The sequence below is a fragment of the Rhopalosiphum padi genome, chromosome 1, assembly GCF_020882245.1.
Source record: "Rhopalosiphum padi isolate XX-2018 chromosome 1, ASM2088224v1, whole genome shotgun sequence".
NCBI classification, from domain to species: Eukaryota; Metazoa; Arthropoda; class Insecta; order Hemiptera; family Aphididae; genus Rhopalosiphum; species Rhopalosiphum padi.
In genome coordinates, this window is record NC_083597.1 from 33,559,599 (window position 1) to 33,631,687 (window position 72,089).

Genomic DNA, 72,089 nt, shown 5'->3' on the forward strand with positions numbered 1-72,089 from the left:
AAAAGTCTCCTAATATTCCACCTGCTAAGTTTCAGATGTCAATACTCAACACAACAATAAATCATATACAAAATCAACAAAAATCAAAATAAATCTTTAGAATTTATTATTTTTTTTAATGTATTTTTTCATAATTAATATTAAATTTAAATTCAATAATCATCCCACAAAGTTTCAATTTTTTGGTATGAAACATATTATGCAAAACCTCCTTACAACTTAACACGTCGTGATAATATACTGCCAAAAATACACGACACTTTTTTTTTTAATGCTATAAAAAAAAAATTAATTTAAATTTACAATAAGGTATTTTGTCTAACGCTAAAGGCTATAACCTATGGCATTGAAAATTCTACCACTAAAAAAAAACAATTTTATACAATAGAATCTTGTTACATATTACGTTTTGTTCTTTATTTGTACATATTATTTTATTGTTATGTACTTGTAGACTTTACCAGTAGTTATAAAAAAATAATCGTATAGATGTATTTATTTATTTATATGTTACGAAACAGTATTGTGTCCACAATATTCAACAGATATCAATAACAATAATAATATGTTAATAAACAATTTTATATAATCGTAAGTATTAGATCTACTTTTTTTTGTCGAAATCATATTGAATCAATCTCGTTGTTCGTTATAATTGCAATTGTGTTAATATTTATTTTTATATATATTTTTTTTAATTTTTGAAACAGGATAGTTTGCTATCTCGTCCCCTTGGCATATGATATATCTAGTCCCTGAACACTGGACATTATTGAGGTGTATATGCATAGAACGGCTGCACATAGGGGATGATTTCGAACTCGTGCCTTGAATAACACACGTGAGAGAAACACACATGCAGAGACATACTGTACTCCGAGAGAGAAAAAGAGAGAGAGAGCGAGCGAGCGAGAAATATAGAGGGATACACACACACACACTGACAAATACATGAACTGCATTTACGCGTATGGTAAACGTTCACATCCGCTCGCGTTTATTATTGATAATGATACGGCGGACGAGGCTTAACGGCGAGTGCTTAACGGACCGTTAAAACCGAAGGTCCGAAAACGGTGAACCGAAACCGCCCGGGTGCAGGCGAAAAGGTTAATGCATGACGTCACGACCCCGTGTGCGGGCTTAAAAGAGCGACGCGATGCCAAGGGATGACTGATGTCGATCAGTTCGCGTGTGTGTGTTATTATTATGGTAAACACGCTCGCGTCACGGCGTTACAAAATAATAATAATAATAATAACAATATTAATAACGGTGCCTAATAATAACGTGTTGTATTATAAACTATTATCACGCAGTAATATGAGCGTAACACGATTGAGCACTTTTTATGTTTTACCTAAAAAAAAAAAAAAACACAGCACGATCGCACACATCAAATATTTTATTTTTTTCGGTTTTGAAAAAAATTCACAATCATTACCCCGTAATGTATCTAGTGATTTTTTTACACTACAAATACCTAGCAAATAATAAATAAATTATGAAATATATAGGTACGTGTAATATTGAAACAGTTCATAATACCGTGTAATTAACGTCGCGTATGTTAAACAAGTATAATTAATAATTTATACCATACGGTACACACAATATTACAATGTGATAGAAATACGATTACCTGTATAACCTATAAAAGTTTACTGTGCTATAGGTGAATTTCTTAAACTTTAATGATTTAAGGTAACAATATAAAAAATATATTTTACGAGCAATCATGTTGTATTATCTCGAGTATAAAAAGGTGAAAAAAATGCGCAATCCAGTTGTGTGTGTGTGTTTTTTTTTTAGGTAAAAAGGCAAAAAGTGTGCAATCGTATCGTGCCGCAATACTACATAATAATAAATAGATAGTGACGGCGGCGGTGAGGTGTCACTCCGTTGTAGATTTGTATTGGTTTTTTTTTCCACGAGCGGTGACACGGTAATAATACGTATATTTATAATCATATTATTATAAATTATCGTGATCCGCGACATACCTACAACAGTATGACACAATATTATATTGCGACGCAACACAATGCCTACAGAATATCCACGATCGTGTGTTATGTCGTTACTTTTGGTCGTTCAGAATAATATGTTACGTGTGACGATCCTATAATATACCTCCGGGACCGGCTGTTGGTAATAGACGTTTTTCGAACGGAGCGGCTCCTGTGTGCATGATGATAATAGTGTTCGGCGTATTTGTGTTATTGTATCGATTAGTGTTAGTTAAGAAACGGAAAAAATTCTACAACACGGCTCTATTTTTTATTTTTTTTTATTTTATCCAACTAAAACAGTAAAACAGCAAAGACAAAAAAAAATAAATAAATAAAAAGGCAAGAAAAAATAAAAGCTGAGCTGTAGCACTCCGTGATAACGTCATAAACCTAATAGAGGACTACGCTACGATAGCACGCTGATCGATAATTTATAAGGAATTTATTTTGTCACGAAATGAACGCGATATCGCCGTTACACCGTCTTATGCGGTTGCCAGTAGGTACTTGCAGTTTTTTTTTTGTTGTTGATTTTTTGCCAATAATATTGTGGTCGTTCACAAGTTACAACCCTTAATAAAATATTATTGTATTTATTACAAGAACTAAAATTTAGTCGATTTAGTTATTTTTTTTTTTTTATCATCGGTATAAATGTATACACTGAACACAGTCATTATCATAACATGCATTTACCATCAGACGCTTGTCAAATTATCAATATTGCACCTACACATGCTATGCTGTTTTGAATAAATATTTCAGAATCAAAGAAAATGACCGAAAAAGAGACGCCTTTGCACAATAATTATGATAAAAACATATCAATTCTACAGTAATAATTTAAAAAAAATTAAATAAAAATTAATACTTAAAACATACAATAAGATATGTTATTTTCATGTTAAACTTTTGAGTCAGAAATTCAAAATTAAATATTTTAGTTTAGACAAATTTATTTATTTTTCTATGAAAGACGCATATAGTTTCTAGTTTTTAATTCATAATATTATACTTTGTATCTTTTAATAAGTATAGATGAGATTGTAATAATGCACTATCAACAGCGAATGCATACCACATGTTTCAGTTTTACTTCATTTTTCATTTTGTCCTCACTATTTAACAGCTTCCATTAGGTATCTATTTTTGTATTATTTATAATATTGCTTAATAATTAAACAGGATAATGTTATTTTATAATTTTTTTTTTTAATTAAATGTTAATAAACTGTAATGTTCACGACAAATCCTTAAATAATTTTTTCCATTTACCACATCCAATTATACTGTTGTCCGTAGTTTATTTTTATCTCCGTCACTCGATTCATTGATGCGTGTTCATTTGGGTGTTGGCTTGATGAAACGTACGTTATCCATTAGTACTTAGTAAGCAGGATTTCAATATATTATTTTCATTTACACGTTCATTGTTCAGAATTACGATATCTGATGTAGGTATTCGGATTGTACGATGCGATGAAACACTCGCGTGAGCGTTATCGTCCCATGCACGTATACTCTATACGCATATTATAATGATATATGCATCACAGTATGAATCATTCAAATGGTTATCTGCGATCGATAATCGAAGACGAAGACATTTTATTTGTACGATGACCACCGCCTCAATCACAAAAATTAAAAACCTCGCAGTTCGGATATTATTGTTACAGTGTCGCCGGCCGTTATTATCATTATATTATTCGACAAATATTTCTGCTATATTAGGTGTCTGTCGGCGTGTCGCGCGTCCGTCAACATTACAATTACCTTGATTATATTATTATTATTATTATTATTGTGTTATATTACCGTTGTGACGCGCATACTTTCCGTATTGACACAACAGTCGACTAATTTACACTCACCAATTTTTGTCAAGTCGAGTATATGATGACTGCATAACAATACAATGGGCTCGGAATATTGATGATGAATGCGTGTAGCGTGCGTGTGTGGCGTGTGCAGTATATGTACACAGTCTGGCGTCACATATCGCACGCTGCAAAGGTTTACTAAACGCATTTCTCTCTTTCACTCTCTCTCTATCTCTCTCTCTCTCTCTCTCTGTCTGCCTGTCTGCCTCTCTCTTTCTCTCTATACATGTGTGTATGTGTGTGTGATATTGTTATAATATACGAGGAATATAACGAATGCATTGCTCGCATCCAAAATGCAAATAAACTTCCAACCGTATTATTTATCGAGTTCAACGTGCCCTAGATCTCGTCCGATATTGATTTTAAGACCGTTTTTGACGTCAAACACAACGCGAGTAGGTATGTTATATAATAAACGCGTGAGAGATAAATTATTCCATTTATTCGCCCCGCGAAAGAACGAACGAAAATGTCCGTTAATCACAAATACTGCGAAACGCAATATTATTGTTCGCGTTAGGTGACAATTGTTATTAAAATTCTTTATTCAAGACAGTCGGGACTACCGACTAATAAATACTGATCTCTTTAGATTATATAATATTGTGTGTTTCCATAGTTAAATTTATAACCATGCTAATACTAAGCTTTTTAAGTTATATTTATTATTATTTGTACTTGAAATGTTCTTATTATAGTAAGTAATGATTGTAGCCCGGTAGTAAATGTCCGACTACAAAAAAATGTCCAAATAATAACAAATACTTTAGTTTTGTATATTTACATTTAGAATTACACACATCCTGGTGATTATTGGATTGATTTTCTCATGGTTATATACATTGATAATTATTTTTATGAAAATTGTATCAATATATAGAACAACGAGAAGAATATTATGTTCTTTACGAAAGCCTGGGTCGACAAATAAAGGTAGAAATTAGTCATAGTTCATTTTAAAAAACTTATCTGTACAAATAATATTTACACTTTAAGAGCCATAATAAAAAATTAATTGTAAATAATTAATCTAATGAACACATCTCTGAAAAATATAATATTATTTAAAAGTAAAACTTGTTATTTATTATACGTATTCTCATAGTTTACTACTATAATTACTGGAATGTTTACTGGAAACATTTTACATCAGTTTTAAACTTAATGAATAGTTATAATCTGAAGATTATCCTAAAACCACTCAGATGCCGTAAAAGGGTGAAAATTATTATTTTGCATTACGAAGAGGAGGGGGGCAATTTAACTATTGAACTTTTCTATATAATGCTGATATTGAAAATATGTTTATAAAAATAATATTAATTATAAAATAAAATTACACGCTCCTGAAGTGAATTATAATATACCTACTGTAATAAAATTTGTATTTATTTATTGTTGTGTAAGTACCATAGTATAATTTTTAGTCAAATAATATTAATAATAATTTTATATAATAAACTTATTTTATTATTTTAAGTAGATAATTACTAGTTTCTACGTTACTAATACAATTTAATAACAATATTCAATTATTATTCATCGCAATATTTATTTTCCTTATAAAATACACATTGTTTTCTCCAGATCCACATCATATGTAATTATGTCAATTTTATCTAAAAATATTATGGTATAAAATTTGTACAAATTCGTACGTCCATTTCTAAAACTGGTAAGTTTTAGTAACATCTCTTTCAACCAACCACATCAAAAGTTAGAGTATTTCTTAACACAAAAAGAAAAGAAACAATTAAAAAATATTTAAAAGTAATTTTTTTAGAATATATTCTTTAGGACTCCAATTATTGTAGGTAGGATTCCGATAAATCAAATGTATACAGGTACGTTTATCATGAAGACTAATATTGAGTAGTATGTGAAAATTGTGGTATCTGGTATCGGTTTTAGCTGATATCGGTTGGTGGAATCGGTTTATAGTTAATCCAGAAAATTTTGATTTTTAAGTATATCAGTTATCGGGTTTGTATCGTTCACATATATCGGATTATCGGCTATCGGTAAAAAGTGGTATCGGCCCTATGACTTAAAAGTCAAAAATCAAAATAGTCTTGACGCTCATGATAGTGGACAGTAGATTGATGAATTATTTCATTATACAAAGTATAAAAGTATTATAGGACAGGTACCTGTAAAATCTAAAATAAAGCATTATTATTTTAATATAATTATGGAAAATATAACTTTTTTAATTTCATATATTTTAACTTAATCAGAATGCACATAATTTAAAAATAAATATTTAATACATATATATAATATATATTTACGGTGGAACTTTTAAATTGGAAAAAAAAATTCTAAGAATATAGATATACAAAGAAACTGAAACTAAAAATAATAGTTTTATTTTTCTGATTTATCATTAACATTTTCAATTGAAGTTTGTTTACTATACAATAATTATTATAATGAATACAATTTTGGAAATACTAATAATTATTTTATTTATCTAAACTACAAGTACAATCCTAAGGAGAAATTAAAAAAATATAACGTTATAATATGTCACAATATTGACATTTTTTTTTTATTAAAATAAACTAATTGTTTGGTATTTGACCTATTATAACTATATAACCTTTATAACTATTGTAATATCAGTAACATATTATAATTTTGTTATACCTATGTATAACATTTAAATTAAAATAAATTTTTAATTATTGAATAACAATTAAAATATTATCCATATTTCATCAAAAATTATCATCAACAATTTCCAAAACGATGTAGCCTTCAAGACTATAATAATTTATTTTAAATGAATAAATTATATTGTTAAAAGAATATAATTCTAATTTTTTTATTTTTTTTTAATAGTAAAATATTCACATGAGCGACTCAAAAACTAAAATATTATTCATGTATTATTACTCAATATTGAATCATCTTCATGAGTATAGAAGTTTATTTCATATATATATATTTTTTTTTTTTTGTAATATTATGTTATTTTATAAACTTATAATTTATAATGAAATATGGCTTTTATGAATAGTTCAGTATAAAATGCATTTATTATTTAAATTTATAATATTATTGTACAGTAAAATATTTGTGTTTATTCTTACAATAGCTATTCGTTTTATTCACAATGGCAAAAAAATATTTATCGTTGAAATATTTAGTCAACAGACTGCATTATATGGTCAAATATATTATTGAATAAAGTTAAAGATATGTTTTCACATTAATATAATATGGTATAATAACACAAAGCATAACTTAATTCAAACAAGTTATCGAATATTTTTTTTATAGTTACCTACATACATATTACTTATATTAAATTAATAAACGTTTCTTTATCTTAAATTATTTGTATTTTCTAAAAAGTATAAATTAATTTAATTTTTCAACGTAAATATTATACATGATCATTTTATCTATTTTATTTTAATTATTTATTGTATCAATAGCACCTATCTATATAATAATGATAATATTTAAAAAGGAAGAAACCGGTAATAAATCTTTGCATATGAAAAACAATTATAACCATAGATTATTTTTCAGTCTATTATATTATTCAGTATATTTTATGATATATTTATATTGCTACTACGGTGATTTATTTTAGTATTTCAATAATTTTTGGCGAAATATTATATTTATTATATAAATAATATTTAGTTATTATGATAATATATATTATATATTTTATTATTTTATACCATAATAATATATTATTATTAACTTTTGAGTAAATTCTGATTTACCATGGAACGGCGTGAATAAAAATGCCATACCTTAAAATAATTTTTTGTTACAAAAACCTATATGAATCCTAGTAATACATTTTTAGAATCTTAAATACGATTTAAAATTTTATGAATTGTATTAACTTTGGAACTTTAAATAATTATAAAAATATATTTTGAATATGTTTATACATCTTTTTTAAATTGATACTTGAACTACTTAGACTTGTATTATATTTCAATCCATTTTATCAATTTAAAAAGATTGCATCATTCATCAATCTAAAACTAAAAAATTCAAAATGAATATAAATAGCACAAAACGATTTAAAATATTTTGGAAATTATTTTATATCATGTACATTATTGAAATTAAATATTTATACTTAACCATATGAATTGCATTATTATTGCTTATTAATTGGATCGTATTACATGAAAACAACTAAACTGATTATACTATGTGAGATTATAGTATTTGATTTAAATTATTGAACGATAGGGTATTATAACCTAATATCGCATGACATTAAATCCAAGTACCTATTCCTCACATTTGAAAATCAAAACTAATAGGATTTCCGAATTTAATTAATTATATTATATAATTATACAGCTATATTCTTTATGAGACCGATAAACCATAATACCACAATATAAAATATAAATTGGCGCATTTTAAACATTAAAAATGAATATTTTATTATATAATGCATTTCATCAAGTGGAATTATATTTATAAAATAAGTGATTTTTAAAAATCGTTGTTAATTGAATAGTTTTTTACAAAAATAACCTACTCATAGGCACCACTATAGCTCTATTTCTGGGTAGGCTAAATTGGTATCAACAACCCGTGGGAGCTTTGCTCCTATACATCAATAGTATTGATAACATATAAAACTAGGTGGGTTATGCCCAACCAAGACCCCCCTGAGTTGCGCATATGAACCTACTTAAATGAAAATGTTATTTTAACATATTATAATAGTTTCCTAAAAACTTAATTAAATGTGTTGCATTTAATCATAAAAAGTTAAATACATTCATAAAATTAATATTTTTATTTTATTATTATTTTTGTTTTAATTCACAGTAGGTACCTATAATTAATACTATGAACTATGAATTATGATAAATATTTTATAGTTCATATTGACATATTGTATGTGTCTTATTCATGATAATTTATCAGTAAAAAGGTTAGTATGGATGGTATAGTTCGCATAATGCGCATAGAGTTAATACTGGACTGATGCATTTTGTTGTTTTTTTTATATACATATACGTTACAGAATTGCAGGTGCAGGGTAAAATGGACTAGTTAAAGTGTCGCATACTAAATATTGGCCACAAAAAGGTGATGCGGATAGAAATAGGTACCTATTATACAGTAGGAGAATGAGATGGGAGAAAGGAAAGAGAACAGGACATGATTCCGAAATACGCGGACCATTTCCCGCTACCAATAATAATGCGAGGTTAGTATTTTTTTTTATCCTATATGCGTATATCTATATACATAGAATACATGTATTAAACTTCTCTTCTTCTCTGAATATCTGAGAGAGCATTATGCCGTTTCAGTTGGCCAATCACGTACCCCGGACCAATGTGATGAAGGGGTTCATTTCTTTACTTTATGCGTGATCTCAACCAAGTGGAAAATGCGTATGAGAAAATCCGAACGAACGAGTGAAAAGATGATACCGTTTAAACTGTGTTCCTTTGAAACTCGGAGATGATAAAGGCAAAATGGTTTAATTGTATTAAAAATTAAATAAAAATCATTATTATGAATAGGTTTGTGTTTAATTTTCTTGGTATATACAACGTGGACAACAAATATAATACTTATACGATTCAACGAGTACAATTTTATGAAAGTTTCTATAATTTAAAAAATACTACACAACACATATTTCACTCAAACGTCTTACTGTATATTTTTTATACTTCAATAATTAATATATACACAATATTACACTATATAGCCTAATAAATTTCATTTATTTTATTATCTCGTTACGATTATTATCTATGTTTGATTTAAGCACAATAAAAATTAAGTATCCTGGGTGCTTGGGTTGCATGAACAAACACTCATCATTTAATGAATACAATATAGTATGCTAGTGGTTTTTTAAATATGATTAAGTGAGCCATAATCAGTCTATTAAGTTTTATTAAATCTTTAATTCTATAAATAAAATAATCAAAATAATTTATTTACAATAGGTAGTTATAGATAAAATTTAGAGATAACTCTAAAAGAAACATGGGTTCTCAGACTGTTTCTATAGTTTGATAACATATTACAAATTCATGCCTACGATACTTTTGAAAATAAGTTTGTTAAAATATGTATTTTATTGTACATATTACAAACAGGTGTTTGGGGAGTACCTATTCATATTTTGAATTTTTCCATAGGGGCTTATGAAATAACGAAAAAACGAATACATATTTTGTCACTTGATGTATACAGTATATCATTCTAAAATTAACTTCAATAGTTATTATTACCATTGTCTTGAAATATACAAAAAAAAAATATTTTTTTTTTATTCTCAAATAACAAACAAAAAAACACAATATTGAATATTAGAGTTTTTATTTAAACCATAGAATTATTCACTTTAAATATCTTGAATCAATTGTTTGATTTTTTTTTCTTCTAAAATAAATTATAAATATTGGACGTTTTTATGCATATGTAGTGAAAAAAATGAATGATAAATTTGGAACTCGGGAGTACAATTTCCTATAAATTAAATCTCCAAAATACACGAGAAATATATGCAAAAACAGCCGTGAAATGAATTTTTACTAAATCTTGATAACATGACTAAAAATAATTTTAAAAATAAATTTCATATTTATCTGATTCTGAGAGAAAGTGGCATATTGGTTGTTCAATATTGTGAGTTTTAGTATTAAAAAAGCTTAAAAATCATTCTATGTAAATTGTATGCAAATTATACTTTATAGATGTATAATAATATTTATAATATAATTAATTTTAAATATGAAAAGGTATTTAATATTTTTATTGAATGTCTCGGCATTTAAAAAATATATATATAACAAAATTGTGAACATATTAAAGAAGTTTATTAAATTGAATATATTTGTGAACATTTTTAATATGTCTGTGAATCAAATTAATTAATAATTTAAATAATTTTACCAAAAATTACTAGAATTTGTGATTATCTTATTATAATATTTAATATAATTTTATATGGGAACATACTATAGCTTACTTAAAACTGTAACGTGTTAATTTTACATAACAGCTTTTGTCGTAATTAAATATAATTGTTTAATATTTTGATAATTTGCAATTATAAAAGAAAAAAAACCAAGAACTAATTGAGTAACCTTCATAACACCTTTTATTTATATTGAAATCTATTCATTACACATTTTCATTACCTATAAACGATTTGTAAATTGTAACTTATTAAGGTTTAGTTAATTTTATTGGTTAGGTAGTTTTATATGCAATTTACTAAGAAATACATTTTCTACACTCGAAATAAGATTTTTGGAAACAAACACACAACATAAACCTATATTCCACTCTAAATAATGACTCTGACTGTGGTAGAAGGGTTTAAAACCAAAAATAAAGTTTCCACTTGCCTTTTACCGTTATATTGCCCTATAAATTCTAATTCACATTTAAACGTGCAGGAAAAAGGGCCCAAAGGTTTTTGAATCAGTCCCCTGCAAATAAGTTAATTTAATCTTAGCACGCAGGAACTTCATCCATTCTAATTCCGCCTGTCGACATTTCGACCTTTCGCCAATATCGTCGTTTTCCCAGGGGTATTCTACTGGATCCTAATATCTTACAGACATTCAATGTCGAGGTCCCTTCAGTTACGTTACCTTAATGGTTATATATTACGGTAGTGTTCTTAGAAGACAAGGAAATATTAAATACCAATTTTCAATACAATATTTAAATAAAAATCACTCTTGTCAATCGTATGAATGAATTATGTTGCACAAATCACTTTGTGCAAAAAACATCTTCAGAAATGTTTCGTTTTTCGATACAATCAGAGAGACATCTTTTCCATCAGTATGAGTTGTTAAAAGTACCATGATGTTATTCTTTTGGAAAAACGAAACATAGCGATAATCAAATAATACATTGACCGTATAGCATACATTTTTAATTTAAATAATAGATACGCGCATTATTTTCAAAAATTAATTCGTTTATAGTACATTTTAAAATACTTAAATACTAAATACATAAATATAAAATTTATATTCATTTAGTTATAAATTATAATAATTAAGGTCCAAAATTATTTGCTTCTTTATGTTTTTATTAAGTGTATGGAAATCAGTAATTGTGAGAAACGATTTTTATATCAGGAAATGCACAGTAAAAAATATTGATTAATGATTATGTATATAAAATTACAAATTTAGGGATACGTTACAATATTGTATATTATGACAAAAAAAAATGAGTTTCACATAATTTTTAGAAAATATCATTAAAATATTTTTATTTGCACCAAAGAATTTTCAATGTTTATTGAAAATAACTTGATAAGTCGCACGTAATATACTGTATATATATATTGTTTTTTTACAATTTAATGTTTTATTACGCTGTGTCCTTGTTAAATAGTGTACTTTCTTGTTTCCAATAGTTAAAATTATAATAAATAAAAAAATGATCTTACACATTTGTGAAATGTAAAATTTAAATAAAATACCATCTTGATTGTAACAATGTTCTAACTTTATTAAAACAAATAATTGTACATGATTCAATGGATTCATTTAATGTTAGGACTGTTAGTTATATATATATATATATATATATATATATATATATATATACTCATTATACTCAGGCTATATCAATATAGATGCTGTAAAGTTACGGTACAGGCATTAATTGTTGGCAGAAAATTAAATATGAAATTTCTTTCCTTTGAAATGGTATCATTAAAATATATATTTTATTATTATTTAGAAATGTATATTTGACGCAATAAACAAATACAATTCTAACCTAATAATATCTATTTACGCAAAATGACTTGACATCATTATAATGTATCAAAATAATATATATATATATATACAAATTTTTTTTTATTTGTATTAATAACGAATACATAATATATTTCGAGACATGATCGATTGTAACTCCTTTATAATTAGTTGATAATTTAGTTGATGAAATCTGAAATTAAAACTTAAAAAAAAAAATTAAATTAAAAATTCCTTATCCAATATTTATATTACATCAATTAATTATAGTAATTTTTCAATATTTGATATAGGCGTTAATACTAATTAATATTATTGTATTCGTGTACAGAGAATTCCGTTGAATGTGAAATATCGCATTACCTTCTTGTTGATACTGTACCTACGTATAATATTATAATACAATACGAGATGGGCATAAAGTAGGTAGATAACTTTATGGGTATAATGATATGCATGCATATATTACACTTTGTCATATCGATTCACAATTAAATGTATAATATTAAGATGATTGGTGTGTATGTATATGACTTAAGTAAAATAAAAATAAATACCTTTAGATATTTTTTGTAATTTTTTTTTACATAATATTATTGAAAAATAAAATAAATAACAATATTTAATATAAATATATTATCAATAATGTCTAATATAACTGTCCGCGTATACGCGTTAGATACTCACCGAACGGTATTGCCACTGTAACACGCATCGTACACACAATAGCCGACGGATAGTCGACAAAAGGAGTGTTGGTTACGCAGTGGTTTTTTTTTTTTTTTTTATAACATTTTTTTCCGCTCCTTCCATTCTCTAACTTATTGGTAGGTACATCATACTCGTATCATACATAAATAACATTATTATTTTTCAACCTCCGTATACCGTTCCCGACCGAGTACTTAATTCCGTATATTTCTAGTCTAATTTCATGGTTTCATGCAGACAACGCGCGTGTCACGCCTGCATATTATAACCATGGTAACAGATCGTCATATAAATGCGATAGACACCGATACTACGAAATAATACCATAACATCGGTATATAACACACCTATACACTATTACAGCGAAAGCAATTATATTACGTTGTGCAAGGGCATGAGTGGCGGTGGTAATAGAATACGATGTCTACACAGTAGCAGCGAATTATTTGAACCAATAGATTTTCGTCTTATACGTATAATAATATTACACGTGTCCTCTCTCGGCGCGGTCTTACAGATCTAACCATCGCGCGCCCGCGTGAATTCACAAACGCGCTCACAGCCATACGCACAAATACATATAAATCCCCTCTCAGGTCTTTCTTTATTTCATTCCATTTTTTTCATCATTTAATACGTATACCGTCCACCCTCTTAACATTGGTCCCGAGTCCAAAAAATCTCATGACGCAGATGGCACCTCTATAGATTAAAGTCTGTGCGTACCTACCTAAGTATAAGCTCGCTATTTCATTATTTGTTTTTCACCTAAATTTCGCCTATGTTGAAGCTCAATATTATATGGAATAGTCGTACACTATAGGTAGTCAAAAACTCTCATAGATCTTTTCGCAGTTTTAGAAGCTGATTTTTACTCGTTTAACAGCCCTTTAAAAATACATCGTATTTTACCACCTTAAAGTTAGGTTAGAGCATTACAAAAATAACGATTTAACAACGTACTATTACTTTTTTCGCCATACTATAATAAAGGTATACAATGTACATATTATTATTATAAAACTTGTTTATATGATAAATTTAAATAAATAAATTATAGCATTATCTGAAAACTCATTTTAAAAGATGTAAATTTATGTATTATCATTATTTAAGGATCCTTTAAACAAAAAAATAAATAAATAAATTGCAATTTTTACATAAATGTACTGCGATAAAATAAGCATAAATGTATAATACCGGATATAATATTAGTATTTAATATATTAAACATATACCTAAACGTTAACATAATATTTCAAAATTATTCACTTATTAGATATAAATAAATATAATTAATTATATTACAACATTATCTAATATATTTTTCCAATCTGAATATAAAATTTGTTTATTCTTTTTAACTCATTAGTCATTCAAATTAAATTGTTATTATTAAATATTAATTTTGTTTTTAATTTTTTTATATACTAATATGACCACTGTTTTAGAAAAAATACGTTCCATTAAATTTAAATCTGTAAGATCTGAAACCAAGTACATGTAATATTAATGGAGATTTTATTTAATTTTTAAGACCCATATCAAAATGTAACGCCCATGTTGTGAAGTGGAGCATTTTTTGTTCTATCAGGACTTAAGGTTCTATTTTTTCTTAATAAACTCTATACTTAGAATTTTTTTTTTAGTTTTATTGCTTTTGCTTCTTGTTACATTTTATATAATAATTATTATTTGTTTTCAATTGTAAATTGGAAATATTATAGTTATTTTTAGAGTAATTCTGTGAATTATTCAACAAATAATTAATGTGGTGTATTTAAAAAAATCAAATTTCATTTAAAAAACCAAAACATAATATTTTTATTCGTGTTGTTGAAACCTATGCTTGAAACATAACTAAATATTCTAATAATATTTAAATAATTATAATTTAGATTTTTAACATATTTAGGTTTGCATTAGTTAGTTTGAATGCATATTTATACAAAACAATTACGCATTGCAACTTGAACATAGTATTCAGCTGCGTTTGATTTCGAGAAGTTTACCTATATTAATGCACAGCGAATATTCAAAGTTATGAAATTAAATTCCATCTTATGAGCAATTCTGATAAGTTGGGATACCCTTAGTTGTGTAAATATAGATTATTAATTAGTACAGAGTTAAACTTTTGTACGAATCTTGATAACTGGTTATTTTGCTAAGCTCTAGCAATACAACAATACAGAGAAACATTTATCCACTGTCTGAGAATATAGTAAGTTACGAAGGATGACGATAATACAAGCATAATATTATAACATATGCGTTACAATAATGTCATACGATATTACACAATTATGGCGTATATAAATATGTGATTTTACTATTTCTGGTTTGTATATACATTATATTATTACAATATGAATGCATACCCGTTGATATGAAGTACGCCGTGTTCTTCTTTTATGGGACGTAAATCATTTGACGAGATAAATTTTTTGTTGTGTTGGAAATAAAAAAGAATTATAATTTCGAACTATCGCACCTTTACAGAATCCTATACTTACTATACTGCAAAATAATATTTACCGAGATGAAAAAAAAACGTTGTGGTGGACCGCACATCACGCCTCCATGCGACCGTTATCAAATTATCGTTGCAAAGTTCCCGGCCGAATCCAGACAGTTTGATTTACACACACGTTATAATATATTATTACATTTTAATATTTTAATATACACATACTGCACGTGCCGTCCAACGTTCAAACTATAACAACGGTGTTGTGTTTGCACTTCATTAATTCGAGCGACAAAATGCTATAGCACGTGATTCCTGTTTGCATGGTCACGGAAAAACATAAACCGAACATTTTTTTTTTAGTTTAGTTTAACGGTTAGTCTAACCGGCAAATATAAATGACCAGCGACGACGAAACGTATAATACCTACCTACCTATATATTATTATGCGTAAACGTATGTTTATTATTAGAATATGGTATGCGTATGGATATGTATAGGAATTAGGAAGTGTGTTTGTAAACCTTATAATACCTATGGACCAATTAAACAAATGTCGGTCGTTGACGTTTCACTGGTAATTCTACATATTTAAAATAATTATACATATAATATAGAGAGTAGAAAAAATTATTTTCCTTCATATTAATATGATATAATACGTATTTAATATTCTTTGTTTAATATAGAAGATTGTTTTTTTTAACTTTAGATACACAAAACTCATATTTTTAAATTTTTTAATTATAACTGTTTAAGTCTTAATGATAAATAAAAATTACTTTGTAGGTAAATAATTCTACTCATAAAGTAAGTATCACACGATTTTTATAAATTTGGCGCCACCGATAATTACCAATGAACTCTAAAACGGAAATAAAGTTTTGTGATGTATATTATAAGTTTATATAACAATTTTCACTCAATTACTTGATATATTGGTAATTTTTGACTATTATAAAAATTTACTTATTTATGATCAAAAACATAAATGTTTTATGAATAATTATTCAAATGAAAAACGTGTATTTTCTTTTATCCCCTCTTATTAGTCTTATTGCAAAGATAATGTACCTCATGTACCTTACTCGGAAAACCACTACTTATATGCACACAATATATTTATAAATATATAATTTATACTTATATGTTTTCCAGTCCTTGTCAGACCAACTGAACATATGAGGATTACATCCCGTCCAAACTGGATATTATCGGAATGAGAGAACTTTGTGAGCCTATTTATTATTAATATATATATAATTTAAGAACGTTAAATCCATTCCCTCTTTACTCGCGTAAGACGATTTGTTACGCAATGATGACGTTTAAATACATAAGCTAAAATTGTACGATTGGTATTTGGTATTACGTATAATATTATAGGTATTAATTATCAAGTATATACTATTATAGGTATTATTACATAAATACATATTAGTAATAATGTATTAGATGTACACACATAAATATAAGTCATTATAATCGTAAATATATTATAAGATATAGGTATCTAAATTTGATGTTGCACTGCAGGGGTCTGTAGGAAGTAGAACGTCATATTATCATCTGCATAACTAAACTATATTATGTATATGTGAGGCTGACCGTCAAGCGTTTGTAGAATATATTGACAAAAAAAAGCAAAAACTGTAAAATAATAACGATTTCAATATCACACGCTTGGGACTATTTATCATTATCTAATGATATATTATTATTTAACAACACCCAATCCATAAACACAAATATCTCTTATAGACATACACCAACACTATACCATACTACATATAATAGTGTTCTGAAGTGTCATGCATATACTGTGCATTATAATAATATACCTAAGCGTATCGAATCACCACATCGAAAAGTAATCTAAGTAGTATATCTTCCCACGTATGAAACATATTCTCCGTCTCCGGAACAATAAAGAATGCTATACAGTATGTGTCCCAACAATCACCGATAAAATTATAATAAACAGAAAATTCTGTTCCGGCGGCTTTTGCGTCTCTTAGTTTGAGCGTATTTTGATGGTGTAATACGCGTGACCATTATATTTTATAATATTAATGTAGTTCAGTTGAAAATATATATCGTACTAAATATATCTAGTTTTCTCGCTTAAGTTTTAGAACTGTCGAACGATTTTTCAAAAACTTTTCACCCCTTTTTTCGTACGCGTCATGACTAAAATAGAAAACTTCAAACTCTAATCTATAAGTTCAATGCGGAAAGATCTATTTTATGGCGTTCGTACATAAAATTCGTACTGACATAACGTTGCACAACAACTTTGTTGGTAATTTTTTATAAGTGTTGTAACATGTTTCAATACAGTTTTATTATTTTATTTTTATTTTTTTATTTTACGTTAAAACCAAAACAATATTTTCTGATGTGTTTTAGGAAACATACAAAATATATAAAAATAAATTCTGTTAATGTTTATAATATTGTTTGCTTTCTAATTTTTGTTATACTATTAATGTCATTAATTCTTAACATTTATAGAAGGTGTTTCGGTAATTCCAAGTTGATCAAAGTGATATGAGCAAAAGTATACATTTTTATTTTATCCATGATTACGATAAATGAATCAAATGAAAATACATGTTTACAAAAGCTATATATTCATCAATTAATTAAAAAATCTATATGTTTTATTGTCTGATCGTCCATATTGAGTTATAATGTAAAAATGTTATAAATCACAATAATATATACACTCTATCCGGTAGACATGACAAATGTAGCATACTTAATGAATACATATATTATTAAAACGTGTTAGTATACTTTGTACATATTATACGTATTGTAATATAACGGTAGTAGTGGGGTTGGATTTAATAAATCTCAGAGTTTATTGGATGCAAATTCAATTTTTAACATTAAAAAATATATATATATATATTATAATAATAACAAAAAAACAATAAAGAGTTTATAAAAATGTCATGTGGTCGTAAAACGTCGATAAAAATACATGTAGCATTATGAGGGGAAGTTGACAAATTAATAGCATGTGTCGACGGTACAGCCGATAAAATCACTAAAACGAGGCAGTGAAAATCAGATGTTTACACGCTATCAAAATATGGATCTTGACGTCAAACAATACAAAATGTATGGGTTACAATGCGTTTACTCATAGTCTACGCATTTAGCTTGTTTGTAAAATCTATTCTTGAGTAGCTTTTAGTTGGGAAATTTAAACACACACAACATACATACATATACGTACATTATATACACTTCTCAATAACGTACTTACATATTTTAAAGCGTAAATAGGCAAGTTAAAGTACAGAGTTCTACGCACGTTTTGAGAATATGACCGACTGACTGACTGTAGTATCTTGAGTTCGTTTGTGTGTACTGTGTGGTTTTTATCGCCACCGTTGAGGTAATTTAATAAGACATAGTGCAACTGGAAAAGCACCAGTACGATAAGTATAGCGAGTGGTGTGAAACGTCATACAACACAATATTATGTATAACACCATATATAAAGTATTATCATAATGCAGAATAATGTACTAAAACCAAAACTAAAGCTTAATATTACTCGGTTTAATTTACACACATGACCGAATTTATTTCCCTAAACGAATAATATAATAATGTATGTATGACTATTGTATGTATATATGTGGATTTGTGATTATTTTAGTCATTCTCAAAACGTTTGGTATTTAACTAATCGTGGTTGCTTTTCGAAAACGCCTCTGTAATAAGGGTATAAGGTGTAATACACTATGACGTGAATCTTTACCTATAATTGAAATAATGTAAGATGTAGTAGTACTCTACAGTGTATAGGGGTACGGTAATTAGTTATGACTGTTTATTATAATATTATTATAAACAATTTGTACGGTGGTGCAACTAACCCTAAAATATGTATATGTCGATAGGTAAGAGATGTGCTGTATTCCTAACATAATTTTTCTAGAAAAGTAAACTTTGAAATCTTTAGCTCTACACCAATGTTAGTTACCTAACAATTATACAAATTAATAACTAACATAACAATTTTATTTTACTCTATAGTTTTATTTTTCTTTTATTGTTACAATTCTGGCATTTATTATCATCTATTACAATACACTTCTTGTACTAATGTAATGTTTTTCATAAGATTTTATTATGAAAATCTAAAAATATTGAGAACTATAATGCAACATTTTTGTTTGACAATTTAACAAAAAAATAACAATCTTATTTATTTGTGATTCGAACATTATTATTATAGGGATATGAAACTGTTTTCCACAATGTGTATTATATTATGATATTATGCAATGTTTTAAGCAAGAATTAGTTATATATACCATGTTACCAATACATAGAAAAATAAAATATTTTAATAATTATATAATTTTTAGTTATTCATTACAATATTATTGTCAAGTATAAATTAAAAATTACATATAGTTAAATAGATTCCATTTACATTTATACACACAACAATAATTACTACAACAATTGTACAACTGGCCCGATGATAATAAAATTAAAAAAAATAAAATTTCGTATTATTTTATTATGAATTGATACTTTTTCTAAAAAATATATTAAGATTATGTCTGTGAAGTATTTTTTTTATTTAGTATTTCAGTGTTATTTAAATATTTTCAGAAAGTTATTCAAAAACTACAATTTTTAAAACTATTTTTATAAGTATATAAATTATATATTTTATTATACTCCTATTTTTTGAATGCGAGTTAAACCATTTAATAATATAATTTGAACTCAAACTGAAATATTTTTAGCATTTTAATTTTATTAATATTCTATTTAATTTATAAAACAAATTGTAATGTTGACATTTATTTTTTAATTAAAAAACTGATATCATTATTTTAGTTGTACATATTCAATCTGTCAAAACGAATTTTTCCGTTTTTTTTATGTCTGCAGTGTAGTTTTGAGTTCATATCAATATTTTGGAAGTTTTTTTTATACATATAAAATGTACAAAAACAATAAAACCAGCGGATAATACCTACTCTGCAGCTATTCAATTATTTAAGGAACAATTTCACGGGTACGCCAGATACTCGCTACGAAGTAATGGTGGAGAATGTGAATAAAGTAACAAAGTTTATGTTCTCAATCGTTGGAATGAGATTTTTAGGGTGAAAAGCCTACGCACACTCGTTGGCCTCGGGGACAGGTGAATTTATTGTTGGGCGGTGACGGCGTGCGGTGGTGGTACGAGGAAAATTGCATTAATGGAAAAATGAAACTTTTATAAACATTTAGCTCGCGTACGTAGGGGGGATATGTTAGAATGCCGGAAGAAACTCGGGACATACTTCTTACCACTTAATATTCATCAAACCGTATATTATGAGTGTATATACGCGCATAATAATATGTACACTTCCATAGTGTATACGCCTTAACGTTGTGGAGCAATATGCAAAAACATCCAGTGGTTTGACAGAAATAAGGAGGAATAGCGAGAGTTATACATACACAACAGAAACATAAATTACAATTGCTGCCAAGAGCGTACCCCTAAAGCGGAAAAAAAATTTATATATACTGCCAAAGTCAACTCGTCGGATGTAGCTAAGAGTGTTCCCAGGGGTCGTGGACGGTCGACTGTTTCCGGCCAGTGGCGTGGCGGTAATAAAATCCTTTCTATGATGTTTTTCGCCGTTCTAATAATAATATAGTCACGCCAGAAGACCATGGTGGTTTCATACAAAACGATAAAATATAATATTATACAAAGCGTTTTTGCAATTCCAAACAACTTTTACATTTGAAATTGTAGTGCTTCATACCCTGCAGAAACAATGTCGGAAAATGTCCACTACAAAATATCTGTGAACGCATAAACAGAGAAAAAAGGTTGTTTTTGTTTTTTTTTTTATTTAAATTAATAAAGCAAGTTAACTACATTTAAATTGGCCTAGTTTTAATAAAACAATTTAATACTATTGTATCTCCATAATACCTTATTAGTTATTACTGATAAGTTTATAAATAATATTATTGATTTTATGTATACTTATTCTATAAATTATTAGTGTTTACGGATGTGATATATTTTTATTTTTATTTTAATAGACTATAATTAAATATTTAAGTATACTGATTAATATGCAAAATAAAGTAGACACTTATGTATTAAAATATGTTTTATAAGTTAGTTTGAATTTAATAACTCGACATTTTCTTTTAATATTTAATTTGACCATTTGTGTAATTAGAAAATATGTATAAAGATATAAAAATATCTAATCTATTAATTGGCTATTATATATATGCATATATGGTAGAATACAACCATGTTGTGCTTATGGAATCAAATATTTTTTTTATTATATTATAAGCTACAACAGGTGCTTTTATTTAGTTCCGTTCAAATTAAATTAATTAAATAGATTACTATTGTAGTCACAATGTATTTCACTATTATAATATATTATAATACTAAATTCCATTTTTGACGTATTCTACATATTCTTTGGGCAAAATTATACATGCATTTTAAAAACTATAAACCTTTAATATAACGTGAACTTGACAACGAATGTTTACTAGTCCTAATGTCTTTCTAACACGTAATATAAAATGTAACATATAACAATAATATTTTGTATTGCTATTGTGTTATTAAAAAATATGTTTAAATTACATAACTGGATTTGTTGATAGTACACTGCACGTGTGTGGAACTCGTTAAGACAAAAAAATAAAATCATGTTTATTATAATATAACATACTATAACATATAAAAGAGATTTCACTTTATTTTTTTACCATAAAATCATATCGATTTGTTAATACAAATTAATATATATCATACGTACCTAGGTAGTTCAAGATAAAATTCTACGTTTGTAATTTTATATGAATGTATTTCCTTTTAGATTATGAATCGATAGAAATTCTGATTTTATAATGACTTACTGATTATTACTTATTAATCTATTTTATCAATTAACAGGTGTGGTAAAATTGTTAAAAATTATAAACAATCGGCAACAAATTTGTTGGTGCGTTTTAAATTTTGTATATTTGTACATTTCTATGCATATTGTTTTAATATTTTCAAACCTAAAAATATTGAAAAATAATTTTTGGGGAAATAAAAGATTTATATGAGTTTTACTTGTCTATGAATAAATAGAATAATAGACAGGGGTTAAAATTGTCAATATTTTTAAATATAATTTAAGTACAATTAAAAACTGTAAAGTTCACAGTGAACTCTTAAATTAATATTTTATTATAATTTAGTAAATGATAATAATTATTAAGAAGACTTAAAATTTTGGTATTCAGTAAATACGTCATTTTGAAATATTATTAGTGTATTTATATTAATATAATGGAATTTTTGAAAAAATAATGTAATCATTTACCCAAGCTTTATACATATTGGAATTTCAAGTATTCAGAATTGAAATTGATACAATTTTAAATAAGCAATTTAATTTAAGTTTATAAATTTTTAACATAATATTTTGACAAATAAAATAAAATTGAATTCAATAATTGTTTATAATTGCAGTATAAAATGTAAAATTAAGTGACTCAATTATTTTTTTGTTATCCAATATAATTTTATGTAAATATTATATCTCTTTTTATTTTTGTCAATTGTATTTGGCGGAAAAGGTAATTTACAAAAATTAAATGTCTGAAACTAATACAAATAATTATTTGTATTACGAATTATGTTAAAAACAAAAAATTAATTAATACTTTTTATAGATTATGTATATACTATAGGTACCAAAAAGACTTTGACCCCAGCGTGAATATGATAATTAAAGTAATAATCAATTATTACACAATTTATATAAATTAAAACAGTAAATGTTATGATATAATCAATGTTCACCTGATGTCCGATTGTATAAACTTTATAATTATATATATATTTAAAGGTACTCCGATGAAAAATCTTTAACAAAAACGATTTATTTTATGAATACTGTGTACGGGTACAGTAATAACTATTACTTACTAAATGTTAATTAACTAGTATTCTCAAAATTTTAAGCTCCACATCACTAGAACAAATTATAGAACGTTCATTAAATTATAAATATTTGCGTAGTGTATATGAATGAAAGAAAAATAATATTTTAAATAATGAACATTTTCATAAAACAAGTGTTACACAAATTTTGTCAATAAAACATTTATATTTGAAAATTCATGGAACTTTTATAGAAATAATTGTATTCAAGACAAACCTATTTATCATGAGTTTTATCATTATAATAATCTTTTGAAAGATATAAAATGATTAGAACTCATATTGCTACATTTTTAATCGAGATAATTAAATTATACGACCACAATATCAACAATCAAAACAAATATTTAAATTTAAAAAAAAAAAATCATAAGTATGTCTTATAACACGTACCAGGTAGGTACTTATATCATTTAGTACTATATTAATCGTATATTATACGAGTAAAAAAATAGATTTTAATATTGTCGGGGACTCGTAAATGCAATGGAATCAAACATGCATTGCAACTATATAAAATTATTTAGATACTTACTTACTGCAGTGTTGTCGCATTATGCTTAATGTTTACCAACGAGATATTATTATATTTCTCGATGAAATATTTGTGTTTCTTTAAATCATAAGGTTCCCAACTTTTTTAGTTATGAGGACCGCTAATTTTGTAAAAAAATCCATGAGGCCCACTAAATAGCACACCTATATACGTGTATACTGTATATATAATATGTATAATAATTAATATTATTAGGTATATAATATAAAAATAAACAATAATATTATTTTAAATAAATACATTATTAATGTTAATATTATATGGTGCACGGTCCACTTAAACTAAAATCTGACTTAAAAGTTTCACTTAGTTTTTTTACACGTTGAAATACAAAATTAACGTACTCTGTGATGTCGGGAAAGTCACATTTATAAAGAGGGTAACAGAATAAATGTCAGAATCTAAATCGTTTGTTCTAAAAAAATGTATTATAAAATTGCTTTTTGTGTATATTTTACAAAATTCTATTTTTAAGAATTTTACATACATTAATGTTTTAAATTTTTTATTATTAAATCATATTTTTTCATATTTTAATTATGCATAAAAAATTGGCAAAAATAATTGTATAGAAAACTGTAAGTATACATATGAAAACTGTATAAAATTAAATAGTATTGTCTATACCTGAATGGCTGCATAAAATTAAAGCAACTACATTAAACGCGTAGTAGTGACATATTTATGTGAAATATAAAGACTCATCGTATAATGCTGTTACTATTATAATATTACACATTGATAAGTGATTTTTATTTCATCGATATTATATACTCTTGCATAAACGATTATATATTATATCATAAAAACATATCATTAAGGCGTATATGATGATTTTTAATTCTAAGATTATAATTCTACACTGTACGATGGCGAGATGTGGTCGGTTATAAGGATTGAAATGGATATTTTCGCGGAACGGCATAGCGTTAAATACGGAAACCGGTACCATACTATTTATTAGGTTTATTCGTATATAAAAAAACGTGTGTATACTATATTGTTATACACTGTATAGTGTAATAGATCAAGTCTAGAATGTGCTATTTTAAAACAAAAGTTATCGGCATAGAACAATTATTTACTGATGATTGTTATTAGTTGCATGGACAGCTAACCTTATACCGAAAATTGGATATGACACCCCCTTCTGGTCCTAAGTACACATCTGTAAAATAGCACTTTTTAATACGAGCACTGTGTACAACTAAATATTATTTTAAAACTAATAGACCTATTGTACTAAGAAAGAACAAGCGTGTTGTCACGGTTCATTCATTCGCGGCCTATGCCTACAGCAAATCAGCGTTGCATAACTTATCGTACACTCTAACAGCCACTTTTAGCGGCGATTTGGCAATAACCATCATTCATGTTCAGTACCCATTTCCTATTACTTCCAAAGTATACTTACTAATAAACACACACAATTATTAAAATATAATATTGGATTGTTATTTTTTTCTGCGGTAACTGTATCAATCAATCACTATGTCAAAAACCACTTTTTATCCACCTCTATCTCATATATATATATTATAGCTTTGCCTAGTTTTCTATTTTGCTTCATAATTATTTTTAGTCCGCTAAAAGTGACTGGCTTAATCTTAAATATTGACATTATATATATCATTTAATATACATATTTTCTTAACCTATTTTTTTTATTCTAATGATGTTGATGTAATTTAATAGATAGTAACATTTCTTTACCCTAGTTTTGTATAAACATTTATTTATATCTAGTATATTATGTTTGGATATATCACTTAATAATATTTACGATAATTAAGATTTAAGACACGTGAAAAATATTTTACGTTCAATCAGTATACAATTAATAGTTAATTAATAATATAAAAATATCATAATATCGTAAAATAATAATTTAAAAAAAGTTTAGAAATAATTAAAGATGAATTTTAGATATTGTCTGTGATATCACATTTTATCACAGTTCAATAAAATTATAGAAGTAAACTTATAAACATATACCTATACAGCACACATAAAAAAGTTATATCATACTTTATGTAGAAGCGTATAAAGTATAAAATCTAACATTGTAGACTGTAGTGCTTAAACGTGTCATGTTTTGGGATAAAATGATCATAGCAGCAGCTACAGCAAGACTGTTCTTCAAATTATTTGACTAAATATCGAAAAAAATGTAATTCATTTAAAAATGATGATATATTTGAAATATATAACTTAAAAAATAGATAGTTTTCTTTAAAATACGATTTAAATGTATTAGTTTAAATAAATATGTTTATCAAGGACGCTGTACCTATATATCATAAATACATTACAAAAAACGCCACATCCGTATGACGTATTGTCTCCGAACTTATACGAACATAATACATAACAAGTTTTTATTCAGCAGTTCAAATTTTGTATAATATGACTTAATATTAGAGTGAATTGACCTATTACCTTTTACTAAACTTAACCGTAAGAACATTATCAGTGTTTTTTCGTGAGCTTCTTACGATATTTTAATGTTTAAACGTGGTATGAGGATTTTTAAATTTAATTACTTTATATACTCATATTTTAAAAATGTAAGTACATACCGTAAAAACCCCACAACAAAGCATAGATAGTATAAATAATAATATTACTTTTAAGTTTAATAAAAGGTCAACTCTACATTATTAAAGGTTAATAATATTAATTATAATAGTAACACGGTAAAACGACACAAACATGATTAGTGACAATACTTATAAGCATTCCTTCCATAAAAAATCCTTACTTATGCCATTCATTCTTCATAATATAAAATAATAATATAGGTAACTGATGTAAATCCTACCTTTACGAACCACTCGGTGCATAATATAATATGTGAAACAGTCACGTATCTCTCGCTTTTATTATACATTTCGTTAAGCTATACAAATATGTAACATAATAATATTTATAATATACTAAAAACAGTGATGCAAAAAAGATTCGATTGAAAATTATCGTGAAGTGGAGGGTGTACAAATGGACATGGAGGAAACGCATGACGATGATGACGAGACGGCTGACTGATGGTGTTAGTCAATTGCGCCGATTTTCCTAGACTACTTGAAATGTATACATTGTTTGTGCTATGGATTAATCACAAACTGAAAAAGTATATATATAGATTGTTCCAGGAAAATATCGTAGCAAAAATATTCACTATAATATTTTTAGATATTTTATTTCAATTAAATACCTATATAAAAACAATACAAATGGACAAGTGTATCTACAATTTCTAAATTGTTACCAATCGTAATCAGTTATAAGTTATAACTTACAATGTATGCGTTATCGTCATAAGTCAATATAAAATACCATTAAATGACTTTTTGAGAATTAAATCTTATTATGACTCAAATACAATCACACATACAGAATAAATTGTGAAAAAAAAAAAATAACATATAGAATGAATTGTAATTTATATGTAATAAACCTGTGATTCCATATTTTATTTCTTACCTGCAATTTCTAGCGCAATTGCAAAATTACCCAAATTGACAAGTAACAAAAATTATTTCAGATACTGATTATCGCATGATTGTACCAAACATAATGATACAATAAAATTGTAAATGGACGTCGGTCATCGGTTATCGCTGTTGCTTTCGTATGGAAAACCGAGGGCTTTTAATTTACGAGTAATAACATCTCACTGTGTAATGCATAGATGTACGCGACAGCAAAGTTTTTACCTAAACCCAGTCGTACCAAATCCGGTGAGGTTCTAAACTTGCGCGGTCTAACCACGGTTAATACGGCCGATGCGACCACTGACCATATTATTATCATTTACACAAACGTTTACTATTAAAGCATCGACTACACTGTCATGAAACGTTCGTCTCAGACATTTTATCCGTGATCTCGATAATCGTTTACTCGACAGCTTTCGCGAGTGAGTATTATAATTTATAATATTATCCTGTTGTGCAATAATACGAAACGAATCTCTAGCCTTAATCACCACATGAGCCTCCCGTCACTTAAGGATTACGCGCCACTGCGCCAGGCAAATTGTCAAGGTAGAATGCACAAAGTCACCTTTACAATTCGCAGTTTTTCTGTAGAAATATACATTTGTACATGTCTATACTTTCGTTACTCATAAAGTCGAATTTATTGTATTTATATTTTACACAGGTTCTAAATGGTTGGGTTACGGAAAATCACGTACCGCTCTGTATGATGTGTTTTTAGTATAACTACGCTAAAGCATATAAATAACATATTAACATATAATTTCATCGGATTATTTTTGCTGACAAGTAAATTTTTGTTTAATGTACCCGTAATATGCAAGTGATGTGTTCGATGTTCATTGTTAATGCATCACTTGGTTCGCGAACGTCATTGCCGGTATTCTGATCAAAATTAAAGGATGTTTGGGTATATGATGTTTGCTAATATGTCCATCACACAGACAGGCCCCCTAAATAACCCACGATACACTGTAAAAATTGATGATTTATCAAAAATGAATAAAATAAATATTTGTATTTATTAAATTATTTCGCGTACAAGTACCTACACATATTACCAACTGACTACCAAATCATCAAAATTATACATACATCACATATGCTTCACGTTATACATTGATAATAATTATCAGCTAATATTAAAATATAAAATTCGATTCAGGGCCATAACTCATGATGTTCAATTAAACATTTTAAAAATAGTATAAATGACCAAGCAATATAATGATACGAAATATTATAATTTATGTGCTTACAAATTCTATTATAACTTATAATGGATGATATGTCCCATAATTCTACTCATATTGTTTGATCTAAACTCTAAATGGATCCCTAAAATTTATACACATATAAGCATATATTATTACTGTAAATATACTAGTAGATTATATATTCTTTTAATTGGTCTAAATTCTAAATGGGTGTAGGACCAATAAATACAAAACTACAAAAGATAAATTATTTAATTTTCGTACGTATAAGCATCATAGATGATAATATGGTATCATGTTTTGTTATTTTATGTTAACCAATAAATATAATAATATAAAAGATACATAATAAATATACTAAATATACGTAAAATAAAATTTTTCCAAAAAATAATTTTTAATTGTTGTTTTAAAAATATTTTAATCTGAAGTTTAAATTCAATAATAATTGTAAGTTATGTAGTATAAGCCATAATTATGGCAGTGTTTGTGTCGGTTAAACATTTTTTTGATACCGGTTTAAATTTTCAAAGCGTTAAATAGCAGTATTTATACATATAACATTGTTGTATGAACATTTTCGCAAATGCGTAAAAGTACGTCATGTAATAATGAATTGTAACAGTAAATAGATTTATAAGACATCCGTTATTATGACGTTCAAAAAACAAAACAATTTTGTATTCCTTGTAAATCTGGATTGAGAGACCAATACCTATTGAGGTTAAAAAGTCAAATTTCACCACAGGGTGCAGTGTTGCCTGCTGCACAAAACAAGCACAAATATTTTATAATTAATAATTGCAGCTGGTTAATAATTAAATGTGTGAGCAGTGTCCTAATATAATTATCACTTTTGGAGATTTTCAACAAACGATTAGCGAGTAAAACAAATTACAGTTTTCGTTATTATCTGCATTATTGTGTAAATATTTTAATCGGACGTAATGTTATTGTTAACCCGTTTAATGTGTTATTAAATTAATATTGTTCATCATAATAAGGGCACATTCGTTCGGTTAAAACAAAAAAACGTTTAACGGGATAAAGAATGAATAAAAAATACACCAAAACCATTTTCAACAATATAGTAGTTAACCTACCCCTCTGTTCGGTGTACTAAACTATATAGGTATGATTATGTAATATACCCCTATTTGCCGAGCCGTGTCGAAAATAATAGTAGTTGGCTTTCGTATTCGATGGCGCCCCGCCAAATTCCTATCGTTTCGGTCGCTGTTGTGTATGGACGTGTACTACTACTACTACTACTCCAGTGAGCTCCACCATTACCAACCACCAATATTATTATAACACAGAGACGATCACTTGCCCGCGGTCGTTGGTTATTATCAAAACTGAAAACCACGATCGTGCTCCTATTATAGTAACTACGCCACTAGTGCAATATTTATATTTATTATTATTACCTACGCTATTTCAGTAGTATTGCAAATTGAATAATTATTGTAAATCTATAAAACAGGGTAATATGTTGTGATGGTTTCATTTTCTCTCTGTGACGCGGACACTATCTGCAGCGACCTCCGTGATAGGCTACAATAACTATTTTAAACGAAGACCCTCTGCATATCATCTGTTAGAATACATTTTGTGTACTACTAGTTACTACCATATTGCAAGTTTATATTTAGTTTAATTTAACAGATTATTGTAATTTATTACTTTTATTATATTATTTTTAATTATCACAAATATTTTATAATTAGTATGAACTAAAGTATAGTTTATATTACTGCTATACCGAAGATACCAATAGGCAATAATCAAATATATTATTTTTTATTATTCATACAAATGTTGATTCTTTCTCTACATATTTACTCGTTTAATTAAATATTTGTATGTACAAATAGACAATGTATTTGAAAGAAAAACATAAAGTTGGCTGTGACGGGAAATTATTTTTATTTACATATTATATGTTATTTGTAGGAATATTCTTAATAATTCAATATTTGCTCTTTTAATTAAAATAAACCGTCTTGATAAATAAAACGTAAATACAATTTATGGGTTTTAATCGTGACATTTAATTAATATACTCGGTATGCTTTTATGTACTGTTTGTATTTTACTAATATTTAAATGAAATATTACAGTTTTAGAATTTGTTTAATAATAATAAATACAATATATATAATATTATGTGTAGTATAATATTTTTTAACAATTATATCTCAACCAATTTCTGTACATTTTTTTTTAATTTACAAACTATTTGTGAAATTTTATATTTATATTTAACGATAAATAGTGATATTGAATTTTTCATGTAATCGTATTTCCGTTGATATAATAATACGTATACCGATATAAGTTTTGTGTATTTATAAATTATACTTTCAATGTTTAGCTGGTGCGCAAATTCGTCTGTAAGTTAGCTTTAAAAAAATAATATATATTAATATATACAAACACAAATTCTCAGGAATTTGTAATAGTCAGAGACTCAATGACTATAACTATGCACAATAAAGAAATTCACGAGATCCATTTCCGTCCTATTTGTGGCAAAACGAACCACCAATGCTGGAGGGCGACGCTACGGTATAATATACATTCGTCAAGATCGAATTATATTTAGTTTTTTCTTTCGTTTTCTTGACGAGACAACACAATAATATTAATATAATTTTGTATTTATTAATGTACCCATTGGAGCATGATGGCGGCTCTCGTCAGAGGTAAATTCAAAATGGTATATAAACGAAAAATTTTTACTATACATAATATTATAACGCACTCGGTGACACGAGTGCTCTCTTATAAACCCACTCTCTCTCACCCTTATACTTTGGCCGGTACCTGCCTATAAACCGTATAATAATATTATAATGTGCGCACAGCGACCGCGGTGCGTGCGTTCCACTCGTTTAACCACGTTACGTATGGCACGACGTATAAAATACAATATTATACGTATGCGCCACGACAATAAAATATGAAGTATTATGACAAACGATAAAACACGCGGCGATCGCTCGCACTGATAAGCACTGGGAGAAATGAAATGAAAAAAATTAAAAAACCGGGTATTTGTTCTAAGTTTTTTGATTTTGTCATATTATTATTATCGAGGGGACCCGCGCGAGTCGCGGCCTTGTGCGTGTCCCGTACACAATAATATTATAGGTACGACGTGCGGTGTGCGTGCGCGTGTGTGTTCGTGCAGCTGTTTGTGGGGGGTTGCAAAATGATGAAGGCGGCTGTGGCGGCAGCGGTGGTGGCGGCGGTGGCGGTGACAGGACGACGTGGAGGTTGGAAGGACAAAAAAAAAACAGTAGAAAAAGGGAAAACGTTTCCTGGTGGTTCGAGTCGACGGTCGCGCCACTGTCGAGCCCGGTCGTCGGTCTCCGCGGGGAATAAAACGGCGTCGTTGGCGTGCGCGCTAGTGTAGTGCGCGCGGGCACCACACCGGCCCGGCGGCAGTCGTAAACGAGCATGTACCGTCCGACACGATCAGTCTGCGTTCGCGCACCGCATCGAATAGTTCGTCGCCGTCGCGCCATGTACACGGCGTCCTCGCTACTGCTACCGTCGCAGCAGTCGTCGTCGTCGAAACCAAAATTTAATAATAGCAGAAAAAACATTTCCGCCGTCGGATCGCCACTACTCTGACACAACTATACAAACGATAACGACAATATTATAATACGCCACTTCTGTCGTGATAGTTTTTTTTCCACGTGATTTATTTATCGATACTCTCGCTCGTCGCGGTTAAGTGTTAATTAATTTTTTTTATCATATTCTTTCGTTTTTTTTTTTTTGACATGGTCGTCGGCTCCGCACAGGCCGTTTTCTAGCGTATGCATTCGGTCGACGAGTGACCACCGCTGCCGCCCCGCCGACGCCGCGAGAATGTGCGTGTTATTCGCTATTCTCTTAGTTATACCGATGTGGCACTCGGTGTGCGGACAATACCATCACATCAACGCGTCGTCCGGTCCGCAGTTCAACTATGACGCGCCAGAAGACTGCGCGTGGAAGGTCCGCGATGGTCATGGCGACGAGGTGCTACTGGCGTGTACGCTTCGGACAATCAACAGCGAGATGGACACCACGAATTTCTCGGCCATCCCGTCCGAGCACACTGTCTCGTTGCTCATATCCTGTGACCCCGCGGTTACAACCCTTAGCTCGATGGAGAACCAGAGTTTTGCCCACCTCGTGCGGCTCCGCGAGCTTGAGTTGGATGGGTGTAAGCTGGCCCGATGGCCTGCCGCCACACTTGCGGGTCTCACAGACCTTCGAAATCTAACTATCAGGACGGGCATGTCCGATTGGCCGAACTCCGGCATGACCGTTGAAATAGCAACGGGTAGTTTCACGCATGCCAGCCGCCTTGAACGGTTGGATCTGAGCACTAACAACATGGTCGCACTGCCCGAGAACGCGTTCTGTCATCTACCCAGCCTGGTGCTACTAAACCTGAGCAGGAACCGCATACAAGACGTTGCCGACTTGGGATTCGGGGAACGCGCTCCACCGCCACCGCCACAGCCGCTTATCAGCGGCCGCGATGAGGTGTACGATGCGAACCCATACCTGAGAAAACCCGCGTCCAGTCAGTGTCCACTGGATGTCCAGTCCGTCGACGTATCATGGAATCGCATTGCCGTAATACCGTCAAATGGTTTTAGCTCATTGCGTCGGCTCACTGAGCTACGGCTTACCGGTAACGAGATATCAGTGGTCAATGATAGGCCGCTTGGCGGGCTTACAGGTCTGGAGATTCTCGACATATCTTGCAATAATATCGTCTCGTTGCCCATCGACATGTTCAAAGACGTAGCTGATAGTATTAAGCAAATCTACCTGCAAGATAACTCAATTGGCAATTTGTCTCCAGGTCTATTTGTCAACCTGTACCAATTGACTTCGCTGGATCTATCATCTAATCAGCTTACGAGCACTTGGATAGACGCCAGTACATTTACGGGGCTTATTAGACTAGTTGCGTTGAACTTATCCAATAACAAAATATCCAAACTCGATCCAACGATTTTCCACGATCTATACACGCTACAGATATTAAATTTGGGTGGTAATATAATCGATTCGATACCAAATGACGCATTCATACCGCTTCGAAATCTCGACACGTTAGTGCTGTCTAACAATAAAATTGTTGATATCAGTCCATTGGCTCTGAACGGCCTTTACGCGTTGACTCTGCTCTCGTTGGATGGAAATAAACTAACAGACGTGCACGAGGACTGCTTTAAGAATTGCACCACATTAAGAGAATTAAACCTCAGTGGGAACGTTTTAAAAACTATACCTTCAGCTTTGAGAGAAATGAGAATGCTGAAGAACGTAGACCTGGGAGAGAATAAAATAGAATTCATAAACCCAGATTCGTTTTATGGTATGTCAAACTTAAATGGTCTGAGGTTGATGGGAAATCGATTACGCAATTTAACATCTAACCTATTCGACAATCTGACTGCACTACAAATATTGAGCGTTGCACATAATCAGATTGACTTTGTAGCTGCGGACGCATTTCAAAACATCTTAAACATAGAAGCGATCAGGTTGGATGGCAATCGTCTATCGTCAATAGAAGATATAGTTCGAAATGTGTCAAGTCTGAAGTGGCTAAACGTGTCTGATAACGTCCTAAGTGATTTCGATTATGGTATGTTACCGGAACGTCTTGAGTGGTTGGCCATGCATAAAAACTACCTGACCGAGTTGTCCAACAAAAATAATGTCACTGCCAAGATACGTCAGCTGGACGTGAGGTACAACTACCTAACGTACATCAGCCCAGCCTCAATACCCGACAGCGTAGAGATACTATTAATGAACAACAACCAGATTATGACCGTAGAGACAGGCACGTTCTTAAAAAAAACCAATATCTCACGGGTCGACATGTATGCAAATCAGATTGGCCAGTTGGATATAAACGCACTGCGCCTTGCACCCGTTCACTCGGACAAACCACTACCAGAGTTCTACATTAGCGGCAACCCGTTCCAGTGTGATTGCAAAATGGAGTGGCTGCAACGTATCAACTTGCTGGCTGGTCTACGCCAATATCCGATGGTGATGGATATATCATCAATTTATTGCAAGCTGCTGTACAATCGAGAGAATAAGTACGTGCCATTATCCGACATCAACCAAGCGCAATTTGTGTGCACGTATAAGACTCACTGTTTCGCCGTATGCCAGTGCTGTGAGTTTGACGCGTGTGACTGTGAGATGACATGCCCGGCAAACTGCACGTGTTACCATGACCAACCGTGGTCGTCTAATATCGTTGACTGTTACTCGTCCAACTACACCCAGCTTCCTGCTAAAATTCCTATGGACGCCACCGAGGTCTACCTAGACGGAAACCTGTTCACGCATCTATCTAGCCATGCTTTATTGGGCCGCAAAAATCTACGTATACTGTTCGCCAATAATTCAGGCATTCAGTCTGTGCGCAACGATACATTTACAGGGCTTAAACGGCTGGCCGTATTGCATCTGGAGGACAATAAAATCGAGAGGTTCGATGGATCCGAATTCAATACCGTTGAGAACCTTCGAGAACTATACCTGCAGCACAATTACATCAGCTACATCAGCAACATGACGTTCGAACCGTTAAAGAGCTTGCAAGTGCTGAGGCTCGATCACAACAGGCTGTACGACTATGACTCCTGGATATTGTCGACCAATTTACGCCTAACCAAGCTGTACCTTTCCAACAACCCGTGGTCTTGTGACTGTGAATTTGTTCAGTCGTTTCGACAGTACATTAATGTATCCGGTGACAAGATCGTGGACTCGTCCGTCGTTACGTGTCATTCTGACGACAACAGGGATGTAAGTATTCGGGACCAAAATACCACTGAATGTAGTTCGTTTTTTGGTTCCATCGTAGAAAACCGTATCGTCAGAGACGTATTACCCACGGTATTAACGGCTGTATGTATAATTTTAGCTATGGTGCTAATCTTGTACCTTGTAGTCGTGTACAGAGAAGAGTGTCGTGCTTGGGTGTACTATAAATGCGGATTCAGAATATGTCATAAAACCGTACCATTCGAAGATGACAGGATGTTCGATGCGTACGTCACGTACAGTCTAAAAGATGACGGTTTCGTTGCTCAGATGCTAGCCCCCGGGCTAGAACAAGGCAATCCTAGGTACAGGGTAGGACTACACTATCGGGATTTTAATGTCAGCTCATTTGTCGCTGATACCATCGTGGAAGCTATCGAATCATCCAAGAGAACGATTCTAGTCGTTTCTAAAAATTTTGTGGAATCTGAATGGTGTCGATTCGAATTCAAATCAGCACTGCACGAGGGTCTTAAAGATAAAAAGGGACGGCTCATCATCGTTGCCCTTGGCGAAATTCAGCCAAAGGACGTTGATCCAGAACTCAGAGTTTATATGAAAAATTCCATCCAAGTGAACTGGGGTGATCGAATGTTCTGGGAAAAATTAAAGTTCGCTATGCCAGATGTCAGCAAGTGCCAAAGTTTAATGTCCCGGTCCAGAAACGGTGTTAACATATATGCGACACCATTGAGGACGTCCTATTCATTCGCTAGCCAGCCACCTAGGACTGCTTCAGTACAGTCTAGCAAGTATTATTTGTCGCCAGCGTATGTGGATTCTTCGCAGCATCTTTGGGCGTGATTTCCAAAAGGTAATATTTAAAAATAATTTATTGCTTTTAAGTAATTTTATTTTGTCTGCATTTACATATATTATATTTCTATAGAGTAAGTAAAAACTATACAAGAAACTGATTTTACCTATGAGTAGGTATACATATATAATTAATTGCGTTAATTGTGTTGTGATACTGATTAGTTAAAATATAACAATAATATTTCTATGGGTATTAATACAGTTGTATTAATTTCTGCGTTTACTATATTCAATATGATATTATTATATTTAGATATATTTATAAACAACAATTTTCGAATTAACAATTTTTCATACAATTATAAAAAAAAAAGTATTTTTATTACGCGTACTTGAAAAATAAAAAATAAAAACCTGGGTGTTCTTTTTTTGTATAGTGAATCTATTCGAGTATAATATTTTATAATTGAGTAGGTCATTGTTATATATTTGAAAATTTTATTTAAATGATAAATTTTATTGTATAAGATATAACGATCCTGAATGAAAACTGCCAGCTTACTCTTCTATGGATAATTTATTATATATTTTAATATTTGTAATACTATCAGTTATACGGCAGGTTGAACTAATTTTCATATTTAATATTATTCCATAACATATTACTAGTAGTTAATTCGCTATTAAATTATAGTTCAATACCATTGTACTGTGAAAGGTGTAAATAAGTTTATCATATAAATAGTTTAAAATTAATCTAAATATCATTAAAATGCCACTATGTAATTATTATATACGGAGTGCCAACAAGTATTTAGTACCTATAAAAATAATATTTTTTGTTCTACACCAAAATAATTATTTAACGTTTATAAAATATCAAATTACTTTAAATCTCTTCAACGGAAGTATTCTTCATTCCGTGGCTCATATGGTATTTTTCTTGTCATCACATTCGCTTATTGTTATTTATGTAATATATTATAATAAATTATGTACCTATTAAATTTAGAAATGTATATTCAATCTCCATAAACTTAAAATATATAGTCTATACAAAAAATTATATTTTTGACATTTTGAATGAAAAATAAATTATGAGGAATTTTTATTACATTTTTAAGTCAATTTAATCCAACATAAAAAATGTATCATCACGTGTATAAATAAAATTTCAAAAAACCAAAACTTTCAAATGCCTCTGAATAATTTAAAATTAGTTATAATATTTATAAAATTGCATTATCTACAAGAAATAAAAATTTAAGCAATACTGGAGTGTTTTAAGTTTCTACAGTTAATATTTTTTTTTAATTGAAAAAATTACAAATTCATTTGAGGATAAATCGTTATTTTACGTGTGATTCGTGTGAATATTCAATTTCATCTTAATTTAAATTTCAAACCATCTTAAAAATTATTTGTAATAATTACGATAAACTTTGTTTATTAATTTTATTCATAAAAACGTTTAAGGAATCTTATTTTAAAATTTGAAAGTATTATAATTAATTATTTTATGAATTTTTCACGTTTTTACGACACACATTTATTTCAAATTAATTCATTAATTTTGTTGTTAATTACAGTAAGATCAACTTATGAGGAACTTTCATTAAAATTCTCCAGTATTTTACTATAAAAGCTAAGTATATATATATAATAATATGAAACTATGTTACTATTGTTACTATATAACATAGTACTATAGTATACAATTTATGGAAAAAAAAGTATCGAAAAGATCCAAAATGTTTAGATTACGAGTATGTACCAAAGGTTGAAAATATAAATATTTGATAAAAATTTCAAGTATCTACGGATTTTTGTTTTTAAATTAGAATGAAATATCAAAATCAATATTATTCAAAATGGTTTTACGTTAATATTACTGGTTTGCATACATAAATATGTATAATATGTATTTATTTTGTTCCTTGTTTATTGAGAAATATTCTAGGATATTTTTACTTTTAACTCTTCTTAAATTACCAACATAAACACAAATTGTTACCAACAATCATATTTAAAACTGAAGATCGAAGAATTTTTTACTATAAGAAATGTCTCGTGATAAAAAAAATATACACATCGTACAAACACCGCTCAGAATCTAAAACATAGGATTACCGCCTCAGGAACAATCCCAAGTGGCCGAGTTTGGTACCTGTCGGTAATCAAGTTTTGTCAGAACGATTCTCATTAAGTATCCCGTGTTCTTCGTTAAAGATGGAGATCTAACGTAAATTATACGTGTACAAAAGCTAGTTGACAGAATAGATTATCATCATAGGGTATAATAATTTTAATAATATCTGTGCAGTGTGCACAAATCCAAATTTGTTTTTTTATATATTCACTTATGATTAAATATAATTTCATTTTTATTTTTTTTATAAAAGTCATTTTTTGAATGGCATATCAGAAATAATTTAATAATAATATACACAACAGTACTCCAGGCGTTATGGTTGTATTCATTAAAATAAGTCTGTGTTTATATTCTGTCACATCATCCAATTGCGTGCAAAGATTTGTATGTTATAGATGTAGAGCTTGAAGGAACAAGAGTAAAATATAACTAATTGCCGTACACACTTGAATTGTGCAAAAGTGTGTTGTGATGAATAGAAAAAAGAAAAATAATAAACGAATAGACGTCAAATTATAGTCATCAGTTCCAAGTAGGCCCGTTATTCGATTATATTAACGTTTAAACAGTTGTAGTAATAATATAGTGTATAACACATGAGTCGAAATTAAATTAGTGACTCTGCTGGTTTAAAATACCTTTATATGAAAATCCTATAGAAAAAAAGTTATAATTTTCGTTAATTTGCATTTACTACTCCAAACGGTCCCTTTGCTATTTGACACCCTCCAGCGAAACGTTTATCTACGTTTATGAGGAAAAAACCCTTTGTATTTTTTTTTTCATTAGGTACACTTTGTATATATACTTTACGTGTGAATAGATGTTAACTTCAACTGTTTGGGGCCTCTTGACATCGTCATTTGTTTGTTTTTTTTCTTCAGTCACTAAAAAGACGTTAAAATGCAATTTTACAATGTTTAAATCGGGTTTCCTGCGGAATAATAAAAAAATAATAATAAATACGCACTCTTTTATTATCTATCTAGACGTCTAAAAAGTATTTTTTAATTTGAAACTTGTAAACCAGTTGTAAAGTTTAATAATAACTATGCATTTAAAATACGAGAATAGCGTCTTGTTCGCCAGAATAACTAGTTTATTTTTCGCCTCGGGAGACCATTTAGAATAAAAAACTGTAAAATACAAAATGCCACAAATCCCATTATTTCTGTTCATTTTTTCTACATCATTAAATTTGTAAACTACAATGTCGGTCCCATTTCTTCTTTTGTTTACGAAGATTTCATTAGCTCGTGTTTGAAGCGTGTAAGTCCTTGCAAAATATCATTTTTCGTTTTTCCCCTTTAAACGGTGTTTATATACACTACTCTCGTTATTGTTATGTGTTTTTTTACCTCCAAAATTAAAATGTACCCTCAGTTTTGGCATCTTTTCGCCCTAATACGTAACATCTGCTCGACGATACTTCCCATCTGCCTCTCTGTATACTCGTATTTAGCCCGCACCAGGGTGTGTGTGTGTGTGTAAAGAGAAACCCAATCTCGACACCTTAGCCCATTCGATAATTAACCCTCCGATATAACTAAGCAAAGGGAGACTCGCAGTTGTGCGTTACACAAAATAGTTTAAGCAAACTGAACGTTAATTTTGAACATTGAAGCAACTACACTACCTACAGTATGGTGTCAACTAACATTTATTATATTTTCAGTGGGTACCCAATGGAAAATATCAACGGAATTATTATAGAACATATTCGTTAAAATATTTATATTCGTTTGCAAAAAAATATAAAGTAGAAATACAAATAATAAATCGTGCCCATTTAATGAATCATAAAAGAAATCGAAAATAATACAAACACCATGATAATATTATAATATTATATGTATTTATTTAAATAACTACTCTACATTTTCATTACATTTAAAAATAGGTTATTATTTCATCTGTATGAAAAGTAAAAGCTTATTTAATAATCTTATGTAGGTTATAATTGAACCGTAAAGCTTAAATAAATATATAGGTATCACATATTTTTAACAGAATTATCATTTAATTTTGCAAGTTTTAATGAAATTTTTTATCATATAATATTAAATAAATATTTATATTTAATTTATTTAACTCGTAAAAAATATATATTTCAATTAGTTGCGTATCTTACACTTAATAATCATTAATCTGTTATTAAATTTTATCGTTTTAAATTAAAACGAGTTTTCCCTAAAAATAAATTAAAAGTCTACACTATTTGAATACTATAATATAATTAAAAAAAACTAATTTTATTATACAACGTATGTAAATGCGAATAAAAACTTACAATGTAGAGATATACGAGTACCTATACGCTAATAAAATACAAATTATTTAATGAATTTTAATAATAATGATATCATAAAATAGATCTTATGTTTAATAAATCATTTTAATTAGGTATATTTAAATCTGAAAGTACCTATTCAAAATTAATGAATTACATTAAATTACATTCTAAAATTATTTTATTATTTCATTTATTTAAGATTCAAAAATACTTAAACGATTATATACTTATAAGACAAAAATTAATGTCAACTATTGCTATAGTTGTCCAAATACACACGATCGATCGTCAGAAATTGGCGTTCAACGGATGAAAACAATTTTTTAAACGGTTAACCAAACTTGTATATTTTATTTTATTACATGCCACTATAAAGGGTGTATAAAAGTTGACAAAGTTTAGTTCTTTTATGGAAAAATAAAAAAAGTACTGTCCCAACAAGGGACTTAAAATGTAAAAAACGATCGGTATCGATTTAGCGATATATATGTATATACCACCCGGGGACACGTGCGTTCCGTTCACGTACCTATATCGTTCCGTTAACGTTTGTGAAATCGGCTTAAATTCCCAATGGACAAGAGCTAGCACAATGCGACTGAATAAAATTTCCGTCAATGTAAAAGCCGATAAATCCTTATTAGGATTTTAATATAATAATAATAAAAAAAAGTATTTACTAAAAAACAGTTTCATCAAATATTTTAATTGTCAATTAAATTATAAAAGCGAGAAGACTTTATTTAGTTCGGAAATACGTAACTTAAAACAATATACAGTGAATGCGATTTACAATATTGAAATGTTTAAAAAACTTTATAATGTACCTATTTCTACGGGCTACAAGTGATAGCACTATTTTCTAACAACCATTTTGAGGTATCACTTTCGTATTTCGTCAGTCACACTTCAATGATCCAACAGATTTTATTAGCAATGCGACAGGGACAAATTTGCGATGGTCTTCGAATTCCGTTCGATCATTATTAGATTACGTCGACGTTATCGGTTTTGTCCGATCAGGCATAGATGACGGTCAAAGGACAAAATACACTTTTATTAATACATTTCTGAATCGTTTGCGTAATATTCGACGGACGCGACAGCAACTATGCCGTCATCCCACTTAAAAGTTGTTTGCGTGCGAATTTCCGAGACGGCGTAATAGGTTTTTTTGATTTTTATTCTATCTTATTTATTTTTATTTTTATTTTTTGTCAAAGGGATATTATATATTATATTAAAAAGGCTGAAAAGGGACGTGCCAAGGATACCATCACCACCGATTTTCTCGCCAACAATGGGAATCGCTCGACCCGAATTCGGCTTTTGTACGGTACACCTCGGCCGCGCACCGTATTAAATCTACTGGAAACTGGACAAAAAGCGCATTGTTCCGTTAATCTCGCTGGTATTATTATTGTCGTTGATATTATTATTATTATTATTGAAGTAATATTAGGTACGTGTGTGCGCAGTGCAATTTAATATTGTATATTATTATACATTTAAATGTAATACTTACCGCAAGTGGCCGCGAGAGTATAATGAAAATCATAATAATAATATCGTACAAAATAATATAGACTACGGACATGGACGACGAAAGTATTTTATTATGCGCATTGCACACCTTTGAGTTTTGACTAGTACAACATTATTTTGATATTTATTATTTTATGGCAATAATATTGCTATTATAGTGACCGGAGGATAATAATCAGGTTGGCGCGCGACGACGTATCTGTCTAATATGTTTAATAATAATAATAATATGCATATTGTATATATTATATGTATATCGTACATGCTCCGCGATGACCAGCGTAGAGAGCGTTGCTCGCAAGATCGTAATCGTGTCGCGGGCGGTGTTTGATCCTTCGGCGCAGTCTGTTTGGCGTGATACAAAATACGAAAAGTAACGAAACAAAATCCTAAGTATGATAATCTTTGGCACCGCTCTATTAATATGTACCTATATAACAGTATATTATACCTAACTACAATATACAGGATGCCTCACCACTACAAGTTGACCATTTTCTTATTTTGATTTACGATTTTGCGGTAAAACAACATTGATGTCGGTAAATAGTCACAAAATGAAGATAGTTATAAGCATAGTATTTTTTTGGTTATCCTAAAATCAGAAGAAAAATATAAAAAATATTATTAAGACGTGAACTGTTTAAAAAAAAAACCTAAAATAATTTAAACCGATTCTTATAAAACCTACTAATATTTACATAAAACAGCTCAAGAGACGAATGTCATTTCAGTATCGTTAAGTTCTATTTTGCAATTGACTTAAAAATTAAATTAATAGAAATTCTACGTACATAAATTATAAGTTAACAAATACCATCAACTCAATTAAAAAATTAAGAAATTAAAAAATAAATAAGATCATTGACAACTTATAAATAGCGAATATATTATAATATGTTGTGTAAATGCATATATACGGGAAACGAATGTCTCCCCTATATTATTATTAATAAATCAGTTTTTATCAACAAATAATATTAGAAATACCAAAATCATCGTAAATATATCGTATTTTTTTCTTTTAATATTTTCTACATTCTACGAACTTGTATAATAATATTATAAACGGTAGTAAACAAAATAATTGTCTACATAATATTAAATTCAAAATTAACCTAATGGAGAATATAAGTCAACGCAGAGGCAAATAAGTTAGGTTAAAGTTAAGTTAATTAAAACACCAAACTATAGAAATTCGAGTCAATAAGTCGAAATTAATTTAACTTATTAACTCTTCGACGCTCAGTCTTGGCGAGTGGTCGACTACCACAGACGTGCAACTATAACTTTACTATAAGCTATAACTATATAGTTATACGAGAGGGCAAACACCCTGTATACGATTATTATACGTAAATACATAATAATATTATATTATTATTATAATGACGATGACGAAAACATAACATTATAGAACCATTAAAATATTATAGTATCCGACCCGAGCCGGCGGGCCGCACCTGTCGTTTTCACGGGCGTTTGGCGCGAGCGATGCGCCCGACCGATAACGACGATGCGATGCGCGCGCTTGCGCTCCTCCAGTCGCGGACGATGTTATCTCGGCAGTTCGGCACGGGTACCGCCGCGCGCGCGAGAACCCGCGGCACTAACAACCAGGTCAATGTTTATAATATGTACAAACTACAAACTACGAAGACGGAGATGGCGACGACGACGACGACGATGATGACGACTTGCAACAGCATAAATAATACACCTAAAAGCATCTCACTAATAATATATATATTCCTGCAAACGTACACGCATAACATTATAATAACACCGTGTTCCGGATTAAAATGATAAAATAATATCATGATATATTATTATTATCATTATTGTAAGATGGCAATGGTTCAGCACAGTCGGCGAAAACTTTCGACATTATATTATTGTTTTTAGAAATTGCAATGAGAATACTGTATCGAATTTCGCCGTGGTCGATACTGTAATAACCGGCGTGTGGCAAATTTCAATGTTGTTATTTTGTATATATATATTATATCATAGTCTTATCGAAATTCGTTAAGAAAGCTCTTACAGTCGTGTCTCTAGAGTTACGTATTATTTTTTTTCATTCGATTCCAAATCGAATTTTTTGAATACATTTCAAAAATAGTAGTTTTATTAAGACAACGCTATTTTTAGTGTCAGTATTATGCGTGCATAACATAGGTAGTTCAAGTTCAACAAAATCCATTTATGAATTATTAGTTTTTTAGAAATATGATATACTTACATACCTATTTATACTCAGCGTTGATACGTTTGCAGGGGTTTAATTCGATTTCGTTAAAGCTTCAACCTCTCAGCTCTCTCACAACAGTCAATATTCTCATTCTACGTTCATGAACTACACGGCTGGCTGCCATTATACTATAATATAATATTATTATAAGAATACTATTACTGTATTTTGTGCACAGCTGTCTTAATAATAAAAATAATATTCATAGTGTTCCACAGTCGCAGTGTGTAGGCGCAATGATCCCGAGTTTTAGGCACAAAAGTGGAACGTGCAAATTAAATATCGGGCAACGCACCGCGTGTTGTATACTAAACAAATACTATAGTCTCATGCTTTAATGAAATTTGTCCAAGATGGAAAACTTTGGAAAGAGAATGTAGGAAGAAAGCCAGTAAAAATGGATCGATTTATTTGGTCATGAAAATACTTGAATTTACAAAATAGAAACCTGTAAAAATGATGATCATCGTTAATTCCGAATTATAAAAAATTACAACCAATATAATATTATATTATACATTTATAGTAAATCCAATCCTAAATAATAGTTTTGCTAGCTAAATTATAAAATTAACTGTGTTGAAATATTTATTAAAATTCAGTGTTTTCTGAACTTGGTGATACATCACTTTGACTTTCAATTTCTCGCATTATTTACAAGTAAAAATAATCATTTTATTATCATCATCATATTTTTAGTAAAATCAGATTAATATACGTTAGTCATAAAATTACTTATAGATAAAATATTCTATTGCAACGTTTGTTATTTTATCGTTTAACAATAACGTATATTCTCGCAAAAATATAATTGCAGCTAAATGGAATTAAAATAATAATTATCTGAATTAATTAAAAATTTGTATCTGATTTATAAAAAAAGAACATTGCGTTTTATACGTTTCAAAGTGCCACTAAACATTCAAAAGCTTTTCCACTCATCGTCGGCAGTAATTTGTCACCGGCCGTTTATTTAATATGTCACTAAAATTCAGTCATACAATACGTAATTGCCCAACATATTTTACGACGAAAACAAAATATCATACAATAAAATTATTGTACCTTATCAGTTTTAGCAGCAGCATCTAAAATGTGTGCATTTTATTTGGAGAATGAGCAATCATTTTTTTTTTCACCGACGAAGTCTTTTTTAGACCTTTCTAACATCTTCCAAGTACTAAACGAAGTCAGTTTTAATAGCTGGTAAATCTATAAAAATGCATCGGCACAAATGTTATTTTATGATGAGATTATTAAACGCGGAAAAAACGGATGATGAGCGGAAGCACAACTGGCCACCCCTCAAGTGGTGAATCGGGACCGTCGAAAATCGGACGCGCACATTCGACAATATTATTAGCTACCACGCTCGCGGTTTATAACCGTTTGCATATTATCATTATTATTTATTATACACTATATTATTATAATGTCGTTATCGTTATAATGTACCTTAGTGTTTTGGCCATCGACCCCGTGACTAACTCTCCGTGATAATGCCGCAAATTAATAGGTATATACCGCGCGTTGTATATAGGTATAGCATAATAATGTTATATACTGCAGATATATGATACCTAAATCGCAGTTATCGCATTCGATCGCCGTGAACTGTTTTGTATACATATATATTGTATAATACAAGGTCCGTAAAATATTATTGTAATACAATGTTTAGGTAGGTATATGTACTTCTGGTCGACCTCACTTTCGACAATTTCCATAATGTTTTCTCCGGTTTGCGTCGTACTGTTACTATATTATACTGTACGGCTATTACTATAATAGTGCGTTGTGTTCGCGTCGTGAAACCAGAGCGATCAAGCCGACCGATGGACGGGGACACGGGATTGATGGCGTATAAAATCCGAGCGAGAGTACACAAATTGAAGTCAAACGCCGCCACTCATTATTCTCCCGCTGAATCACCAATACGTATAAATATATATATAATTCTAGACGCGCGTAGTACTTGACCCGGCGAAAACAAAAAACAACGAAAAATAAGTAACGAACAATTCGCGCAGGTATCTATCACAAAATGCTCTGGATATAATTTGTAATAATATCATTAAATTACGTGGGCGAGTGCTATTTCACGGTTCGTAACCGTCAATTATTATTATTTGATCGGTATCGAACACATTGGACATCCGAGTACGCACACTACGTGATTTCTGCAACGAATATAATATTATTATGAAATCGTTTTACAAACAATTCGGTTCGGTTCATCGCGACAAGAAAATGTATAATATACACGCCACGCCATTAAGTGTATAATTTCGTTTCGCGGGAAGATTCATTAGAAGACGAGGGCAATTCCAAAATGAATAATCGCGGGCGTTTGTTCAATTGGTTTCGTCGCCTACCTCGAAAGCTGTTGTAAATCTCGCGTGACAACGAATACCATCACGCATGTATATAATGTGTAACGTCGTACAAATAATATATGTATATATAACTATATATATTTAGCGAAACCGTTTAAAAGCAAGTCCGTGTACAACTGCCCGCCGGAACAGTCAAACGAGTGTATAACTACGTGATTTGCAGGACGCAGACTTAATTATTGCGTTATAGTATTGTTTAAATATAAATTATGTATTAATGTATTATGCAAATATAGTGGAAGGGAATTTTAAAATATCAATGATGTGAGATTATAATGACGTTTTTATTGGGCGAGGAAATCCTTTATCGTACGGACTTATAATTTTTATTTATGGTATTTAAGTCAAATACAATAGTATATTAACCATTCAATCATATATACTGAATATTTTTATTAATCTCTGTGAATTTTCAGTATCCACGAAAAATTACTTTACTTTTTTTTTCAATCCATGACGATTTACAACAGTAGTGCATATTCAAAAGAGTACAATACCTATAGTAATTTTGGTTTTGTTTCTGTGTAATAAGTAAGCGACAACTTTATATTGGTACACGTTTTCGTAGAGAAATCGCACTCTGTACAAAACCCACACCGCGTAGGTACACTATTCAATTTTACCGAAAACGAAACGATAATAACGTTTATTTTTCCATTATTATTATAATCGAGTTAAACAAATTGAAATAAATTATTATGCGAAAACTTTGTGGTTCGCCACTTCTTTAGCTCGAAATACGATAAAACTATTTGAAGAAACATAGATTTTTTTTTTTTCAAAAGTGGATTTAATAACGTTATAATGATACATTATTAAGTACATTATATGTTTTGGTATTGACTAATTATTTATTTACACAATGTACATAACTAATATTATAAATAATATAAAGTTTATTTAATAGCTATAATTTGCTTAATCGTTGTTTTTGTAATTTTGTTTCAGTGTTTATGCAATGTCAATGAAGAGGCCGCTCAAAACCAAAAATTACAAATAAATCTTTTGAACATGATCCTTTTAATATATATATATAAAAAAATTGTATTTTCTACGTTCCCATTATTATATTATATAAAACATTATAACACATTATATTATATTATACCTATACGTCTTTGTATTTCGGTCGATTAACTTATAATAATTATTATTTTTTATGTTTAGAAATATGAATATTTTAATGTTAATTTTAAGTTTTCCCGTTGGATTTCTAGTCAAAATTCTCGCGTACACACTTACTATTATAATACTAATGTCATAATAGGTACCTATATTGTATAATATTTTAGTTCAGCCATATTATTTTGTTATCATTATCGTTATCATTATTATTATTATTATTATTATTATTACTGTGTACCTCATACTACCGACACACTAGTAGCCATCTCCTCTCGAATGCGTTTATTATTCTCGAACAACTATAGCCGGTCAACATCAGGCCGGATAGGTAGAGGATAGAGAAATTATATTGTTGTAAATACGCGCGTGCGCGTGTGTTCGGCTGTACACTTGACGGAATGTGAGTGACTAGGCGGCGATGTGAGGGAATAATTTTCTTTTGTTTTACTTGAGCTCCAAACAAAACCCTTTCGTCCATTTCCGCATTGGGAATTAAAATGCGAATTCCGCACAGATAATGTTCGCTCCAATATTTCTATGAAAACGCATACACATAATATGGTCTATTCGGCACACCGTTTAGCAGCAGCAAACCGAAACAATAGCGATAATGATAATGATAACGATAATAATAAATAAGTTCATAGACGTGTGCGTCACCGCCCGCGCCAACTACACATTACACCTACTGAACTTTAATGTATACTCCAGTGCTTCGTTTCTGTTGTTTTTGTCCACATTTTTCCCCATACGAATTTCAGTTAGCATAAATAATAAAAATGGTAATATCTCTCAACAATATTTTAATAAAAATAACTCGAATTTTTTTCAACACTGTCATACATATTTTATTATTGCAAGATAATAATAATATATTATATTATAATGTTATTATACCTATGATACTGATATTATTGTAATAAGCGCATTGGTTTCCGACTTTCTTTTTTACTTAACCAGGCGATCTAGTCATGTTAAATACTTCATTTTGTATAAATATATAACATAAATTATATATTCTCAGCTGTGATAATATATTTAATATAATTTTTAATTTGTATCGATTTTTCGTGTATATTTTTTTGACCCCCGTGAAATGTATTGTGTATCGTCAAGTTTAATTATAACCAAATACATTTTATGTTAAGCCAACTTTGTCAAATTTTTGTATAGACATTTTTTTTTATTTTATTATTATTATTATTATTAATTTATTTATTACTTTGTATATTTTGTCGTTATTTATCGTACAATATAAAATAAATGTTCATTCAAACGTGTTTTGATTGTAATTTATTACAATAATAGCGTAAACAAAAACAAAAACAGTAATAACAACGTTGAATCGGCATCGGCTCATCTATATATTATTGTGTAAGTATAATACTTTCGGTTCTATTGTTATATACACGGCACCCATGCATCGTGCGGCGGTCATCGATAAGATACATTTTATAGATAGTATTTCATATTGAATTACTACTGTTTCAAGAAATTTATTTGATTAAACAATTATTTTACACTTAATGTTTATAGTCAATGTCCATCTTCATTACAGAGCGAATAGATAGGTACCGAACGGGTCGTCAATACAAAACGCACCAGTGGTACTATCGTTATATAATATAATTACCGAAATGTAATCGTATTGTTTCTTAGCGTTGATTTATTATTAATAAACAACAATCTTTATGGTTATAGGTCAATTATTTGAATTCAAACATGTTTTGTTAGAAAATAATAAAACGTTTCATATTTATTATTTCGAAAAAATTAATATAATTAATACCTTTGGTTGTAAAAAGTGCAAGACGTACAAAATTAGTAAAATATTATATTCAAACTAAATTATGAGTGCATTTCAATTTTACTAATGAGACCATGATTCGTATACCTACATTGTACATAATATACAATTAAAAAATAATAGTTTGTGATTAATTTTTAAAAGTTATAAATGCACCGATAATTATTGTAAATTATAAGCACAATACTTGAAACCTAACTATAGAACTTTTTCTGGTAGGCAGCTGTTTGTTATAAATAAAAAAAATATATTTTTATTTAAAAAATAAGTAGAAATTGGTATGTGCTTTTCACGGTAAATAAAAATATTCAAGAACCGAGTACACCTAAACGAGCACTAAACTTTACAGATTATGAAGTTGGAAAAAAATAAGTCTAAAAAAAGTTCAAATAACGCAGGGAGCAAAATCATTTTGAATACAGATAAATAAGGACATCTTGTTGACTTGGCTTTGAATTAGTCGATTAAGCCGACTTGCACAAGAATTGCACAATTAGAGTGGCTGTGGTTTGGCATTTTGCTTCTTGCTAATTTCACCCCCCACGCCAATTCCAGCTGATTTAATATTACAAACAGTGCTGTAAATTGTAATATTAATATATTATATATAATAATATAAGCGATAAGTTATGACAAAACAGCAAAAGTCATTAAAAGCTTGGTAATTGTGTATGTTCACTTTTATGATAGATTGTAATTTAGTTTTACGGGGGCTTATTAGGTTATAAATACTATTTGAAAACTTTTAGAAATTGTTTTATATACAAAAAAGTTGGATAGGATATAAAAATCGAATGTTAGTTTAGGTATAAGATGGAACTCGTCTTATTTTGTCATTATAATACCGTATTTAAACCGGTATTTTTAAAAATATTATGATTGGAACTCCTTTTCGATTTTTGAGGAACCTAAGCTGGAAACAGTACTTACCATTATTTCTCGAAAGAGAATTTTTATAGTATTTTTTGATACCAATATTATTAAATTTAGCTTTTTAATTTATTTAGATAATAATTAGTTCATTGTATTTGGTTTCAAATGTGTACACAAATTTATCTGTTATTTTTAAAATCATAAAATTAAAAAAGAAATTATAAAAATTCCCTGGCCAATTTAAAAATAAAAATGTATACATGTATAACAATTATTATCTTTGTTATGCGTTTCACGCAATAATCAAAGTCTGAAGACGGGTAAGATTATATAAATACATACAATTCTGGTCGCTGAAAACTAATTGAATACTTTTAGATTTTTAGAGCATTTATGGCCACATATGATGTGATTTTTAAAGATACAAGTACTGTCCCATAATCATCATAAAATACTTGAGTTATGAATCGCTATAGAGTAATAAACTAATAAATGTAATGATAAAAATCAAAAATTAACTAATGCACACCATAATATTGTAGATAAACTTTAGAACGTATAAATAGTGCTGTCCCTGAAAATGGGCTTCGTTTTAATATAAAATTTAAAATACATATTTCGTCGTGACGTATTGTTCGTTGGCAAAAAATATGCATTGAAAATTACTCACGCATCAGTGAACGAGAGTACTATACGTCATGTTGTACTTCTCCAACCGTCAAGTTCAGCAGACGACTATTTATAATAAAATGCCTCTATTTACAAATGATTTAAATGTATAGTAAACAACACCTGAAAATAATGCAACGCATGTGTATTCGACTTACAAACGCAAAGCAAACTGTAACATTTGTTGTGTCTATCGGTTTCAAATTTGCGTAATAACCTATACATTTAGAGTGAATAGACACGGATTATCAAACTTCGAGGTAAGAACATGATATATTATGATACATGTATGTATTTTTTTTCGAGGATTTTTACGATATTATAATTTTTAAACAAGTCAATAAGAGTATTTTTATATTTTAATATCTTACATAATATGCATAATTCGCTTAAAAAAAAAACGTAAAAAAGTCCCTAACTTCAAATTTTACAATAATAACTGGTCAATTTAACTTACATTATTTAACGATAAGTACTGTCGTACTAATAGGTAAGGTACGTATTACTAATAGGTACTAATACTTTAGTATTTACTACAAAAAATCGTAACAAAAATTTGTTATATCAAACGTTTATAAGATGAAGATAAAACATAAGGGTGTCAACAATATTCAAATTAAAAACAAAAAAATTATACATTTAAAATAAAAATTCAAATATATCAAATATAATAAATTAATAATATTATATACAATGCGCACATTTGGAATTTCGTACGTTGTTTCACCACTCAACACCATTGCAATATTTATATATAATATGTGATAATATTATCTTTTCAATGATCGAAACGTTACCAGCTTTTATTATATATACATGTTATTATTACATGTCGAAGTCCATATTCTCACATTATCTTTGCTGTGCGGCTGTGCACACAAACTATAGCCGAAACTGCTAGCCGGTATTAAATTATCGTAATCACGACAAACTATATTGATCGACACCGCTTTGCGATACCATATATTCGGACGCTGATTCTTGTTTAAATTTTTAAAATGTACTGAAATTTATAGAAATAGTTCAATTATATATTAATATATCAACATTTCATTTTAATTTTATATAATATTAAATGATTTTTAAGTAAATTAATAGCTAAATTCACTTAAATTAACACTGAATTAAAAATATAGATATAAAAATATCAACAAAAAAAATCTTAAAATCGCAATAATATAATAGATATACAAAATTATAGCTAAAATTTCAGTGAACATGCAACGAGAAACCACAAAAATTGAATATTAATAATATTAGTGGAGTTTTTTAAATGGATCGCCTCGTCGTTACGCATTATGTTAAGCCACCGTCATGTCTTGAGTTTTCCCATTCCCTCGTGTAACGTATATTAATATAAAATATTATATATATTTTGTAAAAATAGGGAAATATTTACACATCCAGTCAATTTTCACTAATGCAAGTTTTCCGGGACTTCAAAAAACTGGAGTGGTAAGTAGCTAGTGAGTAGTGCAACTAGAATATTTATCTATGTTATACCTTACAGAGGGCTATGAGGTAGGGGGTAATATAATAGGAGTATATTTTATTAGTTATGACGGTTACTTCGTAAAGTTGACACCGTAGCACTACGCCACCATACTACCATAATGACCACGAACGAGGTAGAAACTTTAAGCTCAAAAAAGTTGTGTACCTACGCAAAAAATTGTAAACGATTTATATGATATATTATATACGTCAATTTTCGGCATAGAAATATAAGTGTTTTTTTTCCTTTCTATGAGTAATAACATAATATTATAAAAATGTTGGTTTATATGTACATAGATAATAATCGTAACCACCATCATGTAGACCATTCATAGAACTTCTGAAAAATGATTATTTTGTAAAATTATAACTAACTATACAGTATATAGTGTATACAGTATACTTACAAACACGAATTAACTTTCATAATAAGTATTTTATGTGCCTATACTATATTGACATATTGTGTATGATAGATCAAAGATCTGCAATCCACAATGTGACGTATTGTATTATATTTGAGTTCAATAGACCTAAATTTATATCTAATTCAGTTAAAAAAAAAAACAACTTGTCTATTTCATTTTAGTCATTTTACAAACTTTGGACTGTCAGTACATAATTATACTTTATCAAATTAAAGTTTAAATATCAAAAACTAAACAATTAATAGGTATAATTATTAATGACTAATATACAAATATGTTTTATTTATTTTATTGTTGTCGAATGTCGTTACACTGTGCCAACAATAATCGACTATACAACTAAAATATTTTATTTGTAAGAAAACAAAGTTATCTTATTCTACAGTGTACTTTTTTCATATCGCTAGTATAAATAATAACGTAGATAAGATAACAATATCCGGTACACCTAGCCGCTTGATCGATCACAGTTTGGTATGAAAATTATTAAACGAAGTTCATCTATAAATTTAATTCAATATTTATAACTGAATAGAATGACTTTTACGCAGTGAATTACGGATACCATTTATTTTGATTGATTAAAAACAAAAATAATATACATATTATATCGTATTTCACATAAGATGAAAAATACATTTTGGTAAAACGCGATTTGTCTCCAAGTATTTTAAAAGATCTGTATACCAGCTGACCGACAACAACATTTATTTATTTGAGTTCGCTCCACTAAATCTCACGACGTACACTCCCACCTTCAACTGGGTAGGTAAATTAAAATAATCGAAAGTATTAAATTGAAAAAAATTGCAGATGGTCTATATTTTATGAAACTTTTTTATCGTTTTTTCGACTAGACAAAGTGTTTATCGACAAATAATATAAATATACATCAATGTAAAACCAATAGATTCATCGTTTTTCTCAAAAACTTACAAATATTTACGCCCTATACCCTTGAAAAACTAACAAAAAGAAAATGTTTATTTACTGCCAGACAAAAAAATATCCTCTGAATAGTCTTTGTAGGTCGATTTCATAAGAATATTTTTATTCCTTAAAAAGGTTCTTCTTGAACATAAAAAAAAGCTCTTGATTTATAGTTCAAACAGATAATATATTATATAATATATATTATTATGTATATATTTATATAATATTATATATGTACATATTTAAAAAAAAAACAAATTAAGCCTTAGATATTTTAAAATAGTTGATATCATTCATCTTCTTGTATTGATTAATTTTTTTTTTATACAATAAATTATTCATACTTTGAAACAATTGTATACTTAACATCTAAAATGAAATCATTCCAAATTAAAAAAAAAAAAAAAATATTCTGCTAAAATGTTAAATGATTAATAAACTTACAGAAACCGACCACATAATATTATTACAATTTAATATATCCAATACATATATACAAATATTATTTTTAAACGGAAATATAATTTTTTACAAGAAATTGAGTATACAGCAAACCAGCATAATATAATAATTAATAATTGCAGTATAAAATCATTTTAAAAACATAAAATAATACACCCACGTATTATAAACAGAAATGGTATTTTTTTTGCTCATAGAATTATTGGTAAATAATATATTTAATTTTGAGTTAATGTAAATGTTCGTTAGAAAAAAAATAATCAAACAATTATTACTATTATAATAGTATACAAATATATTATAACGAAATATGAGGATAAAAATTAAATCACGATATACCTGCTATTATGCTGGAATATTATAAATAATAATAATATAATAATGAACTAATTTAAATTATAATGGTATTGATGTTTTACGTCCCGACAGATTTAGGTAGCTGCCTTATGTTTGCTGTTCAGCATTCGACCGACTGGGTTATTGTGAACACTGAAAACTGCAGAGCTTACATAAATAAAATAATATAATAATAAAACTTTTGTGCATAAAACGCAGTCAATTTATCTGCACTGATGACGTAATCATATATATTTAATATATTATATTCCATTTAAGAGTTTTATAAATGCAGTTTATGAAAAGTCGACGGTATAATGATCGTTATAGTAAAACGCCACCGGAAACTTAGTAATATCACTAGCTTTTCACTCGGATTTTATTAATTTCCTAACGAATTCCTCCGCAACATTCTCCGACGCGTTTTGCGTCCGCGCTCCACCAGTCGGATAGCGCTTTGACAAGGGCATCGGTCTTTAATTAATCCCAATTAATCCCCTTGTTACGAGGGACATATCGGAGACGTCTCTGGGGCATTTGTCATCAATTCGGAGTTACCAACTGCTTCCCCGGCCACGGGAAAACAATTCAGTATAAAACCAAAACAATATCAGCTCGTCCGGGGAAACGGTAGTAACGCGGAAAGTGGTCCGTTCGCCGAAAAAAGAACGAAAAGTTTTTCTTCTCTCTTTTTTGACCCTCGTCCTCGGAATAGTTCACATCGAATTCGACGTATTGTTCGGCAAAGTTTTCACCGTTGTGTTTCAGTCCAATTCAATGTACAAGTTTCGCGTCCGCGCCAAGTCGACCGAGTAATGTTGTATTAACTTGCACACTGTCCGACCGATAAGATGCTAATTGTAACGGCCGGCCCTCGACATCGATCCGTGTAGCGTCTTTACCCGTCGTGTTTTGTTTATTTTGTCAGCTGATATATTTTAAGGCTGTTTACATAAATACATAATATTCTGTATTGTAACAGATCTAGCAACGTTAAATCAGATTTAACAATATAGGTTTTCTGGACTCGTTTTGAGTCGAATTAAAAAAAAATAACTATTAAATAATCAAGTTTTTTTTTTTTAATCTTAAACTAATACAAGATTGATTTTAACAAAAATAACTTGTAGTCAAATATACCTGAATAGAATAAGTTTCTAATTGTATAGTATGTATTATAAATTTGAAATAACCTATACGCATTTAAGAATATTAAAAAATAATAGTTATCAACTATACGAAAAATTGATTCTATTATTTGAATAAAAATACTGTAATTATTATTAAATTCCAAAACTAATAATATGGATATTACATTTTTAAAACCATTTTTATACATTTTAGTAATTAATTATTAATTTTATTTTCGTGATCAATGTGAACAAAATTAGTTTATAATAATATGTTAAAATTTAGAATGTGAATATTATTAGTATAATATTTTTTATCAATTTTATATTTCAATGTAAAATATTATTTTTTATGTCAGCAAATAAATATTTGTTATTATGACCTTATTTTTAGCTTAAATCTTTTGTTTGTTGTACATAGGCCTATGACTTAAATATTATTAAAAATAGGTATTTTATAACCTGGTCCCTTAATTTAATAATATTGTTTAGTTTTATTTTTAAATTGGAACTTCTATTATATTGTTTTCACTAAAATAGATAATATTTTAAAAACATATACTTACTTACTCTTATTATGCTTTGTATATGTAAATATTTTTACAAAATATAGATAATACCTAAACTCTAAAGTGATATTATTGTTAATATAGTAAAAATATAAATAAAAAATACTATTATTTTAAACAAATATGTCATACTTTTAAATTACGAAAACTGAGCAAATTTGTATTAAAATTGTAGAGTTCTATAAACACATAAATGTATACCTAATCTTACAAATTGTATGTGGAGGTCAATCTAGTTTGAAAATATTTTTGTTAGTATGATAATAAATACAATTCTACGAATTATTTTAGAATTAATTTTAATCTATATTTTTTTTTTTTATATATTTTATGTTATATAATTTTTGATTTAAGCTAATTGTATAGGTATATACCTACATTTAGAACGCAATAATTGAAAAATTAAAATTGTACACATTTGTTGGAATTGACCTAGTTTGTGATTATGAACTATTGTTTGGTCAATTTTTTGTTACATCTTATAAAATTAGTACTTGACATATTTTAACATCTATAATTAAGACAAGTGTGGTATGCCAACACAACATTAAATGGCCCATACCCCAGTATTAGCAGGTATCTTGAGTTTTAATTATTCCATTTTAATAGAACTTAACTGGTAAATATGTGGAGTATAAACCTAATAGCATGGGCGCCTGGAAGGGGGGCAAGACGGGGCATTTGCCCCCCATCTGGAATTCAAATAGAATGTTGAAAATTTTAACTTTTATTTTGATTTATAAACATTTCATCGATATTTTTACTTTTGTGTATGGGTTGGTATTTGATTTCATATAATTCTAACACATTTTGTAGTTTACAAGGAATAAACTTTTTTTAATGTATTTATTTGGTGTTTGATTTCATTATGCCCCTCCCTGATAAATTTCCTGCGGGCGCCCATGCCTAATAGTTCAGTGGATATTTGTAACTAGCGTAGTGTGAATATAAGTTGATACTTTTAGTTTTTATACACATCTAAAAATAGAAGTGAAGAAACATTAGCACAAGCAATTTTATAATGTAAATAATTCTATACTAGATTACTTGTAAATTTAAAAAAATAAACACTAAATGAATATATTATATTTTTATGTGAAAATTCTTTAACTCCACAGGTTTTAGCCAACATTTAATTAAAATTTAGAGAAAATGTATTAATATATACATTACAATTTAGTACAAATATTGATACATTATTTACAGTGAATTGCTTAGGTTTATATTATAGAAAAATGTACTGATTACAACTATGTTCTCATCTTTGAGGACTTGGTGGAGTGAGAGAGGATTTTTGAGTATCTTTCGCGCTTCGTTGTATTAAGGGCAGATGATGACAATGTTACAAGTATCGCATCTTGTTGCTGATTCCTTGCTGATGAAGTAAGCGTGTGTTAGATAAGAGTGGCCTATTTTAGCTCGAATAAAGGGTACTTCATCTCTTCTTTTTGTGCCAGGAGGATAATTTAATATCTTTATGTACAATTTTATGTTTCTTAATTTATTGGAGAGAGGTAGATTTTCCTAGAAACTTTGCCATTCTTCCATTATTTTCTGAGGAATTATGTTAAAATATTTAAATGCATATTAAATTTATATTTTTATTTTTAATATAAAAATAAATGCATGCAAGTGAATAATTAATTTATTTTAATATTTATTATTACACTACTCTACTCAAATAACTTATTGCATATTTTATTTTGTTTTATGATTCATTAATTAGCCTATGTCTTAAGGTTTAATCTCAACTTAAATCAGCCATAGAGTTTGACTATAGTAATAGCCTTTAAGTAAAAGGTTGACACGTCATACATTTTGTGTAACATTATGTTTAAACATAATATTTAATTACTGCAATTATTACTTATTGAGAAAATCGTAATGAATAATTAATGCATCACAATTTATTGTTTTTAATTTAAAAATGAACTGTGACCTTTATTTTGGAATTTGATTTGTTATAATATTGTATTTGTTGTATTAACTATTAAGTAAAAATAAATATAATCGTAACAAATCTTCTATTTATGTCTGATAGCTAGAGATACAACAGTTTGTAATCATACCAAAATTCATTGAATTTCACTACTAGTAAAATGTTTATTTCAACTGATTTGTATCCTGTAAATATCTCATTGAAAGTGTACATACATATAACAATATTAGATCAAAATTTATTTGTATAGATAATATCGAATTTAAAAAAAATAAAAAGTGATTTTGTCATCAATCACCTAAGGGTCGTTAATATTTTATTAAAGAACTTAATATAAAAATATGATAATCCGCATTGTTTTTCGACGTGAAGTGCGAGTTCATGTTGAAAGCGTCGACAGTTTTTTCGATAATTTAACAAACTTTGCGTTTTCTTTATTTTTTAGTTTTTCTTAAACTTTATTAGTGTATATATATATATTTTTTTTTTTTTTTGAGGCCGCAAAAGATTTGCTGACGATAGCAAAGAACACTCGTATAACCGAATTCCCGTTAAGTACTACACGCCAAGTGTATTGCGGTGTTCAAGACGGTTCCGTTAAAAAAAAAAAAATAATAATAATAATATACAAACAAAATCGCAGTCTTACACGTCACATTATCCGAAGACGACGAATTGTGTAGACACCGTCTTGCTCGTACCTACTTAATTTTTCTCTCGGTTTTTTTCAACGCGCGTACACATAGTGTATAATATTATTATTACTATACCAACACTGTTACGGGCATGTACGCACTCACACGCAAACTTACGGAGCAACGGAAATGCATTAGCGGTAAAGGTGTGTCTTAAAAGGTCCCATCAATATTATATTAAAGGTAAAAGCGCCGGTAGTTTTTCGAAACGAGAGTCGCGCACACGCCCGTATCGTCGTCGAGGGTCGCAGTTTTTTCGCGTTAATTTTTTTTCCCCTCACACAGTTCTGTTCGCAAGACCGCTATCGTTTTTTCGCTTTTTTCTCTTTTTTTTTTTCTTTTTTTTGTTACTACCGGAGTGCATACAACAATGTGAAACATTTATCAAAAACATTATTATTCGAGATGTTCGCGGGCTGCAAGGTGGTTTTCCCGCCGGCCGCCACCGACGCCCACGCGCCATCGCCGTCGCCGCAGTGCCCATCATTCACTCGCGGCTCCGACACGTCTAAGATACGGACGCCGGGACGGGGTCGACGACGTTGTATTAAAATTATTACTCAAACGAAAAACAAAAACATGATAACAAAAAAACAACAAAATTCGTTATCTCCGCACAAATTGGTACACGGACAGTTATTGAACTTAATTTTTCATACCTTCAAAACCGAAATATTATTTATCATATATATATACGCAAGCATGAATATATTATATAAGAGTGTACAATGCACATCGCATATATTATTATCACGTGTACAGTGTAGACGAGTTTAGACGAGGAGTGCGTCTTATATACATAATATTATACTTGTGATAGATGTTCATTTGTACGAGCCACATATATACAACACGCCGTACACGCTATATAATATAATAAGTGTGTTGTGTTGTGTGTGTATGTGTGTTTGTGTAAGCTTGCGAGAACAATAATTCGCGTATATTATACCTTCGCGTTGCACATGATATTATTATGTGTGTACCTACTACCTACCACCCCGAAATTCCAACAATGACGCTGTTGTTGTTGTTGTAGTAACAGTTGCTGCCGTTGTCGAAATTCACGCGGGATGTGATATTAATCGGTACGGATTGAACACCGGATTTGTTAGAGTTTATTATGAATTTAATGTATCTCACATATTCGTCGAGAATTTTAATATATTCGATAAACCTTATACAATACTACACGAGTGTCCATTATAATATGCGCGCAGAAATTGAACTTAAAATCGTAGAGAAGAGTATAGGTATACGAAATTAATAATGAGTTGCACGATTGGTATTTGGTTTTATGATATGAAAATACGATATTATATACTATGTCAAAATATTTCAATATTCTAAAATAATTGTTATGTGATATTATGAAGTTTTCAGTAATTGTCATGACTGTTATCATATTATTACATTTTTATATACGCACCGAGTGGTACACAACTGAAATGTTGATTTTAAACACTTATCTAGTTGTATACGTTTTAGTGCGTCCTGCGTAATCAATAACTATTTAGTGTCGATAAAATACAGATAACTGACAAGTTTCCTTTGCCTGATACATATATCTTAAAATATGTGCTTAACATCATATTTTATCAATTTTAATTATTTAATAATATATAATATTTACGTAAGTATCATGATGTGTACAAATTTATTTACAATAAATTTGAAATTTGACATGCACATAATGTAATAATATATAAAAGGATTTTAAGATGTAATGAGTTTTATTTAAGTGGATGTCACAGCCACATACCCACATGTATACTTTTGTACACACAAATTTCTATATATTTCAGTCTAACGGTTCCAATTTTCTGTTTTTAGATGTAATATTAGAGTGAACAAACCAATTATCAAACTTAAAGGTAAGAAACTTAGAACAACTGTGTTTTTTGAACAATTGGAGAATGTTGGTACCTACACATTATTGTTATAGTTAGTCGGAGACAACACAATATGCACTGGTACGAATATCATGGTCTACGACGTCCTTTTACGTAGGTTGAGAAAAATATACACACTAATTACATTGAACTATACAAATAATGTTTAATGTTTCCGTTTAAATCATTTAAAATGTACTGATATAATATAAAAGACAAATAAATTTAAAATTTAGAAAATAACAGATTATTATTTTTGTAAAGCAATGTTTCGTATATTATTTTTTATATTTGGTATAATAAGTTCATTCCCTAAATTTTACCTACTAAAAATATTGTAATATTGCTTCTTTAAAGTTCTTATACCGTATATAAAATAAATCATAAAGATTTAAAGTTTTAGTATATTTTCATAGTTTTTTTTTTTATACTTTTTATATTTTTTGTATTTTCAATTTAAGTTTTTTTAACGAAACCTAATTCAAAGTTTCAGAACAAGATGCTGGAGCTCAAATAAATAGAATTAAAAAAAAAACTGTAAATATAATAATTCAGTTTAATGATAAGTTTAAGATAATAACTCTGAAAAATTATTAACCATAAATAATTGAAAATTATTACACAAATAGCTCATTATAAAAGTAAATATTTGCATTTTAACCATAAAATAAATAATATAAGTATATTTTTTTTATTGTGTTTGTTATAATTTATTTTATATCACAAAAACTACAGTAGATTTCATTTTTATTTGTCTAGTTTAGAATTTTAAAGTCACAATATATATATATATAATACCTAATACAGAATACATGAATATTTTCTATAAATCGTATTTTATTCGTTTACAATTTTTAGATTTTATAGTATTTTGTACGATTTAATTTTTTTTTTTTTTTTATTGTTTTTCGATAACGAACCGTTTTTTCTTTACTTTATTGAACAGTTACCTAGTTTAAGAGTTTATGTTAGTTTAATGAACAATGTGACCAATAGTTATAATATCGTAATAATATTTCACAATAATAATTACGGTGGGAAGGTTATGATTATGTAATAACCGCAGATGATTCACGGGACAGTAAAGTGGTAGAAAACAGAATAACTATTTACAATAACACGCGAGATTATCATCAGATACCTTACACGCGTTAGGTGTGCACGAGATTAAAAGGAAATATCGTTCCCGCGTTGTTTTTAACTCTTGACACAGATAATTATGATCATTTCTAGGCGTGTTTTTCAAATAATAATAATAAAAAAAAACACTGCCACCCTAATATATAATAATATTATTATGTATTACTATTATTATACTGTAGAACCGACTAGAGGTCATGGTGGGCTACAGTTATGTAGTGTTTTACAGATGGGTACACGGCTGTTGTCATTTGGACGGATTCGTTAGGTTTTTATTGAAAAATCGCGTTAACCCGAATGATTACGTCAAATTAGTATTTAATTATTATTCCGGAGGCCGGTTGACCGCGGGAAAAACGCGGTATAATAGCGTATAATATATATACATGGGAAATGGTCGGTAAATATGGTAGCGGTTGCCGTGGCATTAGGAAGCCTGGCGATTCATTATTTTCTACTTAAATTCAATTTACCCGGACGACACGTGCAATGCAGTACATAGTAATATAATTATATTATACTTATATATAATATATATAAATATATATATATTATATACATAAATGGTGGTTCGCCGAACTGACTGCATCGCCCGTGTACTTATCACTGTAATTCAGTGATCCGTGAGCGTGGTGTATTATATCTACGTTTAATACGATATAATATGCCTACGGTGAATTTCTTTCTTTTGGTCCTGCTGCGCGTCGATCAGCCTGCGGGATACGTACTCTCGCTTTGTCGGCGCGGGTCGGGCGTTTCTCCCGCAGATTATTTCCAACGTCCGAATTCAGCACCGCTGCAACGTACTGTAACGCGACCGGCCAACGGGTATTGTTTCGATATCGGGTGTCATTCTTCGAACTCGAGTCAATCGCTATAATCACTTGCACAACTTTACTGTTATCAACGCTGACAAAAACACAAATTGATTTCTGTGTATGATACAAACGTAATTTATCGGAAATAGTTCTGGTACTATGACGTTTTGGAGTGATAGGGGAGGAATAACAACTTTTCGCGTGATAACCTATATGGTAGGTGCATGCATATTATACAGCAGCGTTTCTCGACCTATTTTCATTTACTATTTGCATGTACCCCTTGACCTATCACCAGTGCTTTACGTATATTCACACACAATACAAATAAAATATTATGAAATAAGTTTTTTTCACGTACCCCCAGAGATACGCGTACCACAGGTTGAGAAACGCTGTTATACAGGAAATAGCGTTCCTAGTAGGAATATTGACCGTGATGATAAATTTTTGCACGATTACGAGATTATGAAGATTATAGTGTGTTTAGATAATATATTATAGTGCCTATAATTAATTATGTTAGATGTCGATAATATTTTAATATTATATTATTATGATTCCTGTACCACCTATATCAAATTGATCCATAAGCACGAGATGTAAATAATTGGTACTTGTTATATATACTGTTATAGACAGTGGCGTATTTTTCTTTTCATTGGTGTTTGGGGATCCTCTATATCTGGACACCCCCCGAATTGTTACTGTGATAGTTTTTATTCTTCGAAAAACAATATAATTATATAAGCAAACATTGAACAGTTCGGAAAAATAAAATAAACAATAACGAATATCATCAATCTTCAATTCAACTGTGGAACTTATGGAAATAATCAATATTTTATGAAAAAAAAACGAATTGATGATATACTCGTCACTCGTGTAATATTATATTACATTTTTAATAGTTTGACGAAATCGAAATAGCACAATATTTATGTGTATTTACTGTCTGAACGAGTAGTTATATTAATATTATCATGAATCCAATTTCACAATATATACTGTAATAATAACGTAAAAGTTATACAAACTCAATTTATATTATAATATAATAGTTACCTTTATAATATTATGTTACATTATCAACCACCATTAATTAATCAGAAAATAGTTATTCGAGCATATAATAAGCGTGCGCACACACGCATAATATACCTACGATATAATAATAATTTAATCTCGGGATTCGGTAGCTTCAGAAGCTTCGGTGTCGGGGGTTATATTTAAAGATCGATATTGTCGGCAGATAACGAGCTATAGGCATTTATGTGAACGTTTATATCATTATAGAGGACATCGTGGAAACGGCGTTTTAGCGTACGACTTTTATGGAGTTTTCGCTGGAAATCTGTAATAACAAAATCGTACGTGCCGTATCGTTCGTTTGAAGTGCACGTCGCACGTGTTTCGTTGAAGACGTCCCGGGAATATAATAACATCACAGCGTAGTAATTAGACCAAAAAACCACACACACAAAAAAAAAAAAACAATATATGATATGTCTAAATATAATATAATATACGAGTACGTTCTATACTTATATACATACAGTATTTAATGTAAAACGACACGTGGAAATCGTATAAAACCCTTTGGCGGTCGTATACCGTGCGGTAGTGTCAAACAAGCGGAGTATATAAAAATAATAATAACGATGATAACAATAATATAAAGTTTATTTTAATTATTACGTCTCCCTTTATAGCCGCAACCGGCTTTGCTGCGGCGGCATAATAATATCAACTAAAATATTACGAAGACGAGTCCGGCGCGGTATATACAAACACGACGCGCGTACGCGGTGACGGCGATTCGGTGCGTTTCGGTGCCAAATCGGATGCGACGGCAACGATCGCGCGACGGTCTGGGCGCGCGGGGCCCGTGGGGAGGACGTCCGTCCGGGGAGAGACGTTCCCAATGGGGCCGAAAGAAAACAACCGGCCGGTTGCCAAGAAAGCCGAAAAATTCGTCTCGAGATTCGGTGTGTGTGTGTGTGTGTGTGTGTATTTTTAATGTCGCCATACGATACGACTGTGCCCGAGTGTAGTGGTGCGGACTTCCGCGCGAAGAGGGCGGCGAGAGAGATGGAGACGTAACTGGCCGCTGACAAATTATCAACACGTGTTAACGACGCCTATAAATAATACGCAGACGAGTGCGACAAACGAACGTTTATTTCAACGCGGAATACATGGCCGGGCGCTGCGTATATATTATCGTGTACCCGTCGCGACGATACCGCATTAAACGGCCGTAAATCGCCACCACCCTCGCGGGTCCGCGGACTTTGACAGACCGACTGCGTGTGTAGGCGCAATAACGAGCGGCGCTCGGCCCGGACACACCCGTTCTTCTGCGGCTCGTCCGTCCGGCGCCGATGACCGCGTCCGACGATTTGTCACGATTTTTTTCCGGGGCCGTCGGGGCACCGATGCCAGACGTACGTCATCATTATAACTTATAAGGCTAAGATTTCAATAAAAACCTAAAAAAAAAAAATGACCCTAAAATAACTTTAAAAAAAATCGTCGCAAACGAGTATACAGATTGTGATGATTTTTGTTTTGGCATATTGTACAGATGACATGTCGATACGCATTTCCAAAAGTCGAAACGTCGATTAAATAGGTATGTATTAGTAGATTAAAACACGTTGAGTGCCACGTAAATTTAGCGCGCGTTGCCCGAGTATCCCCGTGCGTAATCGGTCCCGCAATGACGTCGGTCGTCTGCGTGTTGACGTCGTTCTCCAGTGCAATGTGGTAGTTTTTCGCTAAATATTATATTATTATACTTGTTATTATTATTTAATATCTGAATGATTAATATCCAATAATAAAATGTACAAATATCTTATACCTGTAGCAATGAATAATAGATATACGAATTAATACGAAATAATATTATGATAGAAGTTCTTTTATTATTTTCGTTTAATTAAAAGTAAAATAGTAACATTAATAGCTATATATAACTGTATATTATAAGAATAATGTGTAGATATAATATAAATTTAGATATAACTATAGCTATAAATATGAACAATAGCCGCGGCGTCGTCGTCGCTAACGATTATTTCCTGGGAAAAATAACCATAACTTTGCTAAAAATAAACGAAAATTAAATCCTAGAATACGCCGTTTAAAAGTAGACATTTCACTGAATAATCGCGTATAAAACAGAAGAATTGCTCTGATAACCGAGTAATATTATAAGCCCATAAAGATGCTCATACAAATTGTCGACTACGTGTCGACCGCGGTCTCAGAGGCAACGCTACTGTTGTCGACTACCCGTCGACAGCGGCACTCAACGTGATATATACCAAAAACCAGACGTGGGTCAGGTATAGGCTCACCACCACATCGCTATCATTCGATTTGACGATTAAGATAACTCGCGGTATCGAAGAGTATTGTTGTACGTATATACAAGTGGTTTTATTATCGATAGCGAGGATTTATTTAGCAGACCATCTTTATACAAATTCCAATTACGATATTATTATACTGTTACGAATTTATGACTGTACCGTCGAAAACATGTCGAGTGTAAATGAAAGTATTACCTAGATTTCAATGGAGTATAGAGAAAAATGCAAAATAAAAACCATATATATTTGAACTCGTACATGATCAAATCACATTTTGTGCTTGAAAAGCTATATTATCTTATACCTACTTCATAAAAAAGAATCCCATACTGTCCTATTGTCCTAATACCTTAGCCGTCGTCGTCGTCCGGTCAATGGTCATACCGCCGGAATTGAACTCGTCAGTTGCAGCAGTCACGACGGAATAAAAGTTAAATAATCATTGTATATTACTATATAGTATTATATTATATACGTTAACACGCGTGATTTTGTTATACATTAAAATATTGTATAATCCATTACGCACAGTATTGCGGTGCCCATACGCGTGTTTCGGTATGATAATAATATTATTGTATATTATACTATTTTGAATTGGTACGCGTACCGTCGACAGCTCGTACGAGCGGTGATTTCACCGTGAAATCCATTAGTTTCTTCCATGCCAGGTTGCTCATCGTCAGCATCAAGTACAAGGTTACCTAGGATATGCACCGTTCGCCGTCAATGCGTAATACAACAATAATACTATTTATGTAAATGTATCGATTTTCAGTTTAACCTGAGTTTACGTAATAATAACAATTATTTTTTTAATAAGTCCTTTAAAACTGCCACGTAAATCTACGACATTGGTCTTTATAGGTTAGGTAAAATTAAAAATTAAATATTTTGTAAGTTTTTGTCCCAAACTACTACTGCATTTATACGAGGGAATCCTAAATAAACGTATTTTTATTTTAGATTCTAAAAAACAACAAGTGCGGTGTCATAATATTAGTACCTACATTGTCGATTAATTTACACGCCATTATGTTAATAATATAATAAGTAGAGTGTCGAGTATAATAATATGTAAGTGACACGGAATTTTAATTGGGACCGAGACGTTTTTTTTTCTTTTCTACAGTTGTTGTGAAAGTACTATTTAATATACTAGAACCGTGTAATGATTAAAATATTTTATTATTTACCAGCTAGTCCAAGTATAATTATAATAATTGTTGTGCACATTTATATTTTTTTTCTCGGTGTGCGTGCACTGACATTTTCTCTTACTCAGCTTTGATATTATTATGAACTAAAATTTGCTAAAACAGCATAAATATAAAGTAGTCATAAAATAAATCCCGGGTGGCGGGGTTATGCACTTAAACTTAAAAGTATACAAAAGCGTACTAAAAACATTAAAATAAGCCCCTTAAAATACATAAAGTGTAAAAAAAAAAAAATACTTTTATAGTTCATCTATTCTTATAATTTTGTTACGAATAGCTTATTTACCGAAACTTATATTAACCTTCATTACCTAATAAAATCGTGTAAGTATAAAACCATACTTTAACTTTGGAAGGTACATAATTTTATTTGTGTCCTATTATTATAATGTTATTGCTGCATTAAAAATATTGTACCTACATTATCCTATAGTCTATACAGTCGTTATTAAAATTAAAAAAGATTTTATTATTTCAGATAAATATATGACAAGATAATATACATTTCGTGTAATCAAACCTCAAGTATAAAAATAGATTGTCACATTAAAAAAAAAGTGTTTTTAGTAGATCATAATATTCTACATTTGTAACGCAGCAGCGTATTGCATCACGTTTGAATCTTCAAAATGCTGAAGTTCGTATATGATTCGAATATATTTCTACAACACGTTTTTATCATTTCGTCAGTATATATACTATACTTCATAACGAATAACTACGAGACCATCCTACTTCCGGCACGTAAAATGCAAAACTAATCGAAACGGAAAGACCATAAAATACTTTGATGAATCGCGTGTAAAGTTTTGATCGATGTATATGTGCGTATATATTGTATTTTGTACACTGTGCATTGTGCGCACACATTCACACGTACACAACAGATAAAGAGAAACAACTCTTCATTGTATTCGAGTAAACTCAATTTAACAAGAGCGCTGTTAAAATAATTTCATCGCACAATCCATTATAGTGTGATTGGTATTGTATGATAATGTACATCGGGCCGAAGACGTGTTCGGGGCGATAGGTACGGCGCACAAGACTTTTCGGTAGCCGATAGGTCGCGGGTTCGGCAACGATATGCCGACAGACGACGAAACGTATTAAGACGGAATAATAATTTCATCTCCTCTGTTTTGCAGCTATATATTTGACGTCACGAGCCATACGTACTGGCGACTACACAACAATCATATTGCATATTATTATATATAGGTATATCGATTCAATTTAAATCGCCGATATTGTCTGTATATAGGTAGGCATTCGTGTATAGGTAAAATATGCGCATTGCGCATACCATTGCAGACTACAATATGCTGCAGGAAGTGTTTACACGTTTTCTGTTATTATAATAAATTTGTAATATTATTCCGAGTTATTGTGCACGGGACGCAGAAACGATTTAAATATAAATGACAAACAGTTTATTCATAACATCCAAGAAAATGGCGAGTTAAGCACCGGTATATACGGGAAGAAGGTTCCATGATGCGAGGCTCGACAAAATTAGCTCGCTGCTTTTTCGAAATATAATATGACAAGCTCAACAAATGCGGGTTTCTATAGACATTTAAACTTAAGCATACTGGCATTGTTATTTGTTTTTCTTTAGATACACAGCGCACAGAATCTAATTTCACGTGTAACTTTGTGTTTGTAATATTATGCAGGTCGTACCGGTGTGACGGGTGTGTGTGTGTGTGTGTGCGCGTGTGACCATAATATTATGTATCATTGTATCGTGCTACGAGAGCATAAACTTATCGCTTTGCACCACTAAATTGTTTAGAGTTCCAATAAAAATGAGATAATAAATACGAAGCTGAACAGTATACCTGGTATATACCGCAGTGGTATACGTGTCGAAATAATGAAATTGTACGAATTTATATTGTTTGAATAATGAACAAAAGGAAAGTTTCGTCGAGTGAACTGCATAATCCAGTCAAATTATAAGTTTTTATTCGAGAATTCATGATCGTATTATTAATAAAGCAGTGGCGCTGGAAGAATGTTGTTATGTGGAGGGTATATATTCGTCGAGCAAAAGGGTTCTAAAGGGCAAAGAAGATTACTGGTTAAAGCACTCTGAAAAAAAAATGGCAGCCTAAAAACAATGTAAAAGCGTAACATTTTTTAAAGAGGGGTTACGTTAATATAATCTATTTTGACTCCCCCTCCCAAAAAAAAAAAAAATGATAGATTTATTAAAATTTCGTCGTTGTGTGTGTGTGTGATGAGGGCGAGTTCACCCGTCGTATTCTGGATGTCCGCCGACGGACTCAGCGCGTGGAAACCGATATGAACGACACACGAATAAAATTATACGCTCGTCCGCCGTCCGTATAATATACGGGTCATTTTTCGTGGGATTTAATTTTGAAACGGCGGCGGTCCAATTATGCGGTGGCACACTTGCGTCATTATTTATGACAATATGTCGTCCGGATACGCGATCGACATTAATCCGATGACAAATCGTCGTCGACGTCTCTCCGCGGCGGCGGCGGCGGTCGCGTTACGAGCCACACTATTTGGGACCCGCGCGGAAGAGTTGCAGTTCGCCGCAGCGTGTATATAATAATAATATATTATATAGTAACAAAGATTAATGACTGTGTGAACAGTGCGCCGCCACGCGGGTCATTTGTACGGAACGGTTTAACACGGCCGTTTTGTCGTCCGATCGATGAGTTATACGACGACGACAGCCAGCGTACATTTTGTTGTTTTATATAACTGTCCGCGATGCACCTATATACTCTTCCGCCTACACGGAATGTGCGGTTACCGTGTCGTTACCGAAAGCAATTGATAGACCACGAATCGACGATTCCGTAGAAATAAACACTCGTTTTAGCGCGCTACACCGCACGCAATTCTTGTCATCACTCATCACCCATCAGTGATGGCTATTATAATAGTATAATAAATTACGATTGTATCATAACTATACATTTTTACGCTAGAAATGTATATTATGTAGGCACGACAATACTGATTTTTTTCCTCGTGTTCAGGAAAATCACTGGAAAAAATAAAACAGGTACTCAATATAATATAGTTTGCGGTGAGACTTACCGGTAGATTTGGCTTGCATTTATTGGAACGCCAACAATCATTATTGAAAAATAAAAAAATAACGACTTATAGACTTCGAAAACTTTTATCGAATACACGATGATTTATCGTTGCTTTAAATTTAAAATCGCACCCCCAGTCGAGCGGCAAGTATCCTGTAGTACAACTTATACGCACCTACCTATTATAGCACTATACGTACGACGTAGATATATATATTTTATAAGAATATGAAATTTTAATGTTAAAAGTTCACATGTCCAGTTTATCAGTATCCGAGAGGAGAATATCATTCAAACTATTTTTAACATGAAAGGTATGACAGGTAGGTATTTAATATTTTTATTATTATTATTTATATTTTTACTTTAGACAATATAAACATCGTAAATGTTGATTATTTTATAGACATTTTAAAAAAACAGTAATAAAACGTTTACACTTAATAATACAGCCGTCCAACTGACACGTCCTTTCCAGTCGTCGTCGTGGTATACGGTATCGAGTATATTATAATCGAATCAACTGCTGCAGCTAACCGCGTATCTGTTCAATAATACCGCTATCGTGTATATGTCAATGGCCTGGATGTTTACGCTTTCTTTTCATTGGTCTTACGAGTATTGTGGAAACACTTAATTCTATTAACTGTTATAAACCGTTAATTAAATAAATATATTGAATAATAATAGTATAATACGCA

The 72,089-nt window shown here is 29.9% G+C and overlaps 1 protein-coding gene across 1 annotated transcript; it reads left to right on the forward strand.

The window, feature by feature from the left end:
* The first annotated feature begins 32,483 nt into the window (after positions 1 to 32,483).
* Positions 32,484 to 49,791, forward strand: LOC132918640 (toll-like receptor 6). The gene is made up of 2 exons (XM_060980027.1): positions 32,484 to 36,804; positions 48,335 to 49,791. The coding sequence occupies exon 1, from the start codon at positions 33,006 to 33,008 to the stop codon at positions 36,792 to 36,794; it is 3,789 nt and encodes a 1,262-aa protein (XP_060836010.1). The 5' UTR covers positions 32,484 to 33,005; the 3' UTR covers positions 36,795 to 36,804; positions 48,335 to 49,791.
* Positions 49,792 to 72,089: the final 22,298 nt, after the last annotated feature.

What these genes read in the sequence shown, in the direction of transcription:
- LOC132918640 (XM_060980027.1), top strand. Translation starts at nt 33,006, where the DNA reads ATGTGCGTGTTATTCGCTATTCTCTTAGTTATACCGATGTGGCACTCG.